Source organism: Myxocyprinus asiaticus, chromosome 34, assembly GCF_019703515.2.
Source record: "Myxocyprinus asiaticus isolate MX2 ecotype Aquarium Trade chromosome 34, UBuf_Myxa_2, whole genome shotgun sequence".
In the NCBI taxonomy this organism is placed as follows: domain Eukaryota; kingdom Metazoa; phylum Chordata; class Actinopteri; order Cypriniformes; family Catostomidae; genus Myxocyprinus; species Myxocyprinus asiaticus.
Window position 1 is genome coordinate 40,017,888 of NC_059377.1, and position 68,388 is coordinate 40,086,275.

The 68,388-nt window shown below is 38.0% G+C and overlaps 1 protein-coding gene and 2 long non-coding RNA genes across 3 annotated transcripts; 2 read left to right on the forward strand and 1 right to left on the reverse strand.

Annotated features, from left to right (window-relative positions):
* Nucleotides 1-7,045: 7,045 nt before the first annotated feature.
* LOC127425555 (uncharacterized) lies at nt 7,046-13,710 on the forward strand. Its single transcript, XR_007894635.1, has 2 exons — nt 7,046-7,386; nt 12,875-13,710. It is a non-coding gene; the product is annotated as an uncharacterized LOC127425555 (long non-coding RNA).
* A 6,831-nt stretch (nt 13,711-20,541) lies between these two features.
* Nucleotides 20,542-22,356, reverse strand: LOC127425557 (uncharacterized). The gene is made up of 3 exons (XR_007894637.1): nt 22,222-22,356; nt 21,003-21,089; nt 20,542-20,876 (listed from the first exon to the last, which is right to left on the reverse strand). It is a non-coding gene; the product is annotated as an uncharacterized LOC127425557 (long non-coding RNA).
* LOC127425553 (transmembrane protein 170B-like) lies at nt 22,181-39,808 on the forward strand. Its single transcript, XM_051671669.1, has 3 exons — nt 22,181-22,476; nt 33,167-33,337; nt 36,706-39,808. Exons 1-3 carry the CDS (start codon nt 22,323-22,325, stop codon nt 36,834-36,836), a joined length of 456 nt encoding a protein of 151 aa, XP_051527629.1. The 5' UTR covers nt 22,181-22,322; the 3' UTR covers nt 36,837-39,808.
* Nucleotides 39,809-68,388: the final 28,580 nt, after the last annotated feature.

Consider the following 68,388-nt stretch of genomic DNA (forward strand, 5'->3'; position numbering starts at 1 on the left):
GCTGTGGATCGGACTTGTTGGTCCAGCACATCCCACAGATGCTCAATCGGACTGAGATCTGGGGAATTTGGAGGCCAGGGCAACACCTTAAACTCTTCATCATGTTTCTCAAATCATCCCCGTACAATGTGTGCAGCGTGGCAGAGTGCATTATCCTGCTGAAAGAGGCCACTGCCATCAGGGAATAGCAATACCATGAAGAGGTGTACCTGGTCTGCAATGATGTTTAGGTAGGTGGCACGTGTCAAATTGACATCTACATGGCTTGTCATCTTCCCACAGTGCATCCTGGTGCCATCACTTCCCCAGGTAAACAGCGCACACATACGCCACCGTCCACGTGATGTAAAAGAAAACGGGACTCATTGGACCAAACAACCTCGCGTGCCCATTGTAGGCAATCTGTACAGTGGACAGGGGTCATCATGGGCACTCTGGCTGGTCTTCAGCTACACAGCCCCATACGCAGCAGGGTGTGATGCACTGTGTTGTGACACATTTCTCCTGTAACCATTATTAAACTTATCTGTGATTTGTGCCACATCATTCTGTCGGTTCGGACCAGATGGGATAGCCTTTGTTGCCCTTGCACTTTGATGAGACTTGGGCGCCCAACACCCTGTTGCCGGTTTGTGGATTGTCCCTTCTCGGACCACTGTCGGTAGGTACTCACCACTGCTGACCGGGAGCACCCCACAAGCCTTGCCGTTTCAGAGATGCTCTGACCCAATCACCTGGCCATAACAATTTGGCCCTTGTCAAAGTCGCTCAGGTCTTTACTCCTGCCCATTTCTCCTGCATTCAACATGTTGATTACAAGAACTGATTGTTCGCTTACCATCTAATCTACCCAGACCTTGACATGTGGCCTTGTTAGGAGATGATCAGCGTTATTCACTTCAACTGTGAGTGGTCATAATGTTTTGGCACATCGGTGTACATATACCTTTTGATTATATTTATTTTCGAAATGAGTGCATTTTCTTTCAATACACGAGAATTTGGGTCTGGGTGCGAATTACGGGGAGGTTTGGGGGATCTGACCCCCTAATTAAGGCTTGATCCCCCTGAAGGACATCAAAACAAGATGGGAATGTAGCTATAGCTATAGAAATAAAACATCAGAGATGAGGGAAGTGTATTTCAGGTTATTTATGTACATCAGTCATTTGTACTAAATAAATAAATATGGAATAAGTAAACACATTTTTCAGACAATTTATTTCTTAAAATAAAGTGTTAGCTAAAATTTGATGCCTGCAATGTAATTGAAATTCTGTTTGTTGATTGGTTGGTCTCTAAATGGGAGTAAAAGTCACACCTTCATTAATAAGCCAAGTTGTACGATATCTTACAATTTTGCCATCTTGTTGTATAACTTTTATAAGTTCTCATGAGATCATGTTGAACTAAACACAAAGAAAAGCCATGAAAATGGTAATAGCAGTGCATAGCTGAATTGTGACTCATAATATGCTAATCATTCTCTCATGAGACTTAAATTGTCTTTAGTGTGATCTTAAGATGTCATTTTTTGTGGTTTAATTTTTTTGTTTTGTTTTTAGACACATGTGAGGTATTGATATCATGGGGGGGGAATCTTTTGGGGAAACCTAAAGTTTAGTGGCTTATACTCAAGGTCACAACACTCTGATTTAAAAGAAATGTGATATGGGATCAAAACTGCAACATTTATGACATCAGCACAATGCCTGAATCACTAGTCTACCACTACCACTAAAGTTCTGCCTCTAATCAGGCAAGAAATCCACCAACACACAGCATGTAAAACCTCTTCTGTGTGGATTACCACTGATGCCATGTGATAACTGAAAGAGGAAACTCAGGAAATTCAGTTTATTTTCATATGCTTTGCTTTATTTTTATTGCTTTATTATAAAAGTAACAGACTTCACGGGTGAATCTCTCTAAACCTGTCAAGAAATGTCTGGATCATATTTTGCACCAAAATCAGAAGAGAAACAAAATTTTGCTGAAAGAAAGTTAAGCTTATTTTTAAGACCATTAATATTTTTTTCAATGATGGCAATATTTTTTATGACAATTTACTCATTACCATAATGCAATATAAAAAAATAAAAATATCATCCTCAGTACTGTAATACCACAAAATTATTTATTTAATGATACATATTATTTATATTGTAAAGTATTTATATTTGATGCACTGCCTTTAATTTAAGCTGATTTAAGTATACAGAAAAAATATATATATTTATTACAATAATTGGTTAACTCTAATAAGTAAAAAAAAATAAAATAATAAGAATCACCATTATGAATAATCATAAAGGAATTATCATAACACATAAAATTAAAACATCTGAATGGATTACAGTAATGAGAATATTCAGGGGAAATGTGCTTCAGTGTTATGAAAATAATGCTACAATGCAAAAAAAAAAAAAAACAAAAAAACATTTAAGGTCCTAAATAATTTTGTGTGTATGTTATGACTTTGCATGTTGCTCTCACAGAAGGTTTTGCAACCTCTTTTTGTAGGTTAACCCTCCTGTGGTTTGTTCAATTCCACTTTTGTGATCTTATGAACTCAATACATGTGGAACACATGACTCTTCCGACAGCCTCAAAATAAACACAACCATGACCTGCCGACATGCATGTGCCACTGACAGGACACCGTTTCTGTTTCTGCATGAAAGAGCTATATAAGCAAAAATAACAGGTTCTTTTCTACCTATACGAAATGAATACGCCCTAATTTCACCCTCCAGTGAACAGAATCAAATAAACTTTGTTCACACAAATGTCTTTGAAACCTGCCTTTGGAATCCTTTACTCTTTATCTAAGCTGAAGAACCTGAGTGGACAGCATTTCAGTCAGGCGTGTTGTTCTTGTATGAACATGCTTTCCTAGCTGCAGACTGAAAAAGCCAAAATTCAAATCTCCTGAATGTTTTGAACAATCTGTGTTTGAATTAAAGGAATGTTCCAGGTTCAATGCAAGTTAAGCTCAATCAACAGCATTTGTGGCATAATGCTGATTACCACAAAACTTTATTTAGACTCGTCCACCCCTTTCTTTAAAAAAAGCAAAAATCTAGGTTACAGCAAGGCACTTAATTTAATGGGGCCAATTTTGGGGGTGTTTAAAGGCAGAAATTTAAGTCAAGTCATTTTTATTTGTATAGCGCATTTCACAACACACATCGTTTCAAAGCAGCTTTACAGAAAATCATGCTTTAGCAGAAAATGAAACTGTAATATCTATAAAGTCTTACAGTTATCATTGTGTAGTTTGAATAAATATGATTGTAAATTGTGTATAAAAATAAATTACAGGGGATACCTCTTTTAAGAGCTTAGTTGGTATTGGATCTAACATACATGTTGTGACTTTTGATTTTTTTTAAAGTTTTGTTGTTTCCTCATGACCTATGACAGCGAAGGATTGAAGTTGTTCGAGAGGAAAATTATGAGACACTGTTTTCTGAGGTGCTGTGTCTGTTGATTGCATAATTCAATTTTTTTTCTGATTATTTCTATTTTATCTGTAAAAAAAATCATGAAGTCATTATTATTGTGCTACGACGGAATATCTGGTTTAGTTGAGGCTTTATTCCTAACCAATTTAGCCACAGTACTGAATAAACACCTAGGATTGTTGTGGTTATTTTCTGTGAGTTTGCTAAAATATGTTGACCTGGCAGCTTTTAGTGCCTGTCTGTAGCTACAGACACTATCCTTCCATGCACCGTGAAATACCTCTAATTTTATATTCTTCCACGTGCGCTCCATTTTCTGAGCTGCTTTCTTGAGAGTGTGAGTGTAATCATTGTACCATTGTGCAGGACTTTTTTCTTTAATTTTCTTTAATTGAAGTGGGGTAACACCATCAAGAGTGCTAGAAAAGACTGTATTTATATTTTCTGTTATTACTTCAAGTTCTTCTAGACTTTTTGGCTTACTGAGTATGTGAGACATTTCTGGAAGATTTTTAGTGAAGCTATCTTTCGTGGTTGAAAGAATAGTTCTACCTGAATGATAGCGTGGTGTAGATTGAGTGACATTAGCAGATCGCAGCAAACAAGAGACAAGGTAATGATCTGAGATGTCATCGCTCTGTGGTAGAATTTCTATAGTATCAACATTAAATCCATATTACAAAATTAAATCTAGAGTATGATTATGGCGATGAGTTGGTCCTGTGACATTGTGTCTGACTCCAAGAGAGTTGAGAATATCGATAAATGCTAATCCCAATGTGTCATTTTCATCATATATGTGAATGTTGAAGTCACCAATAATTAAATCTCTATCTACATTAACTACTAGATCTGATAGAAAAGTTGCAAATTCACCAAGGAAATCAGATTATGGCCCGGGCCTATATACTGCAGCAAGGGCAAAAGACGACAGAGATTTTTATTTGTATCTGATGGTGTCACATTAAGCATTATTAGTTCAAAAGACTTAAAATCATATCCTGTCCTTCAAGTAACAACAAAAACACCTCCTCCTCGTCCCTTCAGATGAGGCTCGTGTTTATAACAATAACCTGGGGGAATAGATTCATTTAAACTAATAAGTTCATCCAGTTTAAGCCAGGATTCAGTCAAGCAGAGCACATCCAAACTATGATCTTTAGTGCTTTAGTTGAAAGAGAGCAAATGTTTATTAGCCCTACCTTTATATGATGTTTATTTAGTGAGGGGTTTGTGTTTGGTAGTTCGGGGAACAGACACAGTCTCTATATGATATCTAGGTGATACAATCTTTATGTGTTGTAGTTTATGTGACCTGTATGATGTCTCAAGGCAGCTAGCAGACGTTCGGATTAACCAGTTTGTCTGTTTCCTGACCTGGGCCCCAGTTAGTCAAATACTATCACTATTAAGACTATGAGCCAAATTACTAGAGAGGACAGCGGCACCTTACCTGGTGGGAAGGATTCCATTTCTCTTTAGCAGGTCAGGTCTACCCCAAAAACTCATCCAATTGTCAATAAATCCTTTACTATTCTCCAGACACTACTCAGACATCCAGCCGTTCAGTGACATTAATTTTCTATAAACCTCATCACCACGATGAGCAGGGAGGGGGCCAGAGCATATTTCAGCATCTGACATAGGTTTTGCAAGTTCACACACCTCTTTAACATTATCTCTAGTGATCTCCGACTGGCGAAGCCAGACATTGTTAGTGCCAACATGAATAACAATTTTAGAAAATCTACATTTAGCATTAGCCAGCACTTGTAAATTTGATCTGATGTCAGACGCTCTGGCACCCGGAATGCATTTAACAATGGTGGATGGAGCCTCTATTTCCACATTCCTTACAACAGAATCGCCTATGACCAAGGATCTTTCAACATGATTCTCAGTGGGTGCATCACTGAATAGGGAGAATCAATTGGAAACCCTAACAGGAATGGGAGAGCGGTGTTGCTTTGCTGAGCGAGTATGCCGCCAAGACGGCACCCAAGTGCCCTGCTGAGGGGGCTCTAGAACCAAAGTGTGTGTGTTGCTCGCTGTTCTACCTGCATCTGAAACAACATATACCTGCTTCTATTTCTCACTAACCTCCACTACCATTCGGATGCGTGCCTCTAACTCATTTATCTTCTCCGTCAGCCTGAATAATTCCTTACATTTATCACATGTAAATGCCTCACTGCTGATGGAAGAAGCTATAGTAAACATGTGGCATGCAATGCAGGAAGAAATAACATGAGTGGATGCCATGTCTTACCGCAATTGTTTGTTGTTGTTGTTGTTATGGTTGTTCTTGTGCGGCGAGGGTTTGAGGTCGATGTGGTTTGATGTCGTTCCTGATCAGCAGAGGTTTGAGATTAATGCAATAATCTGTGTAAAACATTGAGGAGAAAACCTTTAAATTTAAAATGTAAAGCTTATAATTTTATAAAAGCACTTACATTAATTCTACTGGTGAAACTTGTGTATTATTTTAGCCTTTAAAGTTGTTTAGCTTGAGGTTTTTTGCAGGATTTCAGGGTTTACGGTGTTACGTCATGGCAACAAAGTTGTACAATTTGATGTAACTTTACCCAGGTTAGGTTAGTATGCAATTTTATCACACTAAAATCATGTTAACACAAATATTGATTATATCTTGTGTCTATACTTTTAAAACAGTGAGTATTTTATAGTTTACGGATTGGCTCCATTCACTTCCATTGTAAGTGCCTTACTGTAATGCAGATTTTTTGCTTTTTTTTTTTTTTTTTTTAAGAAAAGGAGGAACAAGTCTAAATAAATTTTTGTTGTAATAAACATAATGCCACAAATGCTGTCAATTGACCTTAACTTGTACTGAATTGGAAATGTTCCTTTGATTAATTATGAAGGTAAGCATTACTTACTATTCCTCATACATATGTTTAGGGATTTCAACAAACCCCTAATAATAAGTATATAACTCGTCATGCACTGTTTGTGCTACAGACATAAATTATACTTTAAATCTTGTAGCTTTTTGAGAAGACGTATGCTATTACTTTTCTAAGCAGTTGGATTTATGATTTTCACCTTGCAGATGCAGATAAAATGGGCAAAAAAAAAAAAAAAAAAAACTTTGAAAACTTACACTGATCATTCCTGTTCTACAATTATGCAGACTACTATGAGTAACTGTAGAAAAGTTGGCAAAATTCAAAGATCAAACTTATAGGATTTACAATAAATGAGGATGTCTCATCCTCCCAAGGTAAAACATCTAAAGCACTTTAGTCATCTCTGACTGAATGAGGGGAATTTTGCGTTCGAAAATCTATGCCCTCAGGTGCTGCTTATCAAAGCGAAGAGAACTTACACCTTCATGTTGGAACATGAATCCGACAGGCCTTGCTTAAGCACTATGTGTCATTCTTATTAATGTGATATTCTCGGAACTTGAAAAAAAAAAAAAAAAACTCAAAGAGTTCCTTCTCTATTTTAACTCTAGGTTGCCTGGAGCAGATACTAGAATCCTGGTTTTAGAAATTATGAGAGAACAGCCGATCACTTCCTGTTTAGGTTGCTGCCGGCACGCTGCACGAGTCTGTGTTTGTGGCTTGCTAGCCTGCTTAGCATTGCTTATTCTTATATGTTCATCACTTTATCCTTTGCCATTTTACTGCGTGCTTCTTTTTTCCACTTTTTTACTGTTTCACCTGTGTGTATTTTATCGTGTGCACCCGTTTCTCTCTTTTTTCTTTTCTTTTTTTCCACTAGTCTACATCTCGCATCTCTACTGCATGCATTCGTTTTCTCCTCTGTGTTTTACACGGATTATTGCATCAATCTCAAACATCTGCTGATCAGGAACCACATCGAACCACATCGATCTCAAATCCTTGCCGCTCAAGAACAACCATAACAACAACAACAACAAACAGTTGTGGTAAGTCATGGCATTCGCTCATGTTATTTCTTCCTGCATTGCATGCCACATGTTTACTATAGCTTCTTCCGTCAGCAGTGAGGGATTCACGTATGGAATTAGTCAGGCTGACGGAGAAGGTTAATGAGTTAGAGACATGCATCCGAACGCTAGTGGAGGTCAGTGAGAAAGAGAAGCCGGTAGATACTGTTTCGGATGCGGGTAGAACAGCGAACAGCACACACACTTTAGTTCCGGCTGTAGAGCCTCCGCAGCAGGGCGTTTGGGTGACGTCTCAGTGGTATATTCACTCAGCAAAGCAACACCGCTCTCCCATTCCTGTTAGGGTTTCCAATCGATTCTCCACACTCAGTGATGCACCCACTGAGAATCATGTTGAAAGAGCATTAGTAATAGGTGATTCTATTGTAGGGAACATGAAAATAGAGACTCCAGCCACTATTGTTAAATACATTTCGGGGGCTCGGGCATTTGACATCAGATCAAATTTACAAGTGCTGGCTAATGCTAAACATAGATTTTCTAAAATTTTTATTAATGTCGGCACAAATGATGTCTGGCTTCGCCAGTCGGAGATCACTAAAGATAATGTTAAAGAGATGTGTAAACTTGCAAAAATTATGTCAGACACTGTAATATGCTCTGGCCCCCTCCCTGCTCATCATGGTGACGAGGTTTATGGTAGATTAGTGCCACTGAATGGCTGGATGTCTGAGTAGTGTCTGGAGAATAGCATAGGATTTATAGACAATTTTTGGGGTAGACCTAACCTGCTAAAGAGAGACGGACTCCATCCCTCCAGGGAAGGTGCTGCTCTCCTCTCTAGTAATTTGGCTTATAGTATTAATATTTATAGTATTTGACTAACTGGGGCCCAGGTCAGGAAGCAGACAAACTGGTTAATCCAAACATCTGCTAGCTGCCTTGAGATGTCACACGTGTCACATAAACAACAACACATAGAGACTGTATCACCTAGATATCATATAGAGACTGTGTCTGTTCCCCAAACTACCAAACACAAACCCCTCACAAATCATTTACAAAAAATTTGATTAATGTCAAAATTATAAAAAACAAAAAAATTGAAGATAAGCATCATATAAAGGTAGGGCTACTAAACATTAGATCTCTTTCAAACAAAGAACTAATTGTAAATGAAATTATTACAGATCATAGTTTGGATGCGCTCCGTTTGACAGAAACCTGGCTTAAACCAGACAAATATGTTAGTGTAAATGAATCTACTCACCCAGGGGAGGAGGAGTTGCTACAATTTACAGTGAAGTCTTTGGTGTTTCTCAGAGGACAGGATATAAGTTTAAGTCTTTTGAATTAATAATGCTTAATGTGACACCGTCAGATATAAATATCTTTTGCCATTGCTACAGTATATAGATCACCCGGGCCAATATTCTGATATGCTTCGTGTATTTGCAAATTCTAGTAGTTACTGTAGCTTTAATTGTTGGTGACTTCAACATTCACATAGATAATGAAAATGACACATTGGGATTAGCATTTATCGATATTCTCAACTCTCTTGGAGTCAGACAAAATGTCACAGGACCAACTCATTGCCATAATCATATGCTAGATTTAATTCTGTCATATGGATTTAATGTTGATACTATACAAATTCTACTGCAGAGCGATGCCATCTCAGATCATTACCTCATCTCTTGTTTGCTGCGATCAACTAATGTCACTCAATCTACACCATGCTATCGTTCAGGTAGAACTATTCTTGCGACCACTAAAGATAGCTTCACTAATAATCTTCAAGAATTGTCTCACATACTCAGTAAGCCAAACATTTTAGAAGAACTTGAAGTAATATCAAAAAATATAAATATAGTATTCTCTAGCACTCTTGATTAAAGAAAATTAAAGAAAAAAGACCCACACCATGGTACAATGATCACACTCATGCTCTCAAGAAAGCAGCTCGAAAAATGGAGCACAGTGGAAGAATACAAAATTAGAGGTATTTAGAGGAAACTTTAAAATGGCAGTTATCAAACCGCTTTTAAGAAGCCACAGCTTGATCCTGGCAAATTGGCTAATTATCAGAGGTGTAAAAAGTATGCAGAAATGACACTTCAGTGAAATTATGGATACTGAGTAAAAGTTTTACTCAATTAAATGTCCAAAACCAAAAACATACTTGAGTGAAATTAAAAAAAGGATTCACATTAAATTGTACTTAAGTATTTGAAAAGTAAAAAGTAACTTTTTTTTTTAGCTATGATAAAATCAAGAGAGGAGATTGTGTGAGAGAGGATGTTGTTAAATTTGATTGGTTTGTTAAGTCGCCTTTATAATGTCTCTGATGACTGTCATATTTTTCCACCAGTGGCTTTCCCAACCTGGTCAAAGAATCATGTTACAATAACTACATTTTTGCAGAATGATTTTTATGTGGCCTGTTGTACGTAACACGGCAATGTTCTGGTGGAACGAACACTAGAGATGCTAAAACAACAATGACTTTTATCCCCTTTCACTCAAATCATGGTAAAACAGCATGTTATCAGTTCATAAACAATTACTTTTCACTCTGTTCCTCACACAATTATATCTTATGACATATAAACACTTTTACTATAGCACATGACTCATTTTAACATTTGCATTACATAACCAACTACATTTACAAGCTTGTTTAAGTGTGATCAAATTGCATGTTAACTCAGCTGATAGAGTGTTGCATCTGCAATATAAAGGACCGGGTACGAGTCCTGAAGAGCACTGAAGTCGACACGTGAGCCAAAAGTGTCATAGAAGCACCACAAAATGACATGGTTGCTTCTGAAATTTTGATTTTTATGTCACATTTGCTTTTTATGACACTATCGGTTAGGTTTAGGTTTAAGGTTTAGGGTAGGGAGTAAGGTTTTGTTGATTTAAATCTCTATAGAACATTAACCTTAAGAACCTCATCTGTTCGGGAGAACATTTAACTCGCTTTTAGCGCCACACAGTGGACATTTCATTCCGGAACTGCCCTGAGACATGTGATGAACCACATCATTTTATTTGGCAAAAACGTTGCCACAGTCACGCAATGTTCGTTGCATGGGAGAAGGCACTCACAAATTGTGATGTCAGAGCACCCAGCCCCTTGAGACATAGAGAAAGATAAAAAATAAAAATAAAAAATAAACTTTGAAGAAAGTTAGTAATGTTGTTGGTTTTGTGAATTGTTTTCTGAGGTTTGCTATCAAACCTTGCTGTTGAGCAGATAGATGAATTTAATACAATTCATAATTAATATTTACTCAGATTCCATTATTTTTATTATCATTATTATCATCATTATCATTGCTGGTTTTATAGTTATTATTATAATTAATAGTTGCCTAACAACAACAACAACAATAATTCACCAAATAGGGAGTAGAAATTCATAGATATGATTTAAAAATTAAGGCAAGTGTAGAAATAAATGACACGTGGACTTTAATTACAAAAGCCTTTTGTTTTAATATATATATATTTGCAACATGATTGATCATTTTTGACTTCATAACTGTCCAATCTGTAGAAGTAGCAGACATTTAGAATAAAGTTTAGGACAAAAACCGTTAGTGTTTCTCATTTTGTGCTCATAGTTTTGAATGAATACATGGGCGGTCACACACGGTCTTGTCGTACAAATATTTAAACGTATCTGAAGCTCAAATCAGATCCAAAATTCCGACTCTGCAGGTGGTTGAACTCCACACATTTTGCCATTTGAATTGGACTTTGGTCTGTCATCTGTCGTTTGTCGGATGCAGTAAAAGGGTGGTTTCTGTCCAGTAAGACAAAGAAAATGAGCTGCAAAAATGTAGTGAGTACTTTTCAAGTTTAAATAAAAATGTAAAGAGTAAAAGTACTATTATTTCTTCGGAAATAAAAGAAAGTAAAATGACAAGTATTCCATTTAAATTGCACTCGAATAAAGTACAAATCCCAAAAAATAATACTTAAGTATAATACTGAAGTATTTTTACTCAATTACTTTACACCCCTGCTAATTAGAGACCGATTTCAAATCTCCCATTTATGTCGAAAATAATAGAAAATTTAGTGTCCTCCCAACTATGTTCATTTCTACAGAGAAATTATATATATGAACAATTTCAGTCAGGATTTAGGCCCCAGCACAGTACAGAGACTGCACTTATCAGAGTTACAAATGGCTTGCTCTTATCATCTGATCATGTCTGCATTTCTCTTCTAGTGCTTTTAGATCTTAGTGCTGCCTTCGACACGATAGATCACGACATTCTCTTGAATAGGCTGCAGAATTATGTTGGCATTTGTGGACTTGCATTAGCATGGTTATGGTCCTATTTATCAGACCACTACCACTTTGTATGTGTAAACAAGAATTGTCAAATCAAACAAAAGTTAAGTATGGAGTGCCACAGGGATCAGTTTTAGGGTCTCTGCTTTTCTGCTTATATATGCTTCCCCAAGGAGATATTATCAGGAATCATGGAATAAGTTTCCACTGTTATGCCGATGATACCCAACTTTTTTCTTCTAAACCCAACGGAAATTCACAATTCTCCAAATTAGCAGAGTGTATCATTGAAATCAAAAATTGGATGGCCATAAATTTCCTTCTACTCAATTCCGACAAAACAGAGGTACTAATTATTGGACCAAAAACCTCTAAAAATAAGCCGCTAAAATATAATTTGACCCTCAATGGATGTACTGTTACGTCGTCTTCTACAGCGAAGAACTTAGGCATATACCAATCTGTCCTTTGAAAATCACATTTCCAATGTTTGTAGAACAGCATTCTTCCACCTCAGAAATATTGCTGAGTTACGACACATGCTCTCTGTTTCTGATGCTGAAAAACTAATTCCTGCATTCATGACCTCAAGACTAGATTATTGTAATGCATTACTGGGAGGATGTCCTACAAGTTCAATAAATAAACTTCAATTGGTTCAAAATGCAGCAGCCAGAGTGCTGACTAGAACCAAGAAATATGATCATATTAGCCCAATTTTATCGTCGTTACATTGGCTACCTGTTAAATTTCATTTTAATTTAAAAATTCTTTTAACTACGTACAAAGCTTTGAATGGTCCAGCTCCGCAGTACTTAAGTGACCTTCTGTCACACTATATTCCATCACATTTATTACGATCACAAAATTCTGGCCTGTTAATAGTTCCTAGAATATCAAAATCCACAAAAGGAGGTAGATCCTTTTCCTATTTTGCTCCAAAACTATGTAATAGTCTCCCTAACATTGTTCGGGATGCAGACACACGCACTCAGTTTAAGTCTAAACTAAAGACTCGTCTATTTAGCCAGGCACACACCTCATTTATCCATCAACTCACAATTAGGCTGCTTTAGTTAGGTCTCCCGGAACCAGAAACATCAATCATGATCTATAGCTCCATAAAATGTAATGATATCTATGCTAAAATTATTCTATTTGTTTCCATGTCTCAACTTTGGGTTTCATATCCAGCTCCATTCCTGCTTGGTGTCGGACTCCACTGCTACATGTCTCTGAGTGATGACGACTAAATGCAGCCGGTGCCAGCCAGACATCACTTCAATCTATTACGATGGACTTCAGAGGATGAACTGATGACAACTCCACCAAAAGACATGGGATACTTCATCTGCCACTGCCTGAACCTTGGACTTAGTATAGACCTCACCAAACCTCACTGAAATGACCTGCTAGTTGAACTGTGATGCACCTCGCTGATCTCTGCCTGCATCACCTTGGTCTAATGATGGACTACACTCTTGAAATGGAATACATTTCAATTATGTGACAACAAAACCCTTCATCAGCCAACTAACAAAGGACAATGCATCTATGTGAACTTCTGCAGTTAACCCAGGATGGACTTCAAAGACATTAGCCATTAATCATACAGTTCATACAACATCTTTGTTTAAACACTGGCCCTTAACACTTACTTAGTTTAATTTTTTTAAACCATGACTTGTACTGCACATAAATAACTAATTTTGCCATTATATTCATGCTGGTTAGGGAAGGCCTCCACAGTGAGCCTGGTTTCTCCCAAGGTTATTTTTCTCCATTAACCAACATCTTATGGAGTTTTGTGTTCCATCCCACAGTCACCTTCAGCTTGCTCACTGGGGTTCTACATACAATTATTATTTAATTACTTATTTTTATACACAATTTACAATTACACAATGATGAATCTAAGACTTTATAGATATTACAGATTCATTTTCTGTTAATGCATGATTTTCTGTAAAGCTGCTTTGAAACAATGTGTGTTGTGAAAAGCGCTATACAAATAAAAATGACTTGACTCCCATGGAGTCTGACTTTGATTGACAGGGTTCTCTGTCTGTTGTCACAGACCCTCCCTCAAGTGATCATTTCTGAAGAAACAGGCTATTATATCTCACAATGATTTTGTAGTCATTCAGTTGTCCTTATGACTTGTTTAATTACAAGTTTGTTGAACAGTGAACTATAATTAAGGCTGGACTGTGTTTCGTTAATAACAATACATATGCTCGTAACTCTTAACATCTGTCTAAATCAAAAACGTTGTTACAGACCACTAAGTAACAACGTTTCTTGCTTACTTTAAAAATTTGAATGTACACCATGTTCATTAGGAAAAAGCAGCCTGATCTAATAAAAATGCTAAATGAGATTACATGGTTTCGTTTATGTATCGCAGCAGTTCCGAGGTGAAATGTCTACTGAGCGGTGCTAGAAGCGATTACAATTTTCTGCTTAACACATGAGGTTTTTAAGGTTAATGCCAGAGGTGGGACTAAGTCATTGATTTGCAAGTCACAAGTAAGTCTCAAGTCTTTACATTCAAGTCTCAAGTCAAGTCCCAAGTCAAGACAGGCAAGTCCAAGTCAAGCCCCAAGTCCTCAACTTTAAGCATCAAGTCTTATACAAGTCATTAGTGGTCTTTGGCCAATTTAGTGTCAGAGTATTCATTACTATAGTAATTACACCCTCCACAGTATTAGCATGTTTTAGCACAATGTGTGGACTTTTCAGACGACTCCTTACCCACCGTAGGCATAACTTCCTACTGAATGTTAAATTAACCATCTGAAACGATTTCAAATCGCATCCCATATTAATTTGATATGGGACGCATCATTTAATCTTTAAATACGGGATGATCCCATATCTTACGGGACAGGTGGCAACCCTACCTTATCTGGTTTCAACAATGAGGCATGCAAAATAATTCACACCAAAACTGTAGTTGCAGTGCACTGAACTCTGTGGAACTAAGTAACTCGCTAACTAACCTTGCTAACACGATAAGTTAAATGTTACTGGACCATAGCTGAAAACTGGACGTTGTTGATAAAGCCAAGCATCTATAATTTTTGAGCCACAGGTTCTACATATTGCAGTCCTTTTGTTTCCATTGATATTGTATTCTTTATATCCAAATGAAATTATCTTTGCAATCATTTTGGCTGTCATGCTTGAATGCAATCTTCAAGCTTGGTCCTACTCTCGTGGAAGTTAATTGGTTGGTTGTCTGATTGGTTGAATGTGGAGCGTGGAAATGCAGATTTGAAAATCAAATGAATTGTTTATTGGGGAAGTAATTGTTAAATTAAATTTTTAAATGTACAGCTCTGATAAGTATAAAGTCTTTCCAAGTCAGAGGGCTTGAGTCTTAGTCAAGTCGCAAGTCATTGTTGTCAGAGTCTCATTCGAGTTGCAAGTCTTCTTTGATTACGTCGAGTCTCAAGTCATCAAATTTGTGACTCGAGTCCAAGTCAAGTCCAAATAATACGGCTCAAGTGTCGACTTGCATGCTCTTCAGGACTCATACCCATACTGGTACTCATACCAGGACTCGTAGTTGAACTACCGCACAATTTTATCACACCTGAACAAGCTTGTAAATGTAGTTGGTTATGTAAAAGCGGACACACTCCGGACGAGAAGCGCCATACCGTGTCGCATCGCGGCTAGGACGCGGCACAGGTATCAAACACAGGGCACGTTGATGCGGTTCACGTGGCAGACAGTACACACAAAAGTTACCAAGGTTTTTCCCTTCTTAAAGAATGAATAAGGCTAAAGTAAATAATATATGTCCATTGATAATGATTTGGGTCGAATTTAATGGAAAATATTCAAGTTGCACTCTGTGGCGCGGCAGAAAAATGAGCAGCCTCCGGAGTTGTAGGTGGGCGCCGCCAACAGACATCGAGTGGCGCTGGCTGTGTGCGTACATTCATAGAAAACAGTTGTTTCGAATTTTAGAACACGCCATGCCATCTGCCAGATGCGTCCGGTGTGCCAACCCCTTAATGCAAGACCTTAAATTGTATCTCCTTACAAATCATGCATTATAGTAAAAGATGTCATAAGATAGCATTGTGTGAGGAACAGAGTGAAAAGTAAGTGTTTATGAACTGATAATCTGACTTTTACTCGCGATTTTTGAAATAGTGATTAAAAGTTGATGTTTTAGCACCTGAAGCATTCATTCCACCATGAAACTGGTGAGATACGTACAACGAGCTATGCACCGTAAAAATACATATAAAGGATGTGCATAATTTGATATGCCTTTTAATGTCATAAAAGAAAGTCCCTTCATTAAGATCAGAACAGGTTTAAGTGCAAGGGAGCAATCTGTGAAAAATCAGTCTGAAAGGGTTTGGTTTCTGTAGCCCAAGGACACGTTTTAGTCCAAGGCAAGTATGGGCAAGTATCCCACAGGTGTTTTTACTAGGTCTGGTTTCATTAGAATGATCTTACAACTGATAAACACTCAGGTTAAACAAGGTTAAACCTTTAAAGTCCGACATCAGTAACTTCTACAGCCTGTTATTTATTTAAACAACCTCAGGAGAACACCACCTTACAGTGAGTAACGCAGCAACAAAGCAAGCCATTTTTTGTTTGAACTTCTCCCTGTGAACTTCTGAATCTTTGCTTTCGCTCTCTGCAGGTTTTCAAAAAGTTACTTTGAAGTCTTTCTGTCATCATTTTCTAACCCTCATGCCATTTCAAACCTGTGTATGACTTCTGATACACTGTAGAACTTTAATGGTGGGTTTCAAATGACACATCTGAGCATCAACGCACCACTCTACACCAGTCTCACATCCAAGTCACGAGTTTGGTTGACCAAAAAATTGGGAGGTGTGCACAGTAAACATTTAAAACATGTGTTTGGGCTCAGAACAGAAAAAAGCACTCCTGGCAATATAGATGACTCATTGACAAATTGGTATGTGTGCGGTGAATTTAAATAAAAGTTGCTCAGAAACAATAAGGTAAAATATTAAAGGAATGTTCCGGGTTCAAAACAAGTTCAGCTGAATCGACAGCATTTGTGGCATAATGCTGATAACCAATGAAAATATTTTTGACTTGTCCATTGTTTATTTAAAAATCGCAGTCACAGTGAGGAACTTACAATGTAAGTGAATGGGGCCAGTCCATAAACGATTAAATACACATTGTTTCAAATGTGTATCCAGAAGACGTGAACTTTATACATGCTAACATAATTTTAGTGTGAATAAATCTCTGTTTTGTGGTCATCAACTTTATTCCATAAATGCTGTCGACTGACCTTAAATGGATAGTTCACCCAAAAATGAAAATTTTCTCATCATTTACTCACCTTCATGCCATCCCAGATGTGTATGACTTTCTTTCTTCTGCAGAAAACAAACAAAGAATTTAGAAGAAAATTTCAGCTCTATAAGTCCATACAATGCAAGTGATTGGTGGCCAAAGCTTTGTAGCTTCAAAAATCACATAAAGGCAGGGTAACACTTTATATGATTGTGTCCTTGTTACACACTTGACATTTATTTACTATAGCAATAACAGTCAATTATGCATAATTACAAGCAACAAACCCTAAACCTATAGTAAGGACATGTTGTGAATTAGTTATAGTCAGTAATTACTTGTGTAATTACACTGTAACAAGGACTCTGTAAAATAAAGTGTAACCAAAGGCAGCATAAAAGTAATCCATAAGAATCCATCCATGTCTTCAGAAGCGATATAGTAGGTCTGGGTAAGAAACAAATCAATTTTTAATTCCTTTTTTACTATAAATCTCCACTTTTTCTTTTACTTTGTTAAAGTAAAAATTTCTCTGAAAAGTGAAAGTGGAGATTTAAAGTTAAAACAAAGGATTGAAATACTGAACTGTTTCTTACCCAAAGTGATTGCATCGCTTCAGAAGACATGGAGGATTTTTCTGCTGCCTTTATGTGATTCTTGGTGCTTCAAAGTTCCTGCCACCATTCACTTGCATTGTATGAAATTACAGAGCTGAAATATTCTTCTAAAAATCTTCATTTGTGTTCTGCAGAAGAAAGAAAGTCGTATACATCAGGGATGGCATGAGGATGAAAAAATGACAAGAGAGTTTTCATTTTTGGATGAACTACCCCTTTAACTTGTACTGAACCCGGAACATTCCTTTAATGAATATAAATGAGATATATATATTTTGAGATATATAATAGCTCTAAATATTGTTCGGCAGTTTAAAAAAAAGTCTTGTTGCTTTTTACTCTATAAACATCATTAGTGTGGCAAAAGCATGTGTGAAAATCACAAACTTTGAAGAAAAGTTTGACCTGTCATTATAAAGACAGACTGCATACATCATGCAGTTTTTCTGTTAATTATTGGCTGACGCTTCGAAAGGTCAGCGGCATAGAGCTTTCACTCCACAGAGCTCAATATATTTGGCAATGATGACACAAGTCATGTGGAAACCCCTTAAAGGTACATTTTTAACGAATGTCCTGGCCAATTTTTCCATACAATGAAAATGAACAGGGATTGCGCCTGTCAAGCTCCCAAATGTGAAAAAGGACTGTAAATGTGGTCCTTATAGACCTTATTCACAGCAGTGCCATCTTTGATTTTGACGGGAATGTCAATGAGGCTCTTGAATGAAATTGTGCCATTAGTTTGACATTGATTATCATCTGTATCTCATGACTAAACGTTATTGACGTCAAACCTGAAGCGACCCATCTAATGGTGCCATATTTGATTTGAGAGCCCCAAGATTAACGACTTAAAGCGGTCTGTTGATCACACAAAACTTTTTATGTGTCTTAAAAAGACTTGGAATATAGAACACAAGATGTACAGAGTACTTTTATGTTACTTTTATGGTGCTTTTTTTGGTCATTTTTAAGCTTGAAAGCCCTAGTCTTCATTCACTTTCATTATATTTCCTCAAAAATTCACCTTTTGTTTTTATTTTCATGTTCAACGGAAGGGTTTGAAATGACATCACAGAAAGCACACCTGCATCTCCGAGATATCTGTTTAAGAGCGTTTCATCTGGAAAGCATTGCATTCGAATTAGCCTAACATCTCCTAATCATCTTATAAAGATCAGAATCGTAGATGCCTGAAAGACATCTTCTTATTGACATCAGTGAGGAAACGTCTCATAGAGGTATTGCAGATGAGCAAAAAACCAAAAAATAAATAAATAAATAAAAAATGCATGATCCATGATTTGACATAAACACACATCAAATAGACATCTGGGTGATGTAAATCATGACAGAATTTACATTTTTGGGAAACATCTGTTTCTTTAACAAAGTACCACCAGGAATGGAGAAATGAAAGTGGATATTTGGAGTGATGAATGAGCCCTGGTGTCACGTTGCATTTGTTTTGTGGGTTCTGACTCATGTTGGGACTTGGAATCGGGTCATTCTGACAGCTGTGATTTTCAAATGAGCGACTCACAATGTAAGTCACCTGATGAAAGGGAGAGAAAGAGATGGGACAGCAGAAGAAACAGATAAAGAGAGAATCCCAGAAGGAAGAAAATAAGTTTGAAATGACTGAGAGAGCATGCTTCCAGCAATGTCACTCCCTTGGATTTGGTTACACACGCTCAAAACATCTCACGCAAGCATACCGATTTAGATGGAATGGCTGCGAGTCTTCAGTGTTTAAGATTCACTCACACGCACATTCACATACCTGAGGCAATTCTGATGATGGGGCGAGAGGTTTATCACTAGACTGTGAGCTCTCGCACCACACAAAAAACCTTTTTAGAGAACAATTCTCATATTTATTATGGGAAACCTGCAAAACCACACAAATGCTGTATATCAACCAAGGGCGTAGCCAGGAAATTACTTATACATTTTTAACTATTTTATAAATCTATATTTAAAGTTAAAAAAAAAAAAAAATCTTTAATAATCTGGGTGGGCATGGCTCTAATTTGGGTGGGACCAGACCCACCCCAGCCCACCCTTGGCTACGCCACTGATATCCTCTCAAAAAATAAGTTCTATCTAGATGGACGCTGGAAAACTACTGGCCCATATTTGTTACAATGTGAGTGCACAGCACCATCTGGTGGCCTGGATGAGAAATTAAATACTTATTTTACTACATGGAATTTTCCATCACCAATTTCATTGTCAGAGAAGACACATTTGAATATCACCATAAAGTATGATCGTTATTTATTTATTTTGTCTTTCATCAAAACTAAATTCAAAGCCAAAGGAGCCACATGGGAGAGGTGTGTTTCTGATATACAAATCACATAGCTGTTTATGTAAATGTATAGCCTTAACTTGACCAAGGCCAAATAATTGCTAGTGCCATTAAAGTAATGAGAAGTAGACCATTTACTTTGTATCTGCATTTAATGTTTTATTTCAATAATCAGTTACATTTTACTTTAACACATTCATTTATTATTATGATTATTATTATTATGATTATTTTTTTAAACATATAATATAAATGATATAATTCATTTAAAATAATTTAATTTATCTTTTTAATTATTTACTTTTGTTCAACAATAAAAAAATGAATTTTTGATACTTGCTTTGCTAAAATAAAGAGTTAAATATTTGTTTAGTTTAATTTATTATTATTATTAAACATTAATTTAATTAGTTTCATTATGCACTTTTGCTTCTCTTCAACGTAAACTGAATTTTTGATACTTGTTTTACTAAAATAGTTACATTGATGTTTAGTGTGTATTATTATTATTATTAACAATAAAAATATTATTTTTTTTGTAAATAACAACAAATAAATAATCATGTTTATTAATAAAATAAAGATATTATTATTATTGATTAATTACTGTTTTACGCTAAATTATATATACATACTGTTCCTCATCTACACAAAACTGAAATGTGACACTGTCATTGAATTCATTTCTGCCTCTTTTGGGTTCATGATTCTTTTAAGTGGGTTTGTGTGCATGCAACCAGTGATGCTTTGAAGTCCCACAAAGTCCTGGGAACTGAATGTTTCCCTTGTGGATTTTTTTTTGCACAAAAGAACCAAACGTCATTTCGTGGTGCCTCTCCTAGCTCTGATCATATGTCAGGTGTTTGCCTTCATTCATCCAGTCCTTTGGTGTAACATCCTCTGAGCTCCTCGCGTGAGTGATTTGGGTTTTATTTGATACAGTGCAAACAATAGACTGTAAACAATGAGAAAACAGCTTGGGTTTGTAAGGTAATACAGCAAGCGTAGGTTCAAATATCAGACCAATAAACAATTGGTGGAAAGTGGAAAATGGTAAGGGTGTGTGTACGAGGAACAGAACCTGCTCTGCTGATATCAGTGTCCTATTGAAAATCCTTTTAGTCCAAGTTCAGAGTCCAGTAAACCAGTTCTGGGAGTATGGAACCGGCTTCATTGTTAAAGTAAAAATCAAAGGGCAACACTTTCAGACATGCAAACAAGGGGATACGGTATGAGTGCCTCTCATTTTTATGTTTAAAATGAGAGATCATGATGTAAAACAGAGGAGACAGACTCTATTACAGGCAGAGTTTCAATTACTGCTAAAGCATCTTAATACAGATGTCTAACTGTCCCTTACAGTGTCAGACAATTTTTTTGAAATCCAATGAAGTAATGAAGTCTTGTTACATAGTGGGTAAACATACAGTACATATATTATTATTATTATTATTATTATTATTATTATTATTATTAGTAGTAGTAGTAGTAGTAGTAGTAGTCATAATCACAATATATTACATTATGTTTTATTATATAATAAAAATAACATATACATTTTAATTAATTAATTATTATAATTATTATTATTATTATAGGCTGTGTCTTACCAATTGCAATAGACCAATAGCATACTATTAAAAACTGTATACTAATTATTTTATAATATATTAGAATGTTGGAATTACTTTGATATTTTTTTTATTAATTATATATATATATATATATATATATATATATATATATATATATATATATATATATATATATATAAGAATTTTGGGTTTATTTAGACACAACAAATAAAATAAAATGTATATATATATATATATATATATATATATATATATATATATATATATATATATATATGCTGACATCACTTTGGCTATGATATTATATTATAATATATTATATTATATATTTTAATTTACAGTAACTAAATGATATTAGCATATTATTATAATTTGTATTGTTATTAATTATTATTTGCCATTTCTTACCTATTATAATAGGCCCAAAGCATACTACTTAAACTGAATATACTTTCTTACAAATAAATTAGAATGCTGACATCACTTTGACACAACATATAAAATACATGACCATAAACAATGTACCTATCATCATAAATCATTCATATTTTTAATTCTTCTTTCATAAACTGCTGTATTCGGTAGTTGTGTATGTGAGCGAGTTCACCTCCCTTTAAGAGCACTGCGCCTTTAAGGGCCATGCAGAAGAGCTGGTGATGTGTGTGTGTGTGTGTGTGTGTGTGTGTGTGTGTGTGTCAGCCGTACCCATCATGGCCCCTGAGCAGCAGCTGATCAGACGGACCGCCGCTCCGCCATCCTCCACCCTGCCCGTCAGTGCCAGACACCGGCACCGGTAAAGAGGCTCCATGTCTCCGGCGTTCTCCGTCAGGTATCTGAGCAGGAGGGCTGCGCTCCAGCCGGACAGAGCCATGAATAAGGATTATTCTACTAATCTATCGGTACAGCAGGTGCTCAGCCTTTGGGTCCACGGCACGGTACCGACCCTCCAGCACTTCACAGGTACGTTCACTTCACATGGGTCGTGGTAACCGGAGAGATGCGGTCCGAATGCGTTTATGTGTCTCACCCGGTTGCGCGCACACGCCTCTCCAAGCCGGCCAGCCTATTGTACCGGCAGACACACGGGCAGCTGTGCGTATCCCATCTCAACAAGGTCACTTTATAATACAGTGTGTACTGTGTATTTACATTAGGATTGACTAAATAATATGACCGACTTCATGTAATACTAATGTATAGTGTGTAGTATTGTATTTATCACTCAATATAAATGCTGTATGTATGATGAGCTACACCCCTTTACAATAAAGTACAGTGGCAGTACCATGGAATCAGATGCTTTGATATATACAGTATTATCATACTGAATGATTACAATATTCATCTGCAGTTGTATTGCAATCATAGTAGAAGACAATAAATAAATAAATAAATAAATAAATAAAATAATAATAATAATATAATAAGCATGGTTATAAAGTCTATGTATTTAATATTTTTCTGAATATGTACCATGATAATCCCATGGTGTTCTTTGAAATACTTTGGAGTACAATGTAAATATCATGGCATATGAATATGGTATTTATTCAGTATCGTGGTTCCGTATATCATGGTATCATGATATTGTTTGATTTTCATATTTACCATGGTACTCCAAACTATTTCAAAGAATACCATGGTATCATAAACATGGTATTACTATGGTACATTTAAGAAACATGGTAGTACCATGATACTTTTTGTAAGTGTATTTTGTGGAACTTGTTTTTATGACATATTTTTATTTTGAATACAATAGCAATGTATTATAGTAACTTAAATAACATACTGAACACTGCAATGTAAAGCATTATATTTAACAGTAGTTTTGGTGATACAGTGATGCTACATGGAACATTGCACAAAAGACCACTCAGCCTTTAATGACACTACATCATGCCATTGGACGTAGTGCACAAGTGCATTCACCCATACTAGTCTGACGTGAACCTTTAAAAAGCACCGTGCCACTCATTAATCTCTGGGTAATCTTGAGTCACTACATTCTTTCTGGCAGCTCTCCGGCTCATGTATTCAAGTAATCATTAGTAATTTCCATCACCATATTGGTCTCCACACGATGCTGTGCTTGTGGGCCTCAATCGTGCAGCATTATTCAGACTTTTAGCTTGGAGACTGTGCGCTTGCTCTGGTCATTTCGTAATTCTAGTGATTTACAGGCACGTTTGAGTTGGACCTTCAATGCAAACTGCATTAGTCAACAGGAGCAAGGTGCATAAAGATCCATTCTTACGTTAAACAGTTGAATAAACAACTACAGGAATGACTACAGGAATAATATATTTTTTAGGTGTAAATATAAGGCCATTAAATATTTGATGTATTTCTAACTGAAAGTGAAGCAATATCATGCAAGAAAGTGTTCATGTAATGTAATGACCTAGTAAGTGGACTTTGCTGGAATACAGCATGATGCATTTCCAGGGAACAAGTGCAGGCCGGTTTTATAGTGCGAGAGACACACCTTAACCCACCCTTATTTTCTCTTCCTCTGAGATTTTCCCGGATTATAATTTATGTAATCTCATGGACATCTGGCATGATGCAATGCATAAAAGAGTTAGAAGAGCATTTTTTTCATGTGAGAACTGTTATGAGAGTCGTTCACACAAAAATTTAAATTCTGTAATTATTTACTCAACCTCATGTCATTCCAATCCTGAATGCTCTTGTTTTTTCATGAAACACAAACGGAGGAATTTTGGCTAATTCTTTATGCCGCTTTTTTTAAAACTACTTTTGTGGAACCTTAGCTGCATCCCAAATGGCATACTTCTGCACTATTCTACACCATTTTGTAGTGGAAGAAGTGCAAGTAATCAGTGTTATTTTTTTAATTTTTTTTCGTAATTTAGTTTTTTTTATTATAATTTCCTTTAAATTTAGTCAATATTTCATCATGTCCTTTTCACAAATTTTTGTACATTTTACTAGCATATACACAATGGCATATAATTTTAGTCAACAAAAAAAAAACAAAAAAACACTTCAGTTGACAGTAATGTGCAAAATGACAAAAACATACATCATACTGACCAAACTTGAACCAAATTCTCTAGATTTTTCTTTCTTAAAATAATAATAATAATAATAATAATAATAATAATTAAATAATTTAAAAAAAATAGGTTTGGTGCATTTTTTTTTTTTGTTTTTTTTTTTAATTCCCAATGCTCTCTAGTCCTCGTGGTGGCATAGTGACACGCCTCAATCCGGGTGGCGGAGGACAAATCTCAGTTGCCTCCGCGTCTGAGACTGTCAAACCGCGCATCTTATCACGTGGCTTGTTGAGCACGTTACCGTGGAGACATAGCGCGTGTGGAGGCTTCACGCTATTCTCCGCAGCATCCACGCACAACTCTCCATGTGCCCCACCGAGAGCAAGAACCACATTATAGCGACCATGAGGAGGTTACCCCATGTGACTCTACCCTTCCTAGCAACCAGGCCAATTTGGTTGATTAGGAGACTTGGCTTAGAGTCACTCAGCATGCCCTGGATTCAAACTCGCAACTCCAGGGGTGGTAGTCAGTGTCTTTACTTGCTGAGCTACCCAGGCCCCGGGTTGGTGCATTGTTAGATCTTACAGTATTATTTTATTCTAGTCAACTATATGTTCGTCATCTCTTATTTTTTATTTAAAACCAAACAGTTTGATTATCGCCGTGATGTGACTTTTTCGTCACGTCTTCTTTATCGTTCACCAAATAAAAACAATTTTTGTCAGTAATATCGTCAGTAATATCGTTGACGAGTAACAAGTTTTGTTGCATTGTACTTACATTTAAAGTGGCATTTAATTACATCTGTAGTTACACTGTTAACCTTACCCTTAAAGCCCAAAGTATACTTTGGTCAGACAGTACAGAGTGCGTGAGCACTGAACGTGCGCAACCCAATTTTTCTAATTACGCGTCTTTAAAGTTATTTGCATTAATTAGTGGGTCCACAAGGTGGCAACACTTATTGCACTACTAGAAGAAGATTTAATTGCTGCTAAACATCAGGAGATGAAGGTAAAAACAACAACAGTGGATGTGCAAGTCGAGTGTGTTAGGAGGTCTGGAGATACCAGCATTGTATATCTCGAGTCTGAAGGAATATAAAGACATCTTTATCGGTCTAAACTCCTGAAGAGAAAGTCCAGGGTCTAATAACAGTCATAGTGCGCATGCACACAGTCATATAGAGTATACTTTGACAGGACCACGTTGGACTGTACATAGACGCTGAGCGTTTGCATCAAAATGGAAGTATACCCAGGGCTTAATCCTAAACCTAACCCTACCCCAACCCTTGCCCTAAAGCCTAACCCTTTTCCAAACCCCTAACCTTACTTCTAAACCTACTCATACCTCAACCTCTGTAGCAGCAAATGTGAATCTTTTGCAGAACAGCATGTACAGTAGTTACATATTAAATACATTGTATTGTATGTATTTTAAGGTTAGTAAATAGCAGTTAAAGACACCTAATATAAAGTGGGACCAAAAAGAGTTCTACGAGTTCCCAGATGATGTACTGCTTCAACCGAGTGTGAAATGTTGGACACTTCATGCACTCAGTGGTCGCGGCTTGAGCTACGTAGTGGAAGGGGTGGAGTTATCTGGCCGAGATGCTGGCCTGACAAAACAATTGTAATTAATGGTGAATGGGCAACTAGCAAAACTTATGTGAAGACATCACCTTACATACCTATGTGAGTTGATTGTTATACCATCACCCCATGCTGTGCGAATATGTACATTATTTGAGATAATGTGTTGGACTGAGGTTGCCTAATGCGCTAAAGCTAGCAGTTTGAAACATCACTTCCGCCAGCTGGAAAATGGTGAATGCTTCCATGTAGTAAGAAAACGTTAGAGTTGCGTTTGAGACTATACAACACTTCGAAAATTCATACTCTGGATGGCCTTGTGCATAGTGTAAGTGCACGGTGTGTCCTTTTTGTAGCCTGACAGATGAAGCTACTATGATCTGTCATTATATGGAAAATAAATGCATGTGTTCTACAAAAAAAAAAAAAAAAATAACAGTGTACTGGTTTGAAACAACAACCTGAGGATGAGTAAATAATGACTGAACTATTCATTCACCAACAGCAGAAGAACACAATGGATTGAGATGGCACCTTAGCTGTGGCTTAAATTCACCCCCCGTCCCCATCCCCCCATCCGAATGGACCATACGTCAGAACATCCACCTCAAAAAACCCAGCCGCTGATGGAAACAGCTGTGTTTAGACAGTAGACATCTATTGCAGTAGACATCTCTGTCTCTCTCTCTCTCTGTGATGATATGAAGGAGCAACAAAGGTGTAGATGCACAGAGAACGCAGAGAGATTACGATAGACTCCATCTTGGGATTTACTGTAAGTTAATGGCACTTCCTGTTTTGGTTAGTGAAACGAGCCTATTTAGTTATTTCATTTCCTTTTGCTCTTAATAGAGGAGACAGACTTCTGCCTACTTAGCAGTTGTTTGTGACTTTGGGTGAACGTGACTTTGGGTGACGCAAACGTTTATAAGGTTGTCAGTTGCATCTCATAAACTTTCAGCGTGGAAGAGATGAATCCCGTTCTATCATTTCTTGCATCATCTCTTTGATATATGAAAAATAAAAATTGAAATATAAAATAATATATTCTATTCTATTATTTTCTAATCATCTTGAAAATGTTCTGAAATGGGGGCCTGGGTAGCTCAGTGAGTAAAGACACTGACTACCACCCCTGGAGCTGCGAGTTTAAATCCAGGGTGTGCTGAGTGGCTCCAGCCAGGTCTCCTAAGCAACCAAATTGGCCCAGTTGCTAGGGAGGGTAGAGTCACATGGGGTAACCTCCTCGTGGTCACTATAATGTGGTTCTCGCTCTCGGTGGGGCGCGTGGTGAGTTGAGTGTGGATACCGCAGAGAATAGCGTGAAGCCTCCACACGTGCTATGTCTCCACGGTAACGCGCTCAACAAGCCACGTGATAAGATGTGTGGATTGATGGTCTCAGACGTGGAGGCAACTGAGATTCGTCCTCCACCGCCCGGATTGAGGCAAGTCACTACGCCACCACGAGGACTTAGAGTGCATTGGGAATTGGGCATTCCAAATTGGGGAGAAAAAGGAAGAAAAAAAAAATGCCCACTTTCAAGTCACTAGATATGGCTTGGGTCTCTTTATCAATGTAAGCCTCAGAGATTGTTTCTGCCCATTTTGTCATCCTATGGCGAAATCATAATTTCAATTGTGTAGAAAAGTAATAGCACACCCCTACTCAACAAACTGCATGATTTGAGGTATCATTCATGTACTAAGGGGTTTGTTCAAATCCCTAACTATGTCACTATGATATCAAAACCAACTTAGAAACAGCCAGAGTACCCATTATATAGTAAATGAAGTTACAGTTATATCAGTACGCAGTGGAGTTTCCTGTGTAGAAATAAAGGCACTTTAAGCTGTCATGACAACAAAAGTTTCAACCATGAGAGCAGTAGTGTTTTTTCATGTTTGTCAATGTTGGCCACATAGATAGTGCTTATTCATCTGTTTGTTTAATTGAAATAAGATAAGTTTGGATGTTTGTATTTTCACCGTGGTTTAGGTCCAGTGTTGTCCCTGTGCATCATTGTACTGTATGCTAATTTTAAAGAACAGTGTTAGTCTTTGTGACTGCTATACTGTGTTGACAACCAGACAAAAGAGGCTCATTGTAACCTCGGAAACTGCTTTGTTGGTATGCCGAGAGCCCAGGGTGTTTAAAGAGGCCTTTCACAAGCAGCATGCTTTACATTGACCCCTCCTCTGTTTTTTATTTCAATCAACAACCTTACAAAATATACAGTAGCTTTTATGTACCTTTGTATAAATGCAAACCACTCACTAGTAAGCCTAGCGAGACCTACCAGAACCTGGCACCCGTTCTATGGTCACTTCTCATTAGTACTTGGTTGAGTAATTTTGGGAACTGTGCTGATATCTTTTGGTAGATAAAATATTTGAGTCTGTATGAGTATTTAAAAAATGACTAAGCACTATCCGGCAATGTGGGTTAGTAGCACGCTGATGGAATGTATTTGGAATGCATTAGTGTGCCGTCAATTAAACCTGTGTTTCAGAATCTCTGTGTGTGAGGCTCAGTCCATGTGTTCTAGTGTCTCTGTGTTCCCTTTTGATCTAAAACATTGGGCCTGTTCCAAATCCTAGTTAGCTGCCTCAGTGTCTCCTGCTTAAATAGGCAGCTGTCTTCTATTGCAACATCCTAGCTGAAAAGGAGCGTCATAAGAGACAGATTTGGAATGCTCTTCATAGGCCGCAACTCCCCTCGTCGTACAAATAGCGCTCCTCACGTGCAGCGCATGAGACACTCGACTTGGAACTGTTTTTAACACAGGTGACATGATAGGAATGATGCGATACTGTAATGAGCATAAACATACATAGCACACTCACATTTTGCGTGAAATAGTCTAGAATAGAGATTTTATCAATTTTTTTCTGTATTGAATGGATTAGAAGTACAGTATATTCATAATCAAAATGTATCTTGTTTGTCTGCCATCTTGGATTTATATTTCCACCAGCTCATCACAGTGCATTCTGGAATAGCTTGCCCAGGAAAGGATCCATACGATGATATCTTAGAATTTGGCCAAAACGAGGTATCTTAGGAGTGGGCATAATTAAGAGACCTACCTTTTGACCTACCTCCGTTGGGAGCGTGCCACTGATGCCTTAAAACGCTGCCTCTGGAGGCAGCTCACTAGGTTTTGGACCCAGTAATTCGTCTTTTAAAAATATAATGTAAACGTTTTATTCCGACTGAAATCGTACAAGTCCGATGTTTGCAAAGTCGGACTAACAGACCTTGATAGCGCGATTGTAGCTCTGCTTCGTTCAGCATGTATGCATGATAATTGGACCACAGCTAGCCTCGGCATTGTGTGCATGTTAAGTATGATGTACAAATGGTCTCTCTTCTTTACTTTAAATACTCATAATAATATGTTACAGATGTGACAGTTAGGGTTGCTTTATATCAAATCATACGGATATCAGTGGGAGAATCAAACATCCACCACTCGTTCTTTTTCCATGATGATTCAGATTGATCACTGAGTATTGCTTTGATCTGTGATGTGTTTCAAGCTGATTGAATTTATAGCTAACATTTGGGAAGCGATTTTGACAAACTTTGCTATTTGAATTGTAATACGATAAACATTTATCATCTGAGAAATCCCACTGCTCAGCGTGTGCCGCACACACACTTGAGAGTGCCGATCGCTCACGCAACGCCGACTGAATTGATGAATGCTAAATTATGTTTTAAAACGCAGCCTTTTGCGGTTTAGTAATTTTGTAAGGCCATATCGCGATTTTAATCTTAATTCAAACAATCGTGCAGCCTTAATGAACGTCATACTGATATCTCAGAGGTCAAAGTCTGCATTAAGTCTTAATGCGTTTTGAATGTATTTGTCTATTTTTCAGGTGTCTTCAGGTGTTTTCAGGTGTTATAGTGTGTCTTGTAAAGTATCTCTGTGCTATAGTGTCTCTTCTCCAGTCACTCTCTGCTGTAATGTCTGTTGTTCAGTATCTATGTGCTATAATGTCTCTTGTCCAGCATCTCTGTGATATAGTGTCTCTTGTCCAGTCGCTCTCTGCTCTATTATCTCTTTTTTAGTATATCAGTGCTATAATGTCTCTTCTTGTCCAGCATCTTTTTGATGTAGTTTCTCTTGTCCAGTCGCTGTCTGCTGTATCTCCATGCTATAATGTCTCTTGTCCAGCATCTCTGTGCTATAGCGTCTCTAGTCCAGTCGCTCTCTGCTGTAATGTCAGTTGTTCAGTATCTCCATGCTATAATGTCTCTTGTCCAGCATCTCTGTGCTATAGTGTCTCATGTCCAGTCGCTCTCTGCTGTAATGTCTCATTTTTAGTATATCGGTGCTATAATGTCTCTTCTTGCCTAGCATCTTTGTACTGTAGTGTATCTTGTCCAGCATCTCTGTGCTATAGTGTCTCATGTCCAGTCACTCACTGCTAATGTCTGTTGTTCAGTATCTCTGTGCTATAATGTCTCTTGTATAGTATCTCTGTGCTATAGTGTCTCTTGTATAGTATCTCTGTGCTATAGTGTCTCTTGTAAAGTATCTCTGTGCTATAGTGTCTCTTGCCCAGCATCTCTGTGCTATAGTGTCTCTTAGTATATTGGTGCTGTAGTGTCTCCTGTCTAGTATCTCAGTGCTATTGTGTCTCTTGTCTGGTATATTGGTGCTATAGTGTCTCTTTTCCTATATATGTCTTTGCTAAAGTGTTCCACTACCTTGTGTGAGTGTGTGTATCTCTTCCAACTACTCACTGGTAAAGTGTCTCTTGTTCAGCATCTCTGTGCTATTGTGAATCTTGTGTAGTATCTCTGTGCTAGTGTGTTGTATGTGGTTCTTTTTGTGGCTGAGGCAGTAGGCAGTGCCACCTTATAAGAACAGCAGCAGTGTTCCTGGCACAACATGGCTGTTGTGTCTGGCTCAGTTTACTGATAACACAGTTTGATGGATATCTCTCACTGTAGCTGTTGATTGCCCATTCAAATGGGTGAGTGCGCGCATGTGAACTGTTTAGACTTACAGTACAAAGACTCTTATGTCTGGACATTACGTCTCACTTAGCATGAGAGTGGCAGCTTATGGCTAAATCAATACCTTGAGTATATGTGTGTGTGTCAGTCTTTACACTGGATTCAAGTTTTTCATTATTTTTGCTGTCATGTTATGTGTTAAATTAACACAAAACACTATCACATCATAAGATGTTAATGCTTTAATGTCTGCCTTTTTATGCATATGGGCACAAAGCTATAATCAGCTGTAAAAGGTGTTGGATATGCAAGTTTGTGGTTTATTTTTTAATGCATTCGCTTTGACATGTTCAACTGCGGTTGTCAGCAGTATTTCTGCCTGAGTGTGTGATTTCTCAAGCATTTTTAGTTTGCATGGAAGAGCATTTCACAGAGTTCATGACAACAGCAATTTTATAATCAGTTTCATGGTCGAGCTAAGAGGTCCTGGAATCTTCTAGTATTCCAGAGAATACCTGATTCTCTTCCAGGGTTTATCAACAGAGCTAAACTGTCCATTTACTCCCGTCAGATCTATGTGAACAAGGTGTAATAGCAGTCTCAAAAAGCAGACAGTGATTCAAGACTTTCACCACACTATATTTCAATAAATAAATGCATTATATATTGCATAAAGATGTAATCACAATTCATCTAAAAATAGGCTTCATTTTGTTTTGCAAAGTAGAAATTGTTTTGGGTGAGTCACCCTAATGAAGCTCGTTCTTGTTGTAGTATGACATAGAATGTGTTTGGTCTGAATTCTAGTCTGGTAATATTCCTTTAACAGAAGTTCCTCACTGAGTGTTTCCTGTTTGCTCGAGAAAGCGGAACTTTTTTGAGAAAGAAAACACAAGAAACACACAACAACTTTAGTTATTTTCGTATTATTAGTTGAATTGGTAGAGTGGCCCATGAAATCGCTTAGTATAATATACAGTATGTTCAAAATAGCATACTATCATACTACTAGTATTATTTTTGCAGTATGTTTACTGTGTAAAATATACTGCATAGTATGACAATTTCCTGTAAGCATGGAATACCTGGACTACCTACTACATTTGCCAAAACAGAGCACACTGCTCTGTGTGTGGTATACAGTACATATGCTAGATTAAAACACATGTGTCAAGTTTGTAGAAATTTAATCTCTACAAATCCTTGAATACATGAGAGTGTACAAAACTTAATAAACTATTGAAATAAGGGTATTTAGTTTTTTTATTTTATCATTATTATTGTTTTACAAATATTTTGAATTTTTAAGTCAAGAATATCAAGAAATGTTTTTAGGGTTACTCCATATGACCTTAACAAAACGTGCCTTTTCAGATAAACTTCACACTGTTTTGAGGTCTAAAGGGGTCCTCTCTGTTTTATTGCAACAAAATGGCAACCTTCACGGTGGTTACACCACATGACTTTAGTTTGGTATTTTGGTAAATATTAATAATATTTCAAAACAAAATTGTTGCACTGCTTATTTAAAATAATAATAATAATAATAATAATAATAATAATAATAAAAGATTATTCTGCACATGCCAACACTGATTTATATTAGACTTTTTCTTTTAGACGGTTACACCGCATGACCTATTTTATTTCAAGCCCTAGAAAAAATATAAAAATGACTTTGAACTTAGTCATTTAAAACAAGTTCATCATGGATGAGGTGCATTCAAGTCACTAATTTGTGTAAATTGCACTTAATAGATTCAGACCAAAAAATGGTCTGAATCTCTTTTTGACTTGTTGTGTCAACGTAGCATGCTACTGTTCGAAATTGTTGCTTACTACATAATGTTTAACATACTATTTTTAAATGGTAAGCTGTATCCTGTATATACTGCATAGGATGCAGTTCTAAACAGACCCTTGACATTGTTACATATACTAACATATAGCCTATTCATGTACAGATTTCTCATAAAACAAAAATGCTCCACAGTTGTGTTGCTTTTTAAACCAGCTACAGTAACTTTCTAACTGGTTTGTTCTCTCTCTGTGCAGAGATGTGGTACTGGGTGTTCCTGTGGTGTCTCTTCTCATCGCTGTTCGTTCACAGCGCTGTTGGTCTGCTGATGTGTGTGACTCTACAGCGTCACAAGCGAGGTCGTCTCATCACACTGGTGCTCATCAGTGTGGGCTTCCTGGCCTCTCTCACCGGTGGAGTCATCACCAGTCAGTACACACTCACTTCTGATTTCCTTATCACTGTATTTTTTAGCAAAATGTGTGCATTTTGTCAAACACTAAATATAACCCTACTTATTTTCTCAATACATTAGAAGTGCAACTATGCCTATTTTTGAAGACAGATATAAGAACTAAGTATCTAGTCTTAGAGTATCATCAGTAATTAAATACGTCATCCTCTATTAGTAATTCCCAGAATACCAGACTGATCTCACAGTGCATTCGGAAACAGTAGGTTGACTTTTCTTTTGCTAAAATCAGTCTGTGCTTACCGAAATTCAAAACACTGCCCCCAGTGGCCAAAGCGGTAAGTGTTGTTGGGCGTATGGGCACGTGTGAACATTTTCCGGGTGTGATGCCCACGGGGGGCACCAAAAGCGAATTGTTTTCAGCCGTACATGCTGTAATACAGTAAAGAGGAATTCATACTTTATAAACTGTACCCCCAAACCTAAACCTAACCATCAGTGGTGCAAAAATTTAATGTTAAAGGGGAAAATGCAAACTTCGAATCGCGCTTGTCACTGATTATGCGAACGCAGTTACTTCTTGGTTTCTACACGGGATCCGAATCTGGGTCTCCCACGCTGCTGACGTAATGTGCTTCCTGTCGTGCCATAGGGGAAGGTAAACACGCTGTAGCCAATGCAAACATTTTTGATAGGAGATGGTGCTTGTCAGTGAGTTGGCATAATGTTGTCGGTTCTAGCGTACCACAACTCTCAGAAACAACATGCCGACTTCCCATGTGATCATGTTGTGAATACACCATGAAAACTAAGGGACTAGACAGTGAAATGGGACAGCCCATGTCTATAGTTGGGCTGGGTGTCAATGAACTAGCTGTTAGCTGCTCTCCAGTCTATCACAAATGAATTTGACTCAAAAATAGCCCCTCGTCCAAGTGCCTGTCCCAGAGGTTTGCTTTATCATTAATATGGATTGGGCAGAGAGAGAGTGAAAACCACTCATAAACACACATACTGTACATTAACGTTCATGCACAATGACTTACTTATACATTAACCTACACACAGGCTTTTAGGCAGACTCTATGAAACATTTAATAACAGCCACGTGCCACATTAAAGAACATAAGTTACTGAAGTAGGGTAAAGATTCAGTCTGGTAAGATTCAGTCTGGTGGCCTTTGGCTTAAATTTTTAATGTCTATTAGTGAGTCTATCCCATACTAGAACCTGAAAGCACATTCCTCCCTCGAATTATTGCTTTAAAGGGGGAAATATAATGAAAACAGGATTTTTCTTGCTATTTTAAAATAAGAGTTTGATGCAATATGTAAACATACTATTACATAATTTACTTGTTTGTAAATTGTAATGGTAATGACATCACAACCATGCGCTCATTAACATATGACCTCCCACACTTACATAATAATACCAGTTCAGTAGTCAGCAACTAGGTGAGGGCATTGCCACTCATTTCACATGTGAAAATATAGCCAATCAAAACAGATTTCATTTTGAAGTGTTAAAGGTACAGTAGCAAAAAAGGTTTAGAGAGAGTTTAAAATTGTAATGTAAATTATATACATACATATATACATACATATATATATATATATATATATATATATATATATATATAACACTGATCAGCCACAACAAAACCACTGACAGGTGAAGTGAATGACATTTATCTCGTTACAATGGCACCTGTCAAGGGATGGGATATATTAGGCAACAAGTGAACAGTCAGTTCTTGAATTTCATGTGTTGGAAGCAAGAAAAATGGGCAAGCGTAAGGATTTTGACAAGGGCCAATTTGTGATGGCTAGACGACTGGGTCAGAGCAACTCCAAAACGGCATGTCTTGTGGGGTGTTCCCAGAAGTGGTTAGTACCTACCAAAAGTGGTCCAAGGAAGGAGAACTGGTGACAGGGTCATGGGTGCCCAAGACTCATTGGTGTGCTTGGTGAGCGAAGGCTAGCCCGTCTAGTCCGATCCAACAGAAGAGCCACTGTAGCACAAATTGCTGAAAAACTTAATGCTGGCCATGATAGAAAGGTGTCAGAACACACAGTGTATCACAGCTTGCTGCGTACGGGGCTGCGTAGCCGCAGACCGGTCAGAGTACTCATGCTGACCCCTGTCCACTGACGAAACCACATACAATGGGCACGTGAGCATCAGAAATGGACCAAGGAGCAATGGAAGTAGTTGGCCTGGTCTGATGAATCACATTTTCTTTTAGATCGTGTGGACGGCCGGGTGCATGTGCGTCATTTACCTAGGGAAGAGATGGCAGCAGGATGCACTATGGGAAGAAGGCAGGCCGACTAAGGCAGTGTGATGCTCTGGACAGTGTTCTGCTGGGAAACCTTGGGTCCTGGCATTCATGTGAATGTTACTTTGACACGTAGCACCTACCTAAAGATTGTTGCAGACCAGGTACACCCTTTCATGGCAACGTTATTCCCTGATGGCAGTGGCCTCTTTCAGCAGGATAATGCACCCTGCCACACTGCAAAAATTGTTCAGGAATGTTCTGCGGAACATGACAAAGAGTTCAAGGTGTTGATTTGGCCTCCAAATTCCCCAGATCTCAATCCGATTGAGCATCTATGGGATGTGCTGGACCAACAAGTCCGATCCATGGAGGTCTCACCTCGCAACTTACAGGACTTAAAGGATCTGCTGCTAACGTCTTGGTGCCAGATACCACAGGACACCTTCAGAGGTCTTGTGGAGTCCATGCCTCGTCGGGTCAGAACTGTTCTGGCTGTTCTGCCTGATATCATGTAGGGGGACCTACATGATATTAGGCAGGTGGTTTTTAATATTGTGGCTGATCGGTGTATATATATATATATATATATATATATATATATATATATATATATATATATATATATATATATATATGACTGTGATCTGTATAAAATGACTTTCAAAAATACTTATGAAGTAATCCAACTGACTGAAAAAATTATGGAAATATATTGGTCAAAAACTGTTTAAACTCCTGTATATTGTGAAAATCAAACTTTGAAAATAATTAAATGTTAAGACCGAAACGTACTCTATGCAAGTACATGATCACAGATACTTATAGCTATGCAAGCTCGATTTCGTGCAGTTTCTTTTCTAAAATATAGTATGTCAGACAGCAAATCATAACACAACACAAGTATTCATTGCATTCTCGACATTGCCACAAGGGGCACTATAGTGGACATTGGTATGAACTGTTTCCTCTTTCAAGTGTGTTTTCTCTTTCAAGTCAACTATAAAGCAACAGTTTGAAAAGTTGTTTATTTTTGAAATTCCATTTGGTTGTGCTAGTGGCGCAGAAATGAGATGCTTCAGCTTTAATATCTCTTGTCTCAGGTGCCGCAGTGGCAGGTGTGTATCGTGTGGCAGGGAAGGACATGGCACCGTTGGAAGCTCTGGTGTTCGGCGTGGGCCAGACCACATTTACTGTCATCATCTCATTCTCACGGATCTTGGCCACGCTCTGAATGGACAGGCTTATTGACTGACACACTCAACAGCCAACTGGCCGTCAGAAGTGGCGGGAACAAGAAAAAGTGGGCCGGGTCGAGGTGAGTAGGGTGAAACCACAGATGTGTGACCTGTGGTAGAAGCAGATATGCTTTGGGTGTCACTCATAGCCTATGGACCACTATAAAACCCTGTGGAACTGCTCAGAGAATCTAAAAGTTCAAATAGCTCAAGCAAAAACAGCACTGGAGTTGTTCAAAGGCCAAACACAGTCAACTCAATCAACGTGACAATTGCCTCAATGGTGGAGGATTGAGAAGACTCTTTGGATGTTTGTTGGTCGTCTGTTCGTCGTCTTCGCTTAACATTTGTTTTGTTTTTGGACATGGATTGTTGCAGCTTTAAGTAAACTGCGTTGGAGTCGCATATCTATCTATCTATCTATCTATCTATCTATCTATCTATCTATCTATCGATATATCGATTGATCGAACGAATGAAAAAGAAAATGGCTTCCATTTTGCACTTTCTACATGTTGAAAACGGTCTTAAAAGTATGATTTCTATTTAACGTTACGCTAGGGTGCTGCTTAACAACAATATGGACCTTAACTGAAGGAGGTTTAGGTGTAATCCGGTCTCTACAAACCAGTATGAACTAATGCTCAATGGAATAATGCCTTTTTTTAAACATGGAAACAATACAATATGGCGTTAATTCTTGTATTTAGTCCAATTTCAGTTTTAAAACAAATCGAAATAAGATTCCAAATGTCTGTATGCCTGTTACCTCTTTGAAAAGCACTATTTTGGTTTGATGCAATCCATCGTTTGGATTATATCATAGGTAATATGCCCTTCAAGTGTTCAAGTCTATTATCTTGTCCTTGTACAAAATGTTATTTCACCGTTATCCGAGTCATGTATGATCCTATTTTATCCAGCATTACTGTGGCAATACTCTCCCTGCTCGTATATGGGAATTTTAAACCTCAGGCCTTAAAAGACATTGGTGTACATCCTGGACTCATTCTCCACAGTTTGAGAGACTCATGTACGTCTCTTTGGCTCTGTCGTCACTTAATCTGAATAGTGTGACTTGTAATAGAAATACACCAATATTTAAATACCCTCATGTTGCTACAAACCCATATGATGTCATTTTTGTCTCATGTGGAAGTTCACATTGATGCCATATTGAAAATGGTCGCTCGTGCGTTTTTGCCAACAGTTCTGATGTGTGAAACTGCAAATTGCATTGTTAATAATTTGCCTTCCATACATTTCCCAGTTGCTGGTGGACATTACCAAAACAGTCCATATACTACAGTTCTGTATAGATCAGGTGAGAGTGTTTTGGTGTTTAAGTGTTGAACAGAGAAAGTTTTGCAGCACTTGGTGGATGAAGAGTGTGGGATGTGAACGTACAGTGACAGTGTGTGCTACTGGCATTATCACTGAAAAAACAATGTTTTTCTTTCTGTTTTCTTGTTATGAATATGCACAAATATTGGCATAATGCCATTATTGGGTTTATTTTATATACTGCCATAATGACCTGTTGGTTGAATACTATTCCAGTGTTTTAAACATAAGCTTTTGGACGCTTTTGTTTTTATTTTTTGGTAGCTTTTTAAAGTCTCTGTTTAATGCATTTTAGAGGTGTTTTAATGCAGTATAGTGCATTCAGAATTCTTTTATAATAACCATTGGATACTCTTATAAATAATTATGAGACTACGGTTGTATTAATAATTAGATATAGTTATTATTAAAATATTATATAGTATTATATTATATTATAATAACCTTTAAAGTGCATTTGAACACATGATTAACATCACAATTCAAATTTACCAAAAGTTATATCCTGTTTGATCTCAAAAGTGTTACCATTAATATGTAATTGTTATAATATATTATATTATTAATTACAAATATATAACAGATTGCAATGTTTATTATATGGTATTACTGTATGTATAACTTACAATGCATTAAAACCCTTTAAAATGCAATAAATATACAGGTCTCATAGATAGTGTTAACATTTTTGAAACAAACGAACAAACTCTTTGATGAAAATAAACCAAGAACCAGTTACACTCAATTTGGTATCTATTTTATTTTTGAAGTATAACTTTGAAGCATTGCTTACATTTTCCATAGCATGTGAGCCGTCTCTCAAACTCAAAACTGGCATTTTTATATCTTGTCTTTCAGTATTTATCTCAGTCTGATACCAAACTCCACCTGTATATACATGTATTTTTAAGCATTACAAAACAGCATATTCCACATGTGTATGTTTATTAACAGTTCGTTCCATGTGTTACTATTGTGTCAAAGCAAATAACAAGTGATGGTCAGTTCAAAACAATGTATTGACGTCTATAGTCGCTGATACACACAGAACCATTACTCTGTTCTATAGTCAGACACATTCATGTTTATTTAAGCCAAAGTTTTCCTTATATATTCAGCTTTAGTACTTATTTAATTGAATATATATATTTTTAAACAATTGTTGTTTATGACTTTTATATTATGTGTTTTTGCATATAGCATTAATTCATAAACCTGTTGTAAGGCCTACTGAAAAAAAAAAAAGGTGTATGGCTGTTTTTCCTTTTGTTGATACTGTGAAAGATCTTCAGATGTTATGTGATTCTTTTAAGGTTTTGATGAGGGCACTGGATGTAATTGCAATTTATTCCAATTCATTTCCAATCTTATGCAACTAGTAGTACACTTTAAGTACCAGACCAGCACTGAAGGGGGCGCAAGAGTACTGTGAGTGAGTGTTGTCTGCAGAATTAAGCAGAGGCAGAAAACAGATTCACTTTAAAAATATAGATTTTTTTTCATATTTACATTTTGTAATTTCCTCATTATGTAATGATGTTGTCCAGTGCTGTAGATTTGTCTTAGGTTGTATTACAAACATAACACTATGTAACACAATTTTTGTTCCTTGGTAGTAAGTGTTATTTCCTAATTGCTTATGCCTCAAAAGTATAGAAAATGGCTATTATTCCCCACAAACTTTGCTTTTGTGACCTATTTCCAATGAGAAATGGGCGAAGTTGTGTCTTTTCATTCACATAAAGTCAGAAAAAAACAATATATGAATCCAAATTAACATGTATTTATACTAAAGTGATACAAAAATGACTACAAAAGATTTAGAAGTGAGTAGTTTTTCGAGATTTACGATTATACTGTAAATCACTTTCACAAATCAGCCCCCAAATGTATTCTCCCATCATGTTCTCGTTATACTGTCCTTGGTAGTGGCGTTCAAAGTCCAGTATATCGTGACGGAAGCTCTCGCCTTGCTCCTCCGAGTATGCTCCCATGTTCTCCTTGAATTTATCAAGATGAGCATCAAGGATATGGACTCAGAGGGACATCCTACAGCCCATTGTGCTGTAGTTCTTCACCAGAGACTCAACCAGCTCCACATAGTTTTCGGCCTTGTGATTGCCCAGGAAGCCCAGAACCACTGCGACAAAGCTGTTCCAAGCCGCTTTCTCCTTACTAGTGAGCTTCTTGGGGAGTTCATTGCACTCCAGGATCTTCTTTATCTGTGGTCCGACAAAGACACCGGCTTTGACCTTTGCCTCAGACAGCTTAGGGAAGAAGTCTTGAAGGTACTCGAAGGCTGCCGACTCCTTATCTAGAGCTCTGACAAATTGTTTTATAAGGCCCAGTTTGATGTGCAGTGGTGGCATCAGTCCAACAGTGGCTCCCACTTGATGTTGTTCCTCCCCACAGAGAACTCGGTCTGCTGTGGCCAGTCCCGCCTGTGGTAGTGCGCCTTGGTGTTCCTGCTGTCCCAAAGGCAAAGATAGCAGGGAAACTTGGTAAAACCGCCTTGGAGACCCATCAGGAATGCCACCATTTTGAAGTCTCCTATGACCTCCCAGCCGTACTCATCATACTTCAAGGCGTCCAGCAAGGTCTTGATATGTATCCACTTAAGCAGCTGGAACTAAACTGAAATGGTGGGCTTAAGGCCCCTGTATTTATACTACTATTTATATTACTGGAAAGTTCTAGAAAGTTCTAGAAGTTACTCCAAGTTTACTCAGCACTGAATCTATCTGGAATGTTCTGGAAAATAGGTACATTTCAAAATATCATTGTCCTGGTCACAATAGCAAAGTTTGTGGGGAATAATAGCCATTTTCTATACTTTTGAGGCATAAGCAATTAGGAAATAACACTTACTACCCAGGAACAAAAAATAAATAAATAAATGTTACACGGTGTAATACTACCATTCAACTCCTACTGCATTTGCCAAAACAGGCAACCTTCCAGGGAATGTCCCACCTAACAGGCAACGTTCCAACAACATTATTTGAAATGTTAAAAATATTGTTAAGGGAACATACTTGCAAAGTTATTAGCATAATAGAGAGCATCCTCTGTATTTTTTTTAAATGTTACTATTATAAAAATGTTTTCACATTTAAGGAATGTTTTGCTAACATTTAAATAACATTCCACTGACGTTAATAAAACCACAATGTAACATCTGAAAAACTTTTTAAGAACATACATTTGTTAGCTGGATCATCTCACAATTCAATCAACTGCTTTTTTCTTATGTAACGTGACCGATTATTTGATCAGACTTCCAAAATTCTAGACATTTTTACACAAACTTGAAATTAACATTCAAACTGACCATATATATTTCTGAGATGAAAACTTGACAACACTTACTGAATTGAAAATGCAACCTAATCAGGTCAATGACAATTTTGGAAACATTTATCGCTATATAGTACAGACTGTTTACTTGAGGGAAAATAGTAGGCAGTATACAGTATATAATGTGCAATAAGCAGTACGCTAGTATTCTATTCATATCCACATTTCATGCAAAAGGTATCAAATCTCTGCATGTCAGTTTAATTGGGTTTTTCTTAAAATATCTATTATTTGTTGACTAGATGTTCTGCAAAAACACATTCAAGACCAAAAAACAAAAACAAAACAAAAAAAAACATATATATATATATATATATATATATATATATTATTAGACAATTTTTGCTCATGCTATATTTTAACATCATGTGTTTTTAGCATGATTAGCTGTATTTGAAGGATAACCAGTGTTTGTGTTAATGAGTAAAGCTGAAGTTATGTGTAAGAGCTGTGTTCAAGTGTGCTGTTTGTGTAGTTGTCTGTATGTATGTAGTTATGTTTGAGTGCATACAAACACACTTTTACTGATCTTTGCTTCATAATATTTCAGTTGGAGTGCTTCATCTTTCAAAGACGTTTACCTGGTTTTGATTATTTGGCTTATTTGGTAAGTTCGATTGAGATCAGCTTGAATACAAGTACAAAGAGTTATTCTGAAATAGTTTGAAAATACTTTTATCATAGCTGCCTTTAAGATTATGGGTATGTATCACTCTGTAAATACCTGTATTACCTTTTTTAAACATTTCTTTGTCTTTTTTTGTTTTTAAATAGCTTAAATCAGCCCAAAGGTGGTTTGTTGATATTAGCTGGTTGCAGCTTACAATTTTGGTTAACAGAACATTCCGGCAACGTTGGCTTTTAGTTCCCAGAACGTTCCCAGAATGGACATTCCAACATTCTCTTTTGGTTAGCTCTTTTTGAATTTTGTATTTGTATTTTATTTTATTTTTTACAAAAATAGAATATTCCCTGTAGGTTTGGAGAACTTTCCCCTAACGTTCTCCTAACCTCTATATTCCGATATCCTCTCTGCAGCACTCAATAATGCAATTCATTGCCGTGTTCTGATCCATTGTTTGATTAATCATTAAAATAAGTGAACTCTTCAAAGTTCTGGGAAGGTTAGTTCTTGGTTATAAAAATAAAACCCTGCAATAACCATTAGAAGAAATTCGGCACGAGTTATTTTTAGGTTGTCACACAAAAAACCTCCCTGCAATGTTCTGGGAATGTTAGTTTATGGTTATAACCCTAACCCTAAACCCACCTTAACCTTAACCCTAACCCTAATGTTCCTAGAATGATATGAATTAGTTCCCCCAAAAAAATAACCAAACGGAAACAATATGCTAACGTTAGGGGAACGTTCTGTGTTTAAGCTGGTTTAGATGGTCTCTATGCTAACAAGTGCCCTAAACCCCTCTAAAAACAATTAAACCAGACCAGCCTGACCAGAAAACCACCTTAGGCTGGTTTAAGCTTTTTATTTTTTTTAAAGCTTTGCATTTTGTTGGTTTGCACAGATTTGAGGAACATAAAACCAGTCCAGCAGCAGGACTGAAGTGGCCCAAATTCAGAGCTGCTGGTTGGTTGCGATTATAATCCATAAGACATTTATGTCTGAGATCATTGTTTTAGTTTGAGCTGAAGATCTGCAATGAATGGACAATGTGTTTGGGATTAGTTGAGCAACATAATCTGAGGTGATAACATTGTAGGCCTTGACAGACACTGGACATACAGTATTTGAGGTGGAGTATTGCAATACATGATGCTGACACAATCCCAACAGACATTCTCTACTTGGTCTGTTTCCCTTGTTAAAATACAATGATTCAACAAAGCATAACCTCCCCGATCTGTTTATTTTATGAAACTGGTCAAAGACTTTTGCATGCTGAAATCCACCTCCTCTCGGACTTTGCAGATGGATTTCTGACAATCCTTCTTAAAGGCTGCTCTGCCGGAAGTGGCGTGTGTAAAAAGTGTATGATATGTTCTTTTTTAATTTTGTATCAGCAAACAGCAGTGCTGTCCAGCACCTCTATTTATTTACAAATGCTCCTCTGTATAACACTGCGGTCAGTTGAATAAAAATGTTTTGCAGTAAAAGTATTCTTGTGTTATGACTGACTAAATTGAGACATTACTTCAAAAGTAAATGGTACATTCAGGTGAATCAGTTAAATATATATATATATATATATATATATTTAATAAAGCAACATGAGAGTTGCAGTCATTTGACCATGTTTACAGGGGTGTTGTTTGGCCAAATGTGAAGCATAAGAACAGCTAAATACACAAGTGTTTAAAATGATTATTATATTTTACAAAAAAGTAACAATTCAAAGCCTATATTGTTAAACCCAACTCCAAAGGGTTATGTATTTATTATTTATATTAAAGTAAAAAAAAAAAAGGAGCCACTTTATATTAGGTGTCTTTAACTACTTAGTATACACATATGTGCTGTTGTATTGTACTAACATTTGAAATACCTGCATTTAACTACATCTGTAGTTACACTGTTAACCTAAATCCTAAACCTAACCCTTACCTTAAACCCTAATCCTAATCTAAACCCTAACCGTAACCCTAAACACACTTACATCAACCTCAGTAACAGCACATATGAATCTTGTGAGAATTTTGCACAAAAAGTACATTGTATTGTATGTATTTTAAGTACATATTAGTTCAAGACACCTAATATAAAGTAGGACCCCATGGTATTATCACCTGATATTGTCACTGTATTAGGGGTGTGCAGCGAAGCCATTATCTGCATTTGCATCTGTTACTATGACAAATTTACCTGTATCTGTCTCTGTATTAGGATAGAACCGGATGTGGTCATGGCTTAAACTGGAAGTGTCTCAAAACTAAAAACTAACTTTTAAATGTAACTCTCTTACATTTAGTTTCTGCATATAAAATATGCCTCGTATAAGCCTATTTAATAATTATAATTATTATTATTATTAATTAATTATAATATTGGTATATTCTTTATTTTGTCTCACCAGATGAAGCTGGATATGTAGGCTACATTAACTGTTGAATGTGTTTTTAGCTTTGGTTTCTCCTGGTATTTTTGACATTAAAATCTTCTGAAACAGAATTTTGGTTTATGTCAGCAATGTGAAAGTATATGTTGAAGTTTATGTGCAGTGTGCGAGTATAAAAATGTTATTCTGGAGGCACGAGGTGTCAAGCAATTGTAAAATGTCAAGCACACATTTAGCAGCAAATATTAAATACAAATACAAGCATTAAAAGAAATGAGGAAAAAAATAATTAAGCCTATATAAACAGAAGAAAGCACCATAAATTTATATCAGAACAGTTTTATGATAGGCTGCACTTGAGGCTTATTTTGTGTGCACATATTTTAACATAATGTGGAGGAGGGCATAATTATTTACTTAAATTGCATGTGCAGAATTAGCGAAATGCAGTGGAATAAATAGCAAGAGCGAGCCTCTATAAATTTCAAGAAAAGAAAAGCTGGAAAAATGCACGTTTTGTTTTATCTACAATCCTCCGTGCATAATTACCTTAACTGGTGATGTGGATATAAATGTGGTCAGCTTTAAGAGAAGGACAGACGAGCTCCGCTATAAAATCATCACATCAGGAATTCAACATTGTGCTCAGGTTGGTTAATGGATCCCTATGTGTGAATTGTGTGCAGCAGTTGGTGTTAACAGACATTTGTGACATTGACACATGATATAGTATCTTAGTTAATGTTACTCTTGACAAGATTAGATTTCTGAGACGTGCACAATTAACGGAGACTGAAACGGAGTCGAGACTGCAGCCATCCGATGAACTTGAAATCACACTGTGCACATTATCATTCATAAGATTTACACTGTAGTATCTAATATTGGCTTCACAGACTTACCCTTGTTTTGTAATTTTGGGTGTTTATTTAAAAGATTGCTTAATACCTATAATTAGGTATTTGGCTTCGGGCACATCCCTACACTGTACCATGGTACTGCTACAACACATTTTTGTAAAGGTCTTAAAGAAATGTCTGGGTTCAGTACAAGTTACGCTCAATTAACCTAATTTGTGGAATAATGTTGATTTAAAAAAAATTCAAATGCACACCGTTTCAAAATGTAAACATGTTAACAGTAATTTAATGTGATAAAATCACTCACCAACCTTATCTGTGAAAAGTTACAGTAGGTCCAACACTGTAATTTTGTTGTCATGACAACAAAACCCTGTATATAATGCAACATTTTAATTTATCATGGTTGGCATTGATTGGATGATGCTGGCCATTACTTTGAATCAGAATTAATTACTAATTTCTGATGTAATGTCTGTAACATTTTAAAAAGTTTATTAGGTGCTACTAGTTACAAATAAAAAAGGGGAATGGAAAATGCACACCGCAGTCATGCAGGGGTCTCATTAGGTTAATGTTAATATTAATAATCACAATAAACAATTTTTCCACCAAGTAATTTAATTTATTAGTCTAATTGTAAGCTGTTTTTGGTAAGTAATGTAATTATCAACCTTTCTATAAGCAGTGTGTCTTGCTGCATTATAGGATGTATTGATATGTGGTCACATGTGTGTGCATATTAAACATTTTAATTGCTTAAAACATGGCTCATCCAATTAGACTGTCTTTTTCATAATGCTTATTTAATAATGAAATTATTTTCAATTGGAAAGAAAAATCCTGTCATCAGTCTTTCATACATACTGTGTGTAAAGTATCTTTTTGTCATATTTGACTCACTGACATCTACTCTTTCATTCTGTTTAATGTCTGGACACAGTCTGGCTTCTGTATGGTCTAGACTGATGTTCCATCCATTTGGTTCCTTTTTGCCAATTGTACAATGTTTTGAATTGTATAACCACTTGAAAAGCACAGTTAAGGTCAGACTGACTCTGATTCAGTTTCCTTCATCAGTTACAGAAATATAATGCTTCAAGAAGTTCTTGGGTCATTTGGTCTCTACAAAGACTGTCAACTCTTTCCATTGCCGTCTTTCCACAGCGTTCCCTCCCTCGGGCACACTGGAGTGGATGTGCAGAACCAGTGCACCCTTACCACATGCCCCTGAGGGAGTCACCCTCCTGGAACCATTTAGAGAGGGTCAGCTGGCTATTTTTGGAGCCAATGTTTTAACTGTCTAAATACAGTTTAATAGAAATAATTTAAAATGTGTGACGCCTGCCCAGGCTAACAGGAAGTGAGGTTGTGCCGCACAGCCTGATTCTGGCTCTGATCCAAAGCTTAGTGAGCTGCCTTGTTGTCTACTGTCTACATAGGCAGATTATTTTGTCTAAAGTCCATGATGAGAAAAAAAAAAAACAAAAAAAAACACTTAAAATGGTTTTCTGGTCATAGCTTGGTCGCTCAGGCTGGTCTGGTTTGCTGGTTTTAGAGGGATTTGGGGCACTTGTTAGTTGGTCAGACTGGGAGACCAATTAAGACAAGCTCGGCCAGGCTGGGAGACCAGCTAAACCAACTTAAACCAGCTAAGACCAGCAAAAGCTTACATTGGTTTTAGCTGTCTTTTTGTCAGCAGGAATAGCATCCTAAATTAAATGCACCTAATTTTGTGACTGATTTGGGATGCTCTACTTAAGCAGAGTCACAAAAATAACAATTAACATGCTAACCGCATGGTAGATTCAAGACACAAATGATTTCAGTACAGTTTGATGTTAGCATGCTGATAAGCTAACGAAGCGACACCCGAATTAGCATAAACATACTTATTACACTCCAACATTGGGTAAAATAGTTCAGTTTAATTAGATAAAACTATTTTATTGACTAAATTATTATTATCTTTTTCTTCTGGTTTCAGTCCTCGTGCAGAGTTGGTTTTCAATTTACATCATATCGTTTCTTAAAATGTTTCGTTAACGGTTTTTTAACTTCATAACAAAGTTGGCCAAGTTAACAAAAAAACAGAAAGTTAGGCCCTATCTCAGCAACGCTTTGTCCTGTCAAAACGAAACATGGTATGCATAATTGCAACCATGATCTGAGGGTACATGTAAAGTTTCTTGGCCCTGATCTTTTCTGCTTGCGGCAATATTAATATTCACAATTAATTGATTTGGCGCATTGCATTCTAAGGCAACGTCAACACTAATCCACCTTCTATTGAAAGTGCATTGATATTGCTATGTTTACACCTCTCATCCACAGTGTTTTCCTCCACCACGGAGACGTTCAAAAACCCTATCCATAAAGATGGTGCATCTACGTCATGTTGGAATTACAACAATTATGTGATTCTGAAAACCATTCGTGTCTTCAAAGAATTTGTTATTACAAGTTGTAATCAAGTGGTAAGCTCCAACATGACCATTGTGACATCATGTAAAGAACCAAAATGGCAGCGACCTCAACAATTAAAGCTAGTTTAATATAAACAATATTTTCTTATGTCCCCTGTTACCTGGAGTGCTTTCTTTGTACTTAAATGTTTTGTATGAACATATTGAGGTAATGAATGTAATAGATTGATTAAATATTTTGCTGTACTTAACAACAAAGCCACACATAGATCCATTTTGCTGTTATAAGTGTTGCAACAGAAATTAATAATTTACGAGGTCCAAAGACTCGAACAACTTAAGAGTAGAGTCTCCAAGTTGTCATCTCGTAGTTACAGTAATTCTGACATGAGGTGAACGCATTAAGATTACCCTCTCTACGAAGAATACAAGCAATGCTGTTTTGGAATTTAGCCAAAACAAAGTAGGCTAACTTATCTTTTGGAAAAGCCTTCAAGTAAAAAAAACAGAATGATGCCTTAAATGCTGTCTAGGTTGGCAGCTCACTAGATTTTTGAACAGAGCCTCTGACCAACAAGGAGTCTTTTTTTAAAGGCTAACTGATAGAGCTGAACAATTTGAATAATCTCCAGACAGATTCCAAAAGTCAAACATAGATCAAAACGTCAGCTACAGTACATGCAATTGGGTAATTTTTTCTGTACCAGCCTAGACACTCATAGGCACTATTTTGGCAGTGCAGGCACATCAAAGCCCCCAAAAATGAATGTCTACTACAAACAGCCCAGTGCAAAGTATCCTGTGTTGAAGCCTCTACCCCGTTTGTACGCTCAGACCTCAAAAGACCTTTTAAGTGAGCACAATGCTCATTACTTTAACAGCAGAGCTACGGAAGTATAACAAGATGGTACAATACAGTAGAGTCACACCAGAGGAATTTAATCAGCTAGTCTGGGAGTCAAAGTACCCTGCTGGTTATCGCTCTGTTTTGTTATTGTGTTATGTTGTTATTTTATTCCAGGATATCGTTGTACATTGTGCTGTCCAGCTCTGCTGCATTCCAATTGGCTTTTATTTAAAGTACGTTTTTTAACTCATTCAGGATTGAGTTAATTGGATGGAGTCAGATAAGCACTTCTAAGCAACATGCATAAAAACTGATACAGGAAGTGTTTCATAAGAGCTGCGGATGTAATCTAAAGTTATATTTTTATTGCTCGGAGATAGTGATCTCTATTGTATTTATTTGCTTCTGTGTGTTCTTTTTAGTGGTCAAATAAAGTTAACACTAAATTCATTTGTCACACATTATTATTCAGCGACATAGGAAACAAGTTTGGCATCTATATCCTGTTATGTCCCTGTAGTTCGTTGTCGAATTCCTGTCTCTTCGGCAGAAATGCCAGTCTGTCAATTGTGAATATGTTTGACCTGGAAATGTTGGGAACAGCCGGAAATATCTGTAACGTGATCCACTTAAGAAAAGACAGTTTCCTTCAACCTCTCTGGAATTTCAAGAATTGAACATTGGGTCAGAAAAACAGATTTATTATCAAGGAGCAACAGTCAAGTGAATGATTTAATAACAAAACAAGACATGACTCTCTCTCTGAACAGCCTCTGAGTGCTGAACCAGTGTTTTCTGGTTTGTAACATTCACATTGTGCTGAAAGCGCACAAGGGACCTGTTTGACCAGTTTAAACCAGTTCACTTCCTTCATTTGTGAGTTATTAAATTAAATTTAATTACATGGAAAACCATTTCACTCTTAAAAATAGAGTTTCTTCAAAGGATTTTTGCAGCACCTTTGGTTCAACTTGGAACATATTACATTTTGAACTTTTAATTATTTACCACATGACATACAGAAACCTTCCAAAGGGACGCATAATGCATACTATGAAGTCTATTAGACAACATTACCTTGCATTACTGGCTTTAGAAACAAAATGTAGAGCTGTGCACGCTGATCTTAAAGGGATAGTTCACCCCAAAAATTAAAATACTCTCTTATCATTTACTTACCCTCATGCCATCATAGATGTGTTTGACTTTCTTTCTTCTGCTGAACACAAAGATTTTTAGAAGAGTATTTTAGCTCTGTAGGTCCTCACAATGCAAGTGAATGGGTACCAACATTTTGAAGCTCCAAAATGCACATAAAGGCAGCATAAAAGTAATCCATAAGACTCCAGTAGTTAAATCCATGTCTTCAAAAGCGATTTGATAAATGTGGGTGACAAACTGATAAATATTTAAGTAATTTTTTACTATAAATTCTCCTCTCTGCCCAGTAGGTGGCGATATGCATGAAGAATGCAAATCACTAAAAACAAAAGGAGAAGAATGTGAAAGTGAAAGTGGAGATTGATAGTAGAAAAAGGACTTAAATATTGATCTGTTTCTCACCCACACCTATCATATCACTTCAGAACACATGGATTTAACCACTGGAGAGTCTTATAGATTACTATTGTGCTGCCTTTATGTCCTTTTGGAGCTTCATAATTTTGGTACCCATTCTCTTGCATTGTATGGACCTACAGAGCTGAGGTATTCTTCTAAAAATACAGGTGCATCTCAATAAATTAGAATGTCGTGGAAAAGTTCATTTATTTCAGTAGTTCAACTCAAATTGTGAAACTCGTGTATTAAATAAATTCAATGCACACAGACTGAAGTAGTTTAAGTCTTTGGTTCTTTTAATTGTGATGATTTTGGCTCACATTTAACAAAAACCCACCAATTCACTATCTCAAAAAATTAGAATACATCATAAGACCAATAAAAAAAAACACTTATAGTGAATTGTTGGCCTTCTGGAAAGTATGTTCATTTACTGTATATGTACTCAATACTTGGTAGGGGCTCCTTTTGCTTTAATTACTGCCTCAATTCGGCGTGGCATGGAGGTGATCAGTTTGTGGCACTGCTGAGGTGGTATGGAAGCCCAGGTTTCTTTGACAGTGGCCTTCAGCTCATCTGCATTTTTTGGTCTCTTGTTTCTCATTTTCCTCTTGACAATACCCCATAGATTCTCTATGGGGTTCAGGTCTGGTGAGTTTGCTGGCCAGTCAAGCACACCAACACCATGGTCATTTAACCAACTTTTGGTGCTTTTGGCAGTGTGGGCAGGTGCCAAATCCTGCTGGAAAATGAAATCAGCATCTTTAAAAAGCTGGTCAGCAGAAGGAAGCATGAAGTGCTCCAAAATTTCTTGGTAAACGGGTGCAGTGACTTTGGTTTTCAAAAAACACAATGGACCAACACCAGCAGATGACACTGCACCCCAAATCATCACAGACTGTGGAAACTTAACACTGGACTTCAAGCAACTTGGGCTATGAGCTTCTCCACCCTTCCTCCAGACTCTAGGACCTTGGTTTCCAAATGAAATACAAAACTTGCTCTCATCTGAAAAGAGGACTTTGGACCACTGGGCAACAGTCCAGTTCTTCTTCTCCTTAGCCCAGGTAAGACGCCTCTGACGTTGTCTGTGGTTCAGGAGTGGCTTAACAAGAGGAATACAACAACTGTAGCCAAATTCCTTGACACGTCTGTGTGTGGTGGCTCTTGATGCCTTGACCCCAGCCTCAGTCCATTCCTTGTGAAGTTCACCCAGATTTTGAATCGATTTTGCTTGACAATCATAAGGCTGCGGTTCTCTCGGTTGGTTGTGCATCTTTTTCTTCCACACTTTTTCCTTCCACTCAACTTTCTGTTAAAATGCTTGGATACAGCACTCTGTGAACAGCCAGCTTCTTTGGCAATGAATGTTTGTGGCTTACCCTCCTTGTGAAGGGTGTCAATGATTGTCTTCTGGACAACTGTCAGATCAGCAGTCTTCCCCATGATTGTGTAGCCTAGTGAACCAAACTGAGAGACCATTTTGAAGGCTCAGGAAACCTTTGCAGGTGTTTTGAGTTGATTAGCTGATTGGCATGTCACCATATTCTAATTTATTGAGATAGTGAATTGGTGGGTTTTTGTTAAATGTGAGCCAAAATCATCACAATTAAAAGAACCAAAGACTTAAACTACTTCAGTCTGTGTGCATTGAATTTATTTAATACACGAGTTTCACAATTTGAGTTGAATTACTGAAATAAATGAACTTTTCCACGACATTCTAATTTATTGAGATGCACCTGTATTTATTTGTGTTCAGCAGAAGAAAGAAAGTCTTACACATCTGGGATGGCATGAGGGTGAGTAAATGATGAGAGAATTTTATTTTTATCTTTTTTTTTTCTTTTTCATTTTTTTGGTTTAACTATCCCTTTAACACTTGGTGCACAAAACACGATGACAGTAACAATCAACAGATAATTTTATTGATCATAACAGATAATTTTGAGTAGAAAATGACTTCACAAAACAAGAAGTTATCAAATGTAACAACAAAATCAACAATAAAAACATTGTAAATAAACTAACAAACAGTAAATCCATGCAAGCTCATTAATTATTCAAACCCAGTGCATGCTGGGAACACCAGCATCAAAAAGTTAAGTCAAATGTACTTATTTTATTTACCTGTAAAATGTACTCGAATTAGAGATAAATATGACAATGTTTCCTACTTAACGACTGATACATGATGACACATTGTAAAGAGAACAAAACCATGACTACTATTTACTTAAAAGCTAAAGCATTCATTTTAATTGAGAACAAATGTTGAATTTACTTAATATTTTCAAGTTCCCGATTAAAATTATTCTATGTAAAAAGTACTTAATCTTTTCTGCTATATTTACTTCACTACAATTTCTTTTTTCGGTGTTTGACATCAGGCTGTAAAACCCTTGTGGGGTTAATTTGGAAACTTTGTTTTTAAGGGAGTTCTACTTGTCTGATCTATTACAACCAGGGGTTAAATTTAGATTTTGGATGTGAGGGAACCCTAAAACCTCGTGGTGATTCTGGTGCAATAAAATAATGTAGCCTACTTGATTTCAATTTCAAAGGTAGACTCTGATTTAAAAAAACTCTGAACATTAAATTTGGTCTTGCACTGAAAAACTCTTAAATTGGTCTCATTATCATTCGTAATACGTGCTTTTGTGCCTTGAAAGCATCCAGGCCAAATAGCTTCCTGCATACTTGAACTTGTAAAAAAAACAATGTCTCTGACCAGACCTGACCCCATCAGCCCCTATGATGATCTTTATTGATGAATCCCACCCTGGAAGCTTTGAGTTCCACGACTCTAGACATAAATATGCTACAGATCTGAAATGTAAGCGTCTGCATAGATCTGTCTTACTTCTACACCGCCCAATTGTACAACACACTGGGAATTTATTATGGTCAGTATATTAAACTATTTTGAGCAGGCCTTCGAAAATGGACTCGCTCCATTGTTTCATAGTGTGCTGTTGCCGGCCAAATGCAGACAATAGAGTATACTCGCCTCTTCGGCAGGCGCCGAACAAGGTGCCTCTCCTTTGTTCAACTCTCCAGGGGACTAAGTTGAGGAGAAATCTGTCGGGACAACAGTGGGCAGTCGCGTGCAATGACAGGGGAGCTGTCACCTGCTGTCTTGGCGCCAGCCACTAACCCCTCACAGGAGTGCCATGGACACGTGTAGCTAAGGAAGGATGTTTGTGAGACAATTACAACTAGATAGGTAAAGTTTATCTATACAAACTCTGATGTTCGCTTGACAAAGCTTATCTGAAAGTATTACACTAATTAAAAGTTTGAAGGTTACAGATAATGTAATTGCAAGTGGATAGTGGCCAAAATTTAGAAACTCCAAAAAGCACATCCATACGACTCCAGTGGTTAAATTCATGTCTTCTGAGGCGATCCAATCGTTTTTGGGTGAAAACTGACCAAAATGTAACTCCTTTTTCACTATAAATCATCAGCAGTCTCCTTGGTAATTATGATTTGAAGCTCGATGACATTTCCTGGCCCCATCTAAAATATGTCAGTTGTTTAATCTGTCTCTATTAGATAGCTAAACACAATTAATTGCTGGTCTTTATGTTTAGACTTGCATTGTTTCATGTAAACGAATGGATATACACTGGCTACAGAAAGTATTTGGGCACTTAATCCAGTGCATTTACAGTGCTGGGCGGATTACTTGTGAACTGTAATCAGGTATGGATTACAAATTACATGACAAAAATGCAATCAGTAACGTAATCTCATAGATTACATTTTAATCTGGTTACTTTTGGACTACTTTCAACCTAATTCTATTTTATTTTATGTCACATGCATTTGAGTAGGATAATTATTTTAACATAAAAGTACAAAGAGGAAGAAAATGTATTACATTCTTTATTACTAACAAAAAGAGCCTCACAAAAAGAGCGCCTTATGACATTTTTAAAAAGTGCATTAAAAATTACATGGATGAAATAAACTTTCAGTCTTTATAGTGCATGGCCAAAGTTTATAAATCATATCACTGAGACATCAAGTTCAATTTAAGTGCATAAAACAATAGCAGAATTATGAACATTAATGACCTCAAAATCAACATAAAATGATCATAAAATGAACAGCAATGACACTGCCTAGGTCAAAGCTTTCATCTAAAAACACTGAAACACTTAACCCTTACTGCTTAATGATAGTCTATCGCCTACTGCAAAGCTGAGGTGCAAGATATTATCTTTTGCACAGCAAGAATATTCTAAAAGAGCAGAATATTTTAAAACAGCAGAGTTCCACCGAGTCACACAAGGAACAAGTGTGTCAAGTTTTATGTCAAGTTTCATGCAGTGGACTCCACTGCATCAGCAGTAACAGTAGAGCGATGGGCTTTGTTCCATATTGCTGTACATTTTGCAGTTGAACTATTGTGTACCCTTCGGGCAGGACCCTTAGAGATGGCATCCACTAGATACTTTGAAGCAATTATGTTCAATGTGTGAGCAGCACACCATTGGTATATATATATATATATATATATATATATATATATATATATATATATATATATATATATATATATACACTTTAAACATATTTCATTTTAAGTGCATAAAACAATAGAAACATTACATGAACAAACAGTTATGGACCTGGAATTAACAGCAATGGCATTGCTTGGCAGGGATGGATTACCGACCGGGCCAGTGGGGCCAGTGCCCAGGGGCCCTTGACTACCAGGGGCCCTTGACTGCCTGGGGGGGCCCTGGGCTTTAAGGTTGTGTGATCCAGTTTGGCGATCCCCCCCACTCGAAAACACATCAACAATGAAAACGAACCAACCCAACCCCCCACCACCACCACACACACACACTCCCCCCACTCCACAACTTTTGGGCCAGTTGCTATGTAAAATAAATGGTGGGAGGGGAGGGGGACCCTTGGAGATAATTGGCCCCAGGGCCTTTGCAAGTCATAATCCATCCCTGTTGCTAGGTCAAAGCTAACAGCTCAAAACTTTAACGCTTACTACTTAGTAAAAGTCCATCACCTATTCCTTAGCTGAGGTGCATATCTTACTGTTGTAGGAGCACATGCTTAAAATGTTTATCTGTGAGACTATTGGGACTATTGTGCTTCAGGGTAAGAATATGATGATATTGATATGAAAATGTTCAGTCAATTATTAGCAATGTACTGCCATTGCCTTGTTAATATGTAATCATTTAATCTATAAAACGTAACTGTAGTCCGATTATGAGTATTTTGAAATGTAATTTAGTCCAACTACAAGAACTTGATTTGCGTGATCTAATTACGTAATCCAGATTACATGTAATCCGTTACTACCCACCAATTAAATATGTAAAAGTGGCATCGGCAGACAAATGATGCTAGAACTTTACTTTTCTGAGCCATTTTTTACTTTTAATCAACTGGTGTTGCAGTGATTTTTAGTGGATGTATGAAGTCAGTTTCCCTCATATTCACACAGCTGTCCTAGCAGAGTAACTTCAGAAGGGGTTTAGCATATTAACTATGAGCATGCTCCACTAATGTTTGAAAACCCCAACGTTACGTTTTGTCTTCAATTTGAACAGTAAATCTGGTTTTATAATTGTAAACCTGTATGTATGATTCTGAACACTGTATGCTCCACAAATATCCACAAGGGGGCGCCTGTGCCTCTCTCTTTCTTTGTTACTTTCACAGTAAATATAGTACATATAGCTATGCCTTTAAAAAAGTAGTAGAGTTGATGGTAACAGGGTTCACAGTTTTAAAGTTTATTTAGCCACTACTAGATTTATGCGCAAGATCATGACACTAGGTGTTTATTAGAAAGTGAATATAATGCTGATATCCACTATCTACACTATCACTATCTACAAATATCCACTTTTTAATTATCAGTTGTTGTTGTTTTTTTAATATAAAATCATTGTAACAGGGATGACAATTTAAGATTGTCCCTTACTGACAAACCAAAACAAATATACTGTAAGATAAAGTGATACACTTGTACTTGGACGCATCTTGAGAGGATGATGATGATGATGGATATATGGAATTGTACATTATTTTAATAACGGGCATTTATGAGGGTAACAGTGTTGTCACAATTTCGGGACACAACTTTAGGTCTTTAAAAATATATATACTATGTCTTCTAAAAGTTAGAAGAGAGAGAGAGAGAGAGAGAGAGAGAGAGAGAGAGAGAGAGAGAGAGAGAGAGAGAGAGAGAATAAATACTAATACTAGCTTTTTTTTTCATGTTTATATATATATATACATGCAATGAGAGTTTGGAAACACAGGGCTGGGATGGCATGAGGGTAAGTAAATAATGAGAGAAGTTTAATTTTGGGGTGAACTGTCCCTTTAATAATATATGATACCGCCTATTAGCAATTCTAAATGCATTTCAACAGAAACATGTATTGAACTAATATTATTATTATTATTTTAGTTTGGCAGGTGCTTTCTTTCCAAAATGACTTACAAGAAAGTTACATTTTTGAGAAATAATATTATTCTGTTCTTCTAGTATTTCTGACTCAAAGGACTCTGCTCGTGACCACATTATCAGGGCCTGAACTCCACGTCCTCATCAATTCTTAAAACACCAATCAGCCTTGACTTTTCCCAATTATTCTGTCCAACAGTTATGCAACCTTTTCAGTTCTCACTGAGCATGTGAAATGCCAGATGTATGTTGGGACGCAGCAGCATTTTGCAAGGTGCAGGTCCCCAAACTCAGAATGGGCCCAACTCTATCAGGCCTCCACAGACGTCAGTTTGTGGATCCCACCTTCCTGTTTGACCAGGCCCTGACATTTTGATTGAGCATTCAGGATGTGGTAATGAGCTGTCAGCAACATTTCTCCTAAGGTTTGCCATCTCTCCCACCCCTTCACTCCATGCCACAGAGGTGCCATTTTTATCCAAGACATTCTGAGCAGTTCCACTGACCTTTCCATGGCTGAGCCTTTGGAAAGCCCTGATTAACCGTGTGTTTATTTTATTTTATTTTTTATGGAAGAATGGGTCAGAATAACCGAGATTACATAAGATGTGTGCCAGCCAAAAGACCTCTATTACTTTGAAATAAAATACAGGAAATCTCACAAAAATGCTTCTGTGATCAGATTTTATTGTATTGTTGACGAGATTTTTAGGTTTTCTGATTAAATATGTGTGCCTCAACAATGCTTGGGTTTAACTAAAGAAATTAATAACTTGCTTAGCAAGATTCTCTGTGAACTTTTGCTCCACCATGACAGTAGTAAACAAAACAAAAAAGACCATAGAAGAAAATGCGAATGTTGCTATAGTGTCTCAACACTAATAATTCAGCGCTTACTTTTGCAGCGCTCCAATCAAAGTTGGATGTGGGAAATTCTGACTTAAAATCTCCGATCTACGACAATTAAGGCATTTCATTGCCCAATGCTCAGAAGATGACATACAAGCAAACAAATCTGCTATGCTCCCATTAGCTTATCAGTTGTTTGATTGTCACTAGAGACGTCTACTAGAAACCTAAAAAAAGATTCCGCATGAGTTTCAAAGTTGGAAGTTCGACTCAAGTGCCATTCCATTGCACTTTTCCTTGTAGAAAGTTGGAAATTACAACTTTCCAAGTTGAATGGAACGCTGCATTTGAAATGGTTTTTGACATGCTTTCTGAAACACACAATGCACAAAATCGAGCTTGCGTAGTTAGAAGTGTTTGCATTCTTCGGCCCGTCAACACTAAGTTTTTTGTCGAAAACGCATTAATTTAGCTACTTTTCCACTTGAAATCTTCGTCTTCAGTTGACTAAAGTCACCATTTTTCGAAGTATGCATACTAGAGAGAGAAACTGCATTGAATTTGCTACATTTCTGCCTCTCATCCACATAAAAAAGGTGTTTTCTACCACCGAAAACAGAGCGTTTCACCTGAAAAAATAATTTTAAAACAAAAGGGAATAACGTAGATGTGGCCAAGTATGAGCAATAGTCATTTCAAGCACCACTAATTGTCTCTTGAACTATCACTTTCATTGCAATCAAAGTTTAAATAGAAGTTATTTAAATTGATCAAATAGGTGGGTGCTATATTAGCCAGCGAGGCAGATGAGAAAGGAATTTGGTGTCAACACGCTATGAATATATTCAATGGAATCACTCTTGTCTAAAAATAGATTCAAATGTCTAAACCAACATTTCAAGTCTCTGTTCTTTGCTGTATCAAGGGGGGTCAAAGCAAAATAAAAGGGTGCGAGTCATCAAAACGTGAGTTACATATGTAACTGCGGTTCTTTGAGTTCTGGATGACCGCCAGAGACAGTGCTTTACACTGGATATTATCTCTCTTTGCACATGCACAGGTCGAGTCTAACATCAACAAAGTCACCCATGACCCAGGATGACGCGGAGTCCTCCCCATTTAACCCTGTGACTTCCTGCAGACTGTCCCTACGGAATCTTCTCGTCCAGACTCTGAGTGACAGAAAGCTTAGGCGGTCATCCAGAACTCATAGAACTGCAGTTACATACGTAACTTTCATTCTTTTCCGTTCTTTCTGACCTCCAGAGGCAGTGCTTCACACTGGATGACTCATGACAACAAGGTCAAAGGGAGGCCACACTTACCCTTAAGAGGAAGTTGAAGGCCCCAAAAGGATGGCTGTTTCCAAAGCACAGGGAGCAGCCACACTAATACTTTAATATCTGGAGAAAGTGTTTGTAGATGGCAAAGTAGCTGCAGCACAGATGTCCCTTAGAGGAACACCCTTCAGTGTTGCCCAAGACGTAGATATACCTCTAGTCAAGTGGCATCTCATGCCAGTTGGCAGTGGATAGTTGTTGGCCTTGTAAGCCTGGATGATCACCTCTACCACCCAGTGCGACAACCTCTGCTTTGAAAGGGGCTGACCCCTTTTTGGACCACCATGACAGAGAAAGAGGTGGTCTGATTGCCATAGGCCTTCTATGGCCTACAGATAGCCACGGAGGGCCCACGCTGGGCATTACAGTTCGACTTAACTCATGTGTTTGAAACAGGAGGATTAAACACTGTCAGTTCAATGGCCTGGTTCATAAATAAGGCCGAGAGCCTCTTGCGGAGAAATGATGGGTTGGGCCACAATGTCACTGCTGAGCCGTCTGCATTTCAGCGCATGCAGGATGCATTGACTGACAATGCATGGAGCTCACTTACATGCGTAACTGAAGTAATGGCCAGGAGAAATGCAGTCTTCAACAAGAGCCATTTCAGGTCACTCTGCTACAGGGGCTCAAAAGGAAGCAGTGTAAGGGACTTTAAAACCAGATTTAGGTCCCATGAGGACCCTAATGGCCTGAGGGGGGCATAATTGCTGAGCACCCCTAAGAAATAGAGTAATTAATACATGAGAATCCAATGGCTGACCATACACTTTTACATAATGTGCTGACATTGCGGCCACAAAGACTTTTAGGGTAGAGGCTGCTCTATTGTTTTCTAGCAGGGACTGCAGAAAACGTAATACCAGGGGTACAGAGCAGTGTTCTGGGCCCACTACACCAATAAGAGAACAAATTCCACTGACAAGCATAGACACTCCTGGTGTAGGGTGCTCTAGAGTTCAAGATAGTCTTTTGCACATATTGGTCACAGGCCTTCAAAAGTGGTTCTGGCTCCTCAGAGGCCAAACACAGAGCTGCAGATGGTCTGGATCCCGGTGCCAAATCTGACTTTCCAACTGGTGGAGGAGATTCCCCCTTGAGGTGCTTGTACAGTATTGGAAACCATGGCCTCCCGTGCCAATTCCGTGCCACTAGGAGCAGCCTGTGGTGTCCCTGAATGACTCTGCAAAGAGTCGCCAGAATTAAGGGGGTCGGAGTAAAGACATAGAGTAACAGGTCTGGCCAGGCATGAGCTAGCACATCCTGACCTAGAGGACTGGATTCCTCCATCAGGGAAAACCAGAGGGGGCAGTGGGTCAATGATGCTGAGGAAAAGAGGTCCACCACCACTCTCCCAAACCATTGCCAGATCATCTCTAACACCTCCGGGTTGAGTCTCCACTCCCTTGAGAGAGGCTTGTGGTGTGACAGAAAATCTGCCACCATGTTTGACACACCTGAGAGGTGCATCACTCTGATGCTTGCAAATCGAGGGAAGGCCCACATCAGAAGTTCCTGTGCCACCCACAGGAATTGGCTGGACCTGGTGCCCCCCTGTTGGTTTATATGATAAACCACTGATATGTTGTCCGACCTGATAAGGACAACCCAAAGTGCCTCAAAGCTAGCAGCACTGCTCGTAGCTCCAGAGTATTTATATTTTCAGAAGCTTACTGAGGATTCACGTGCCTCCTGACCACTCTGTGCTGCCAGACCGCACCCCCCTCCCAAGCCGGTAAGTGAAGCATTGGTCCAAACTATCTCCTGGCGAGAGGGAGTCATGCCCAGGGCAGTACCCTTGGTCCGGTATGACCTCCTCCTCCATGGTCGTAAAGCAAGGAGGCACTGCTCCGTAACATTAACCAGCCTGTTCCTGTGCCACCTGGGGTTCAGGTGGAGACTGTTCACCCAGATCTGGAAAGGGCGCAATGAGAGAAGTCCCAATGATATCACACCAGCCGCTGCTGCCAGCATACCCATGAGTCTGAGGAAGCATCTGAATGGGAGCCTGACCTGTCTCTAAAATCATTGAAGGAGGAACAGGATACTGTCCAACTGCTGCGGAGATGGTGCGGCTTTCATCAACTGTGAGTCCAGAACGATACCTTCAAACTTCACAGACTGACTTGGAGTTAGCAGGCTCTTATTGACATTCACAGTAAGGCCAGGCTGGATAACATGGGAAGGCAGCAATGTGATTTCCTTTACTGCAGATCAGCCAGTCGTCCAGGAGTACCTGTACCCCCATGCTTGAATTGGAGACAGAGCTGCAGTCATACACCTGGTGAAGACCTGTGGGGATAGAGAAAGACTGAAAGTGAGGACACAGAACTGATAGACCTGGCCCTGGAATGCAAAGCGGAGGAATGGCCTGTGTTGTGGTGCAACTGGGACATGAAAGTAGGCATCCTTCAAATCTACTGTTGGTAACCACTGCTGCTGCATGACTGCATGGAGAACATTGAACACGCGCAGCATGTGAAATGGCAACACCTTGAGGAACTGGTTGAGGCAGCAAAGATCGAGTATGGGCCGTACACCTCAGTGTTTTTTAGAACTATGAATAAAACCTACCGAGCCGTGCTGAGCACTTTACTGGTTCGATGGCACCTTTTCTAGGAGCATAAATATTTCTTGTGATAGGGCAATGTTGGGGTCCCTGACTGTGATCATGCTAACCCCATTGAAAGCAGTGGGCCTCTGTCGGAACTGCAGCTTGTACCCTTGAGATAGTGTTGTTATAACCCAAGGGTCTGAGGTGGTTGCTCTCCAGTAATTGAGCTGCTGATGTGAAAAACGTACTGCCAGAAGCCTGCCCCTTGGTGCCTGAAATAACTGTGCCCGGGGGCGCTGAACAAATCGCTCCAAGTGCTGTGGCTGTTTTCTGTGAACAGTACTGGAGTGGGTTAAAGGCTGTGAGTGAGCCAGGTCACACTGCGCAGGGGGCTGCCGGCACTGAAAGTGGGATAGAACTCTCCTCAGATCATCTGCCTGGTCTGGTTCACCTGGACACTGTGTTCCAATGTCTGCTGTGCCTCTGGACCAAAGAGCTGGCCTGGAACTACCAGGAGGTCACAAAGTGTTCTACTGCAGGCTTCAGACAATGGCTATTATGCATGCCAGACTTGATGGCATATCTGTGTGAGCACTGACAAAAGTCTACCCAGCTCTCTTGACATAAATGCAAATGCCTTCAGTCAAGCATCACTTAGGCTTTGTGCTGAAGGATCACCCCCAAGGACTGAAGGAACTGAAGATGGGAGAGAGAATTCCCAATGTGACCCATGCGTGCTGTTGTGTTAAAGGCTTGAATAAGGAGATCATCATTAATTCGGCATTGAGGCCATGGGCAGCAAGCTTTAAGCCTCAAGGCCTCCTCTGGAGAGAGAAAAAAGAGTCAATAAGCAGGTCCACTTTAGGCATCTGTCCCAAACCATAAGTATCTGCCTCCTGCATTGCAGCCCAAGCCCTGCTGGCACTAGTGTGGTTTGTAAGGGACTTCGGATTAGCCCAGCACTTCTGCAGCTCCTCAGTATAGTCCTTGGATGGAGGAACACTAATGGGGCTTTTCCACTGCACGGTACAGCTCGACTTAACTCGACTCTGCTCGCTTTTTGGGAGTTTTCCACTGTGGATAGTACCTGTTACCTGGTACTTTTTTTAGTACTACCTCGGTCGAGGTTCCAAGCGAGCCAAGCCGATACTAAATGTGACATCAAAACCCTGCAGATCACTGATTGGTCAGAGAGAATCGTCACTACCAGTGTCACTGGATTTGCGACACGGGACATCAACTCGCTAGTTTTAAAATTAGCAACAGCGATAGCAGTATCATTTGTTCACGCGACTTTTGAATTGTTAAAAGAAATGGCTGTGCGCAAAACCACGCTGTGGTCAATAAATGAGGTGCAGATGTTCCTCTCGTTAGCGATGAACTAAACGACGCAAAATGAAAAATTCTTTCAGGAAGTGTCTCAGCTGTTGGCCGCACATGGCTAGCACCGGACCTACCAACAGTGTAGGGAAAAGTTAAAAAAACTTAAGTGACTACAGAATCATCAAGGACCACAACAGCCAGAGTGGTTCAAACAGAAGAAAGTGGAAGTGGTTCGACCAAATGGACGCTATCTATCGGCAATAGACCGGCGAGCAATGGGAGGGAAAGTGCCCTGGACTCGGCCACGGCGTTGTTGGAGTCCATGATGGAGGATGGTACGTTTTGTTATGTTAACTCTATATTCTGCTTGAAAGCTTCACTTTATTTAGTTGACCAGCTACTGGAAAGCTTGCTTCTAAAACAACCAGGCCAATTTAACTGTTACACTTGTGTAAAATCACCATGCAACAACTGCTTTATGCAGCACAATGAGCTAGTAGCTAACAGTGGTGTTATTGTTTATGGTCAGTAATGTTTGTGTCACATTTAAGATGATGTCACGGCAGTAGAGGTGGTGCAACTATGACGATCAGCCTATAATCCCACCCATGTTGAGGCGACACTAAACTGCAGTGGAAAAGCAAGCTCAGAAAGTAAAGCGAGCAGAGTCGAGTCGAACCATAACGTTCAGTGGAAAAGTGCCATAAGAGCAGAGGGTTGTGAAGCTCTTCTGAAAAAAAGCACTAATGGGGTCTATCACTATAGGGGCTGTGTCAAGATTTAAGCGTCCCAGTGCAACACAGAGAGTTTGCTTCATCACGTCCTGATCTGACTCTAACCACTCTGCAGACCCTTGGTCTTGGAAGCCATCACGGGAGAGGTAAGATTGGAGATCAGAAAATACCTCTTCCTCTTCCTCCTCATGGAACTGGCTATGGGAAGCCGTCATTGACAGGACATCATCCTCCGAGATGGATGACTTCATGGTGGGATTGTCAGCTTCAGGCGAGCACGTCGCCTGGTTGCAGACTTAATCTGAGCAAACTCAAAAGTCAATGCATCCACCTTTTGGTTAAAGGATCCTCCTTAGGCCTCTTGCCAGTGGAGGCACCCGCTGCTTCAGCTCTCTTGTGCTTAGTAGTTTCTTTACGTGGTGGTAAAATTGACTCTCCCAAGAATCCTTCCACCAACGTTAACCAGGAAGTCCTCAGCTCCCAAGGCATGACACTATTGTTCATGCAGGCATCCTCTGTGAGGCCCTGCACACAATGCAGGCGTGAACTAATTGTTCCATGCCGACACAGAGAGCAAACCTTGGAGGCTGAGCGGAAACACTTTGGCTTTTACTGCAACTCAGGCAACAAGCTGTACATAGTATATATTATATTCTGATCTATACTGATATATATACATATATATATATATATATATATATATATATATATATATATATATATATATATATATATATATACATACAGTATATGTTAGGTTATATAACAATATTGAATATAATGAATGTACAGTATTATTATGTGTTAGCAATGCTATCTAATATTCTACTTACCCTAGCCAGTAGTTAAGTAGGGTAATTACACTAGCTCAACACACAAACGGCTAAAAAGAGCACAAACACTCTCTTAGTAGTATTGCTTACAGCTGACTGATTTAGCAGACTAGCAAGCTAGTTAATAGCGAATGCTGTATGGCTGTTTCATGGAGCGAAAATACTCTCACCACCTACAACAATACAATGCTGGGAGAATAAGAACGAGCTCTGCGTGTATGTACTGTATATACACAACATTCCCCAGCAGAGCCGTTGTCTCTCGCAGACAGCCTCTGACATACACAGCTACTCACTTGAATTTGCCGCCTGTCAGTTGTATCAAACCACAAATGAGTTGGCTTCCTCAATGGAATTCAGCTTGCAATCTGCCACAGCCTCTGGAGGGCGTGTTACTGCGAGACCCCAACAAAATGTTTTGTTGCAAGGCTGTGAAGGACGGATTCCAATGTTTTTGAATGAAATTTTACGACCTGCAATACTTGCATGCATGCGTTAGCGAGAAGATTATAGGGACAGTCTGCAGGAAGTCACAGGGTAAAATGGAGAGAACCCTGCGTTGTCCTGAGTCACGGGTGACTTTGTTGGTATTAGACTCGACCTGTGCATGTGCAAAGAGAGATAATATCCAGTGTGAAGCACTACCTCTGGCGGTCAGAAAGAACGAAATAGAACATACCCCCACCCATCCCAGTCTGGCTAAAAATACACACACATGTACATACCATAAGGAGCACACAGTCTCCACGTGGCACGGTTATTACCTAACTCCATGAGTGGGCAGCATCCGACCATCATGTTTAATTCATCAAAAACTTGGAAAACCATTATTACACTTCTATACTTTTCACTACACCCCACCCCCTCTCTCTATCTCTCTCTCTCTCTCTCTCTCTCTCTCTCTTTTTTTTTTTTTTTTTTGCCAGGTTCTCCCTGTAATCCAGGTTCTTTGCTTAATAAAACATGAATCATGTTTCTCATCAGTTATTATACAATTAAAAAATAAATAAATTCAAGTTCACTTAAAGCTTCATTTTTTACTCTGAACAAACTTTTCAAAATGAGTATTGGATTTAATTTAGCTACGATCTTTGTAGTGTATAGAAATAATAAACATCACTGCAATATGCAATAAAATTGCAGGGTTGCATGTTATGTTAAGCTCTATATAATAATAATAATAATAAAAGATATGATAGACAAGAGACAACAATATTAGATAAAATATTAAGAAAAATTTAAGCATCCATAATGTTTAGTAAGTTTGTATAAAAAGGAAGAGAAAAATAATATCTTATTCGCCATATATTGAGCTGATTTGCTTTAAATACAGACCATAGATATCTGAAATGTACCTGAAACAAGCATCTGGACTCAACTCGTGTTCCTGCAGTTCCATCGAATTAACACGAGCATGTTCTACTTACAGCTCACAGGGGCACCAAAGCACAAACTGGAGAGAAGTGAAGGAGTGTTTAGGCAAGAAGTTCATGATGCTAATTGCGGATTGCACTAGCTAGGAGTTTATCATCACCACGTGAGATATTAAAACATATCAATATTTCAATAGTTGCTGCTTTCTTTTGACAATCAGTGCACATTTTGTACAGACGGACTTTGCTACACACAACATGTTTTGTTTGTCTGGAACACGCTATAAAAAGTTGTAACATTCAATGAAGGAGCTTCTACCTGATCTAACCCTTCAGATCAGTTTAGTTGGTGTAACCTAATGTACTTAGGCTGAGTGATATTAAATATTATTTTTTTTACTTGAATTAAACCAAGGTTGGTTTAGCATATGAAACATGTTTTTATTTAGAGCATGATCGCTGATTTATGCTTAAACCAACTAACATAAACATGCAGTTTCAATTTTGAAACTGAGATTCTATTTCAGCATTATGATCATCGATATGAAGACTGTCTAATATTCTACAGCAGATGACTTTGGTTTCTCTTTCTTGTCATGTCAGGGGAAACTAATAATCAAAGTTTGTTCTTTGGGACTGTTTGATTGACAATATGTGACGATTTCTGGTTAGATGAGGGCAGCTTAGGGTAAATTCTCATCAACATCAATATATTCTCTATTTTTGCTGTAATTCACTGTCATTTCCTACCCAGTTTCTACCCTTCATGGCTCAGGTAAAGCACTCCCTCAGCGTAAAAACACCTCCATCGATTATTTTGGTGCTTCCAGTGGGGGTGTTTCACAGACAGTTACCCAGAGATGATGCCCTTTCTGCAGGTATGTGGCAGCACTCTGGTCCCTTGAGCTGTGGAGCTAGAGGAGGATTATTAGAGATGGTGTGTGGAACATATTTCATCTGATCTATGATCCACTGTCTCTCCGGAGCACCTGGATTCTCAATCTCAAAGTCCGACCTGAGACACACGCCCACTTAAGTGCAGATAGGTAGGTTAATAATGTTCTCTTCCTCTAGATGCCACGGTTTCAGCATAATTCCAATTTAATTTGGGTGATTTAAGAGAATAAAATTAGTAGTACCTAGACGGAATGCTTAATGGGTTCCTTTGGATTGAACCAATATTGAGGACATTGTTTTCAGGCTTGTGGATATGGATTCAGTACAAGGCACCATAAAACTCACAGCTTTGATCAATCACGTGTGAGATGTGTATTACCACAATAGGAGACACAGTCTGGACCACAAATCTGTGTTGTGCTTTGTGTTCTCTGACAGGACTTATATGTGCCAAATATCATCATTGCTAAAACAATTAAACATGGTCAAAAGTCATTATACAGACCTTATTTTGTGTTATAGTCTGATTTAACAAATTCAGCTGTACAATTTCTTTTTTTTTTTTCTGTAATTCTGAATTGTTCCGAAATCATCATGATTGGTCAGATTCTAGAACTGTTTGATGTTTAGAACTCCAAAACTTGGTGGACTAATGCCATGTTCACACTAATAAGTTTCATTTGAAAATGTGTTACCAGTCCTGCTCGACCCGCTCCGAGCGGGATTTGAATTAGCATCTCTGGCATGGGAGGCGGGCATGCTAACAAGGAGGCTACAGTCTCAAGTGTCAGTCGCTAGTGCATCTCTTGAGACCAGGGGAGTGAGGTTTACACTCTGCACAGCTACTTACTAGCTGGCTTCTGTTAAAAAAGCATACCTTCCGTTACGCTTAAGCCTTATCCACATAAGAACGCGTTCTTCTTCACTGAAAACGGAGCTCTCCATTACCGCATACTTTGGAAAACGATGCTGTTAGGAAACTGAAAACGGAGGTTTCAAGCTTTAACAGATTAGTGCGGATGTGGTCTAATGGTGCGATTACGTCATGTCGGAATTGCCCAAATTATGAGATTCCGACTTGTAAAAAGTGTTCATGTCTTCGTAGAACTCATAATTTCGAATTGTAAGCTTGTAGTTCTATGAAAGCTCAGACTTGACAGTCTTGATGTCATATAAAAAGAACCAATATGGCAGCGGCCTTAACATGTATGAATTCCATTATAAGAGTGTGGTTCATCATTAGACCAAGGTGATGCAGGCAGAGATCAGTGACGTTCAATGCAGTTCAACCGGCATGTCATTTCGGTGAGGTCTATCCTAAGTCCAAGGTTCAGGAAGTGGCATATGAATTATTCCATGTCTTATGGTTGGAGTTGGCATCAGTTCATTCCGAAAAAACGTGAATGCAGCATAAAGGTAGAATAAGGGGACGTTCACACCATTTACATTTTTGTCTGCACTGTTTTCAATAGTTTTTATGTAAACATGTGCTAAACCAACCTCTTTGACCACAGTCTTGTTGTGTTTTTCACCACCTCATGCAGGAGTGCCACGTTTTTACACGTTGTATTGAGTTTAAAAGATCTTCATTTGTTAAAAACACATCACATTCTGCTTTATTTGTGGCGCTACTTAGATGTGTTTTTGAGTTCGTTTCGGTGTTTTGTAACAGCTTGCCAGTGCGAACTTTCAGGAAAACTTTGTTCTGGCTGCTAAATACCTTTTACTGCCATTGGTCCACGTCATCGGTAGGTGTGACCTGGAGCTCCATCTACTTTGAGGC

Bases quoted from the DNA above. Each gene is read 5' to 3' on its own strand.
- LOC127425553 (XM_051671669.1), top strand. From the start codon at position 22,323: ATGTCTCCGGCGTTCTCCGTCAGGTATCTGAGCAGGAGGGCTGCGCTC. The intron at 22,477-33,166 runs GTACGTTCACTT...CTCTCTGTGCAG, and splicing joins GACCCTCCAGCACTTCACAG to AGATGTGGTACTGGGTGTTC. The intron at 33,338-36,705 runs GTCAGTACACAC...CTCTTGTCTCAG, and splicing joins CACCGGTGGAGTCATCACCA to GTGCCGCAGTGGCAGGTGTG.